The sequence below is a fragment of the Bidens hawaiensis genome, unplaced genomic scaffold, assembly GCF_021521415.1.
Source record: "Bidens hawaiensis isolate Kalapana, Puna unplaced genomic scaffold, B.hawaiensis_p1.1 tig00004868_1, whole genome shotgun sequence".
NCBI lineage: Eukaryota > Viridiplantae > Streptophyta > Magnoliopsida > Asterales > Asteraceae > Bidens > Bidens hawaiensis.
The window spans coordinates 1,738,499-1,805,733 of record NW_027491307.1 but is presented as its reverse complement, the minus strand read 5'-3'; the positions used below and the strand labels follow the sequence as shown (position 1 = coordinate 1,805,733).

The 67,235-nt window shown below is 35.9% G+C and overlaps 1 protein-coding gene across 1 annotated transcript; it reads right to left on the bottom strand.

The window, feature by feature from the left end:
• Nucleotides 1-30,296: 30,296 nt before the first annotated feature.
• LOC143628329 (uncharacterized) lies at nt 30,297-31,226 on the bottom strand. The gene is made up of 2 exons (XM_077097951.1): nt 30,876-31,226; nt 30,297-30,692 (listed from the first exon to the last, which is right to left on the bottom strand). The coding sequence occupies exons 1-2, from the start codon at nt 31,176-31,178 to the stop codon at nt 30,444-30,446; spliced, it is 552 nt and encodes a 183-aa protein (XP_076954066.1). The 5' UTR covers nt 31,179-31,226; the 3' UTR covers nt 30,297-30,443.
• Nucleotides 31,227-67,235: the final 36,009 nt, after the last annotated feature.

The following is a 67,235-nucleotide window of genomic DNA, read 5'->3' as shown; positions in this document are numbered from 1 at the left end:
CTAGAATCCAAAATCAACGAACAAATTTTCAGGCGTTTAGGATGTCGTGAGAACTATTTTTACTATTGTTTATTTTTACAGAGTATTGTTAATCTGGGTTGCAAACTTTTGAGTATTTTCAACAATATAAAGACTGTAGATTTTGAAAAGGGTTTTTCGCAACTTCAAAGTGCAATCAACAATTCACAGGCTGGCATTTGAGGTTGTTGCCGACACTTACGATATGAGATACTACGGCGCCTACGATGAGGTAGTAGTTATGTCTTAAAGAACGTCACGTGACACTTCACAATACTTTTGTGACGGTATTATTTATTTATACGGGAATAATATTTGCATAGACCAACCATTCGAGACATGAGTTACTTTTATACGATGCTCATGAAAGAATCCATATCTTTCCACGGATGATCGGGAAGCATCCATTGTACACGCTAGCCACGACGAAATTATCCAACTTAGTGGCGAGTCCAAGTCTGCATGGAGATCACAAGTATGCAGCGATAGCTCTCGAAGTGATTTCCTATCAAGATACAAATGGGTTCCGTTGGGTTGAATAACGATCTAAACGTCCAATACCGGTTGCCATTATTCAGCGAGTAAATGCATGGAACGACGCCAGGTGTTTTATTTGATGTGATTAACGACTTTAAATTAGTTATCTAGCATATTTTATATACCACGCGTTGGGCGGTGTTCGTAAAAAACTGCGTTTTCCGATAAAAAAAACCCATAAGTTTGCAAAGGCACGAGAAGCAACAAGAAAGGTCGTTGAAAGGGGTTTTGGTGTTTTGAGAAAAAGAATGAGGAATAATTTGATTATCTGCACGCTTGATTGTCAAAATCTCTACTAGGCGCCACTTAGTCGCTAATCCCAACCCCACCAACTAGTACGTGGCCGATTTAAACTCTTTTTGTTCAAATTCGGTCAAAATTGAGAAATTACTATATTGATTTTGGTGTGTGTATATATATATATATATATATATATATATTCCTTATATAAACATTTTAAGTGGACATGATAGTAATTTTGCCATTTTGGGATGCCGGTTAAAATTAATTGGGAGATGCCGCTATATTTATTACTATTCACGGCCGGAGACGTTACATTCAATCCTCCGGTGACATTCAATTCTCCTGCAGCGACGATACAATTATCGTTCCCTCTCCTTCTCTCCTTTAATTGGTGTTTATTATACTTCAAATTAGCTATAAATCTGCATCCACATCCACGAAAATCGAAGGTATTTCACTTCTATACACCAATTATCATGCGGGTTGTAATATCATATGCTAGAAATTGAATGCGACATCAAGCCCCAACATTTGACCATGAATTGCAGGTGATTGATTTGAATAATCTTAACTTTTTCTGGGTAACTTAGGGTTTCGTACAACAAATCTGAACTGTGAGGAATAGTTTGATTTTCTTTGCTTATGGCTGCTGATCAATTTTGCTTCTGATTATTCAATGAAATAAATGTTGGATTTAGGGTATACCAGTGCGTGGAAAATATAGTTTTTTGAGGATTGGAATTGAAATCCTTGAAATTAAATTTGTAATTTTGTTTATTTTTTGTTAGTATTAATAATATAGTTTCTCTGGGGCATGGATATAACTAAATATGCTTCTGAAGAAGGGCTATGGTGGCTGCCATGATGTTGGTGGTTTAACAGAAATCCGTAACTCCATCAAAGAGGTATAGTTAAACGAACAAACGTGAACACATGTCTCGTTAGTTCATCGATTGGTGTATGCTCAATTGTGTCCCTTTTATTTTTGTTCATCTATGTTCAGTTAACTTCGTTCGTATATACTATTAACAAACGAACATGAACGCATCCATTTCCTTATGAACACGAAACACCAAACCATATTCGTCTAAATGTTTGTGTTCGATCAATTGTTCTGTTAAAGTTAAATGAATGAACACGAACATCTCCTGTTCGTGTTTCTTTGGTACTTTTTCAAGTCAACAATTTCAGTTAAACAAACTGTCATCGAACTGTTTGTTTTAAACGGTTTGGTTTTTCAAAAGTGAGTAGTTTATAGCTTCTGTCTTCTTTATGCACTAATATCCTATTTCATGTTTTACAATTTTTAGATGATTGATTGAATTACCTTCCAAGTTTTCTAAGATTTTTTTCACAAGCTCCTTTAAGGATGAGATCTAATGTTCTAATTATATGGTCCTCCCTGGTTTGTGGTAAAACGCATATTGTTGGTGCTGCTGCTGCGGCGTGTTCATATCTGTTAAAAGGGCCCAAGCTGCTGAACAAATACATTGGTGCTTCTTAGAAAGCAGTAAGTAATGATAATATTACTTATTTAACCTCTTTGTTACCCTTATTTACATTGTTAAAAACCTCGGTTCGGTAAATACCCAGCTCTTTTAAAAACCCAAAAATAAACCAATTTGGGTTTTAGATATAAATTACTCACCTATAGAGATGAAGATAACAAATATATGAAAAAAACTTCAAGCTTCTTGCAATAAACTTCGAATCAATTAAGTAGAATTATTTGTTAGCTGGGTTTTATAATTAAAGTTTAGATCGAAGAGTGGTGAAGAATGATGAAAGAACTCATCAGCTTTTATTGTAGGAAAGTGTAGATTGATTTGAGGGAGGTTGTATTTGATAAAACGTGACCGTTGCTACACCTTCACCTTCGCCTTCGCCTAAAGAACAACCTGTCGTCACACATCAGTAATCAGCATCATCTCCTCACCACCACCCCTATTTCAATTTTGCCTTTAATCCTCGGTTTTGGGTCTGCTCGCCATGTGTTTGATAAAATGTCTCAATGAGTTAATCGGTTTTTTTTGGGTTTACGGGGGGAGAGCAACTGGTGGTTGCTCTCCTTTCTCCTCTTAGTTCGGGTTTTTACTCCCAAAACTCAGCTCGAGTTTGTTTGTTGGCCTTTTTGTCGTGAGGGGTTTATGACAAGGTCTCGGATTGTCAAAGGAGCCCCATCAGGGGAGGTGGGCACGGGAGGTGGACATGGTTGTCGGTTCGACATCATTTCTCGTGGTGGATTAATTGATGAGGGGTGCTATGTCTAAGACCCTAGAAAATAGTGTGGGTTCGGTGGATGTTTGGCCATATCCTTTTAGGGGGGTCCCATTGTTGCCCCGGATGGACGGGAGGGGTCAAGGGGGATCTCTCGGTTAATGGCGCATATCAAACGACTTCATTTGTAGTCGGATGAGCGGAAAGGGACCCTACGGGACGCCATTTCCACGGATTGTGATTTATTTATTTCGGTTGGGGAGGCTTTTAAGGCCTCGGACCAGTGGCTATGTGGGGTGTATATGCGTCCAAATGCTCTTAAACGGACGTGTCATCATGCTGATGGAGTCACCAAGTACAACGAGGGTGTGGGAGCTGTGGAGGAGTTTATTGTGGGATTGATAAACCACATGTTATGAAGGATGTTGCTCCCTTGGGAGGGAGAGTGGTGGATGAGGTTCTCCTTGACCGCGTCTTCTCTCTTCCTATCACAACTGTTAAGAGCATCCCTCATAGTTGTCGTATGGCATTTGCTCAAGCGTTAACTACGGCTCTGGGTAAGGTGGTTGCTATGCCAGACTCTGTTGAGGCATGGGTGAAACTTTTCTTGTTACCGTGGTGCACGCTGCGTGTTTTCAGACCTTCTAAACGTCAGGAGCGCAGGTCCGGTAATAGAAAGTCTTTGCAATTTCAGAGTATTCAAAAAGCACTAGCAAGTTGGGGTGCTAAGGATGGTTTTGATGCGCTTATTTTATCCCTTTTTGCCACACCTATAGGGGTGAACTCGAGTAATGGGGAGCCTCTCTCTAAGCACGATGATGTTGCGGTATGCGCCAATGTGAAACAATGTTTACGAAAAGTGGCGGACAGGCATTTTACTGCCGCCATTAAAGTATTATGCTCTTCAGGGGTTGCACCTTTCGGCAATGACACTTTGAAAGCGGTTAGTGGCTAAGCATCCCAATTTTCCCCCGCGGTTATGCCTGCTTCATTGCTTTCTGAGCCTCCTCTTGTTGTTGATGAGGATTGTGTGCTTGGATGCATTAAATCCTTCCCTAAAGGGACGTCATACGGATGAGATGGATTGAGGGCACAACATATTTTGTATGCATTTTGTGGAGAGGGGTCGCCAATCGCTGTTGGGTTACTAAAGGCTACTACTGCGCTGGTTAATTTATGTTTGGGGGAGATGCCCAAGGGTTTTGGCAGAGTTCATTGCGTCGGCTCCTCTCACACCGTTGTTCAAACCGGGACAATGGGATTAGACCTATTGTCGTAGGTGCCATTTGGAGAAGATTGATCTCTAAGGTGGCTATAAGGGGTGTTGGGAAAGACATTACTAAATACCTGTGCGACTTTCAGTTTGGGGTGGGAGTCCCTAGTGGTGCAGAGGCCGTTCTTCATAGCGCGAACAGGTTTTTAAGTAAGTTCCATTCTGATGGGTCATTGGCTATGCTTACTATTGATTTTTGTAATGCCTTCAACTTCGTAGATAGGACTGCCCTTCTGAATGAGGTTCGGGCCCGATGTCCATCTATTTCCTTATGGGTAAACTTTTTATACGGGCAACCGGCCAGGCTATATGTGAGGGATGACCACATTTGGTCCACCCCTAGGGTTCAGCAGGGGGACCTTTGGGACCTCATCTTTTCGCCTTAGTTCTACACCCACTTATTCATCTAGTCCAGAGTTCCTGTAAGCTTCTCTTTCATGCTTGGTACCTAGATGTTGGTATAATTATTGGGAACTCTAAAGAGGTTGCCAAAGCTTTAGATATTATCAGGTCAGAGGGTCCCCGCCTGGGCCTTGAACTTAATATTAAGAAAACCGAAGTATTTTGGCCGTCGTGCAATGGAGTTAAGGTGCAGGAGGGGGTGTTTCTCTGTGAGATTGGAAGACCGGTGCTAGGTGTGAAACTCTTCGGGGGGAGCCGTTAGCCGGGATGCCAGGTTCATCAGTGAACTTGCTATGAAAAGGGCTTCCCGAGCTGTGGAGTTGATGAGCTATCTCCCGCATTTGCAGGACCCTCAATGCGAGCTCCTTTTGCTCCGCTCATATATGGGAGTTGGAAAGTTGTTGTTTGGTCTCTGAACATGCCAACCTGTGTATGTAGGGGAAGCAATTTCTGTGTTTGACAATGGCCTTCGGGGGGCGATTGAGGACATCGTGGTTGTGGTGGGTCCCTTCTTTGGAGATTTTCAATGGAGGTTGGCATCACTTCGACTCGTTTGGAGGTTTGGGTTTATGTTCAGCTTCAGACGTTTCTACTTATGCGTTTGTGGCCTCGAGGGCGCAATCTTGGAAATTACAAGACCACATTCTTCGAGGTTTGTGTATTGATGGGTTTGACTCCGATTATGGGAGTGCGATAGATCGGTTGCACATTTCACTTCCCGATTTTGACATTAGCGGTTTCTCTAATAAAGACACCGCCCCCCTAAAGCCCAACATGCTTTGGCGAGTGCCCTTTATAGTGAAATCATCAAGAGTTTGGAAATGAAGTTTTGATTTATCCCCTCGTCAGAAAGCGGTGTTTGAGTGTCTTCGGGCTCCTCGGGCTCAAGATTTCTTAAGTGCTCTCACTATTGAAGGATTGGGCCAACATATATCGGCTTTGGAGTACCGGGCCATCCTGAAGAATCGGTTAATGATCCCCTTTGTTTCCGGTAGATGAGTCGTGCCCGATTTGCCGTAAGGTTTGTTTGGATTCTTTTGGCGAGCATGCGGTTCACTGCAAAGAGTTGCCTGGGTTTAAGTACTGGCATGATTTGGGTGAGGGATGTTCTATGCGATGTTCTTAAAACGAGCCGGAATTTCGGCTAAAAAGGAAGCCCCCGTAAACTTTCTTACGGATCCTCAAGAAGGAATATCTACATTACGACCGGCCGATATACTTGTTTTTGGGTGGGGTAGGGGGAGAAAACACACTTGTGTCGACCTCACAGGAGTGTCCCCTCTTGTTGGGATTAGGGACACTGGATTTGTAGCAGGCCAGGGCAACATTGAAGGCGGCATCGGGCAAGGTTGCTTAACACGAGAGAGTTTGTTTGGAGAATCAACACGTGTTTATCCCCTTCGCCTTTGACACTTTAGGTTTCTTAGCTCCGGATGCCGTGGACCTTTTAAATAGGGTTCAGAAAGTTGTGTATAGTAACGTATCAGCCCATAAAAATCAAAACTTTGTTTTTAGTCGGATTGGGTTTGCTATCCAAAATGGGTTGCGGAAGCAGCTTGTTGCCCGCTTACCTGCCACGTCATTGTAAATCGTTTGGATGTTTCTATGAAATATAAAAGGAGCCAATAAGAAAATTGGATTATAATTAAAAAAAAATTCAGATTGAGTTGTTAATCAAGTTAGTGTATTATTTTTGACAACTCAATTTGTGGTCTTCATGCTGCTTTTTGACCATTATATTATACTAAATGATGTTTGTATCAAATGTCTCTAGACGGTGCCGAGGTTTTAGGATTTAACTGGAGTATTTGTTTTTACTGCCACAAGGTTAGTAATATTCTTTGATTCTCTCTTTTTCTTATATCTGGGATCAACTTTTACTTTCAAACATTAAAAGGCTGACTTTTTAAACATCAAATTCAATAAGAACTGTTTTTGTTCACAAAAAATCAATTCTATTAGCAAAATACAAAACTATTACCCAAATATAGTAATCTTGATTTTCAAAATAAAAAAAAAGGGCTTGATTTTAATATTTTAATTTCATTCTCTGATTCGTAACATGTGAAACTTTTTTTGGATTTACAGTAGACCGAACTAATAAATGCTGCACTGTTGTGACCTGGTAGATTAGATCGCCTACTTTTCTTGCGATTTTCTGCCAGTTGCCCGGACACGATCTGTTTTGGTAAACGGGCTTTCAGGCTGACTCAAACCCGTTTATACCAAATCCAAATCCATGAATTTTGTGTTAGGTTCGTGTCGTGTTAGAAATTCACGCCTGCATTAAAGATGCATGATCTCATTTTCAACCTTTTGAATATCAGTTACCGTTGGCTAAAGATGTGAATTTAGAAGCAATAGCTCAAAAGACGGAAGGATTTAGTGGAGCGAATCTTCAAGCTCTGTTATCGGATGCACAGCTGGCGACGTTCACGATCTTTTAAACAGCAAAGAAGCTCACAAGCCTGGAAATATGCCACTCATTACCGATACACTCTTGCGGTCCAATTGTGACAATGTACGACCTACGGTTTCAGAAGCTGAAAAAACAGATATTATACGGCATTTATGGCCACTTTTTGGATGCTAAAAGATCTGCTACTGCACAGGTCTTTCTCATACACCCTTTTGAATTCTTTTGGTCAAAAGTGTATTTTTTTGTAATTATGATATGATCAAGATAATTAGCATCAACACCCAATTATACGCAGTATATCTACCCATGGTGAATCTATTTGTAAGGCGTGAGGTGGGATGTAGGCAAGTGTTTACCCCTATTCCCTAGGGATAGGGATGTTGTTTCCGGAGAGACTCTCGGCTCCACACAACATCAATATGCATTATATTAGGCCTGCTAAACCCGTCGTGTTAGCAGGGCCACTCACGAACCGGAAAACCATGTCAGACGTATGAAAACACAACACAAATATTCGAGGGTTGGAACAAACACGACTTATTTAATCCAATTTGTTTTAATATCTTTGTTTTTTATGTGTTAATACTAAATTATTACAAGTTTACTACAAAATTGGAAGTTTATGTAATATATATATTATTATAGTTTGAAGTATTATGTCAGATTCTGTTAACTTTAAACTTTAAGACAAAATACTAATCAGTTTAACTTTTGAGGAAAAAAAACATTTTTTTAAGAAAAGAACTAAAAAGGAGGAGTTGTATTGGCCAACTTAGCACGACATGTTTAGATGAATGTTTTCGCGAGTTTGACTTGAAATTTACCACAACTTGCAAATTTCTTATGGGGTTCATGTCATGGCAAAATGGGTGGGTTGGGGTCAGCTCACGGCAGCCGGTGAAGTGCCACAATGTCCAGGTGCAGTATTCGCAATGCAGGGTGGCTCACGCCACTAGCTCGCGGCAGCCGGTAAAGTGCCACAACATACGGTCAATTATTCACCATCTATGACAAATTCTTTACATTTGAATAACTAATGAAGAAATGGTTTGTTTATTTAGGATAGAAGCAAACTACTTATGAATAAATGCCTGTCTTATCAAACTATTGCGGCTAAAACTACCAAATTGAAGTTGTTCTTTCTTTCACTTGTCAAAAATATATATATACTTCAGTAGTTTGCCTGCAATGTTTACTTCTTATTTGTTATTGACTATTTAGTAGTTCACTTAAACAAAAATTTGTAATTAACTTATTAACATATGTGAAATTGGCCTTAATTAAAATTCAAATAATTTGACTCAAATTAAGTGGCCTTTTACTTGAAAAATACCAATCTTTCTATGTTGTTTGTTTCACTTATCAATAATTTCCAAAATACGTTGGGATATCCGCCGCTAAGCGCGGGGCTCTTTTACTAGTGTGTGTATATATATATATATATATGAAAAGTTTCATACAAATTTCCGATTAATATATCCCGTATTAAATATCGCTTATCGTATCATTTTACAAAATATAGTCAAAGGATCCTCCAAACAACAATGTGGTCGATCAACATTTCATTAAGGCATTATATAACATAGAAACACATTTGCCTTTGTGATTTAATCTTACCAGGTATATCTGGAATACTGACTTGCTACAAAGAGAGTTTAATAATTTTTATTTTTAATGTTACTTTAATTCTTATTTTTAAAATTTTAATATTTACTTTGTGTTTTTTTATTATAATTTTTATTTTTTGCAATTGAAATTAGTAGGATGTTATTTAATTTTATAATATGTTAAATGAATTTAGTTAATTTATTTTTAAAAAATGGTTTAAAGATGGATTGTTGTAAATGATACGCATATTCAAGGTTGAAAGATAGTTTAAGTGTAAAATAATGTTACAAGGATATAAAAGAGAGAAAAGGAGAAAGATGATTAGGTAATGGATGGATACTCCCCCACGCTAATATGTTTTTGGTATCTAGCTGATAGTGATGTATCTTTATCAGATAATGCGACAATTTAGCTTCTTTACATAAAAGTAAAAACATCAGTGACCCTTTCGATGAGATACTAGCTATGTATGAAAGAAAGTGTGCTTTACAATACTCTTTTTTGATGGTATTATTCATTATACGGATAAGAATATCTGCTTAGACCAACCATTCCACGACTTAGAACCTTTATATGATGCTCATGAAGAATCCATGTAGCTCCAGCGATGATAGGAAGCGTTCATTGTACACGCCGGAGATGGCAGCATTGTTCAATGGAGTGGCGAGTCCAGGTCATGTGAGGAGATCACAAGTACGCAATGATAGCTCTCGAAGAGATTGCGAAGCAAGATATTAATTGTTTTGAAATGCATTTGTTTTTTTCCGTCGGATCGAATAACGATCTAAACGCCCTATACCACTCGCCATTATTCCACGAGCAAATGCATGGAATGAGACCATGTGTCCATTTGATGTGAATGAGAACCATTTTAAATTAGGTTACTATCTAGCAGGTGGTATATACCCTGCTTGGGTGGTGTTCCTAAAAAAATACATTTAATAGATCGAAAAACAACCCTTAAGGTTTGCAAAGGCATAAAAAGTGGCAAGAAAAGACGTTTAGTTGGCTTTTGGTTTTTGAAAGCAAAATGGCGAATTATTTTATTATATTCACACATGGTTGTCAAAATTCCCATTAGACGTTGATTGATCGCTAGTCCATACTACATCGACTTGTACGTGGCCGATTAATCGCTTTTTTTCAAATTTTGTCAAAATTGAGAAATTTACATTTAAATTTGTGTGTGTGTGTGTATGTGTGTGTGTTGGGTTTTATATTTTAGACAACGCATCGATTCATTACTCGTAGATAATAAATATTAATAATAATTTCAAGTCGACAAGGAAAAATAACGAGTAGTTGATGACGGTTTTGGGTGAACTAAAGGAGTTTTATATTATTTTATTGGTCTTATCCAAGAAGGGGATGGAGTGAATATTAAGGAACAAGACCACTAAAAATAGATGATTAGGTCATGTGTTTCATTTTATGTGTTTTAATAAGACAGTTTGGCCAGGGGAAGAGCTCTCCGCGGGTGGCTGCGCGTTTCTGATTATGTATGTATGTATGTATGTATGTATGTATGTATGTATGTATGAGTGTTTTTCATGTGAATCATTCAGCTAATGGAATCACACTACTAAATCTATCTGTAGTGTTTCGATTGCATTTGTTCATCCTATTATGGATTGTTAATTGAATGGAACTCTCCAGATCCGTCCATAGATCTTTCAAGAGTGAATACATGTTGTAGATCGATCCAAGATCCGAGCACGTTTATCACCGTTCGACACGCTTCCGCACCGGGACTCAATTTTCACAATTGGTATCAGAGCGGGTTACCGAATCGTTCATACTTGAAAAGTTACATACAAATTTTAATCCAATTTGTCTCGGTTAATTTCTAGTCGTATCATTTTACAAAATATAATCATAAAGGATGAGGGAATGGCAATATCTCTGTGATCCTCCAACGACAATGTGGCCAATAACATTTCATTAGTGTTGTTAGGCCTCGCTTTGTTTATTCATTGTAATAGGCTTATGAATTAGATAGAATTTTCATGTATTTGTTTACTTGCTTTCGTTTAACTTGTTGTAACGGGCATAAGGCCATTAGTCTATGTAATTGCAGGCCATTTGGGCAGACCCATGGGGTCCAAGTAAATAACTTAGGTGCATGTGGGTATAAATAGCACATTATACACCTATGCACCATAACCTTTGCTCGTTCATTCTCTCTCTTTAGTTCTACTACTTTCTTCTCTACGATTTCTTTACCATTCTTGATCTGATATCCGAGTAGCATTGGTGATTTTCGCTCACCGGTGTTACGAATTGATCCAAACTTTGTTGTTGGATCTATTCACGAGACCTATAATTGGTATTTGCATACAACTAGTATTCACGAGACCTGCAATTGGTATCAGTAGCTCACGTATATGCATAACTCTTAGAATCAGGAGCTCAAAAAAAGTGTAAATATTTAAATTTTAAATACTGTCAAAAAGGTTAAAAAAAATGACCAAAAGATTTTTATGTTTATTTCTATTTTTTTTATTTTTACTATATTTCAATATTCAATATTGTTTAATCTTTTTTATTTTCTTTCAAAATTGGTTTTCTATTTGAAAAGATCAGTCGTGCAATGTTCGTTAAGTGTTTGGAACCGAGTTTGAAATTATATAGAGTGTGTGAATTTGGATTGTTTTTTAACCTGTCTGGACTTGTTTGCATGTATATGTGAATTTAGGAGCCTCGTCGAAATGGAAATTAGATATTTGTTGTGAGATGACATATAGAGATTGATCAAAAAATTACCTTTGGTTCAACTTGCATTCATTGTCTAACTAACAAAAAATTTCCTTCACGCAAACTGTTTTTGTTGTTCTGATCCAACTTGAAAATTGGATATTCTCCAATTCGCAATATAGATCATGCAATTAAAATCAGTCTCGCATCCATGTACCTTCTCGCAATGAAATTTTATCTCGCAACTGATCAACTTGCAATTCACGTATCTCGCAATCACAATTAATCTCAGAACACTATTTATCTTCCAAAACATATATTTCTTCAATTATATATATCTCGCAATCATGATGTAACTTGCAACAATGGGCAAATTCGCAACATGATTGTATTCTATTTCGCAATGGGAGTTTTTGTCGCAAAATTATTTTCTTGCAAATGGGTTTATCTTGCAACCGTCAATTCGCAAATTTAACTTTGCGAAGTCTATGATCTTAAAGAACAGTTATTTGCGATTTAACCACTATTGTAAATTTAGATATATATGCGTGCATTTTGCGAGATAAAGGTTTTCAAATTGCGAGTTTGGTCTCATTTGAAAATTATGTGTTTGGGAGTTTTCAACTTGGGTGCTGACTCGCAACATGTCAGCACCACTAGACTTGCCCACTAAGCCCCGTCACAAGCTGTTTATTTCTATGGTTACGGGCTACGAGATTGTGTAGGTTCTCTAAATGGATCTTACAACTTTACTCGAATCAATCCATGTTATTAGTTAGCGGAACTCATTAACAACACTTGGATCTCGTAACTTAGTTTCAAATAAAAGAATGAAAGATGGAGTGTTTGGTGAGACAAAATTTATTTTATTTCCTTGAGGTGTTATGGAGAAATGGGTAAAGTGACCCTTTACTATATTTCGTTCGTACAAAATAAATGTACTGGGTACGTAATACACCGAATATAAAAAAATAGAAATACATACACAATCTAATAATAATATATAATATTAGCCCTACAATCTTCGTGGAGGATTGAGTATCTCGAGGACCTTCGTCAAGTTCTTTCCTTCGTCTTTATTTCTTGAAATATAGTACTTGTCTTGATCCTAGGGCTTGGACGAGATTGAATATTTGACAATTCTTTATTTTCCATTCTTGTAAACTTGAATTTCAATCTTATTTTCTAGGATGGATCGGCAACAAAAATTTTTTGAAACATCATATGCGGGAGGCTCGACATCTAATTTTCTTTGGTTGACTTTCTTGAGACGACTACTTTCTTCTACTAATGATCAGATTATTTTTAGGTTCAACCACTAACTTTCACTTTCTCGTTATCTTTTAAGCGCTTCAGCATCTACAACTCAAGTCTTTTAGCCCAGCAGACTTCATCTTGATCTACGTTTCCATGTATAACTACACAAAGCTTATAACGAATAAAATTCTTTCACAAACCCTATCGAGGGTGAAAGAAGACTTGCCTTTTTCAAAACATGTCCCGTCAACTTGTAAAGGATTTGTTTAAGTCCCAGGTTTCCAACGAGCTTTGCATAAACGACCTTGACAACAAAAGACATGATTTTAAATAAAACAAAGATTTAACAAAATAGGTACAGACATAATAAAATCTTAAAATTTTTTTGGCATTTACATATATTATAATATTACGAATATATATACACAAAATTTTGAAGTTGAAACATAAAATAAAACAAAAAATTTGAAAAAGATAGGAGTAAAGATGAAATTAATATTATATATATAACAATAATATTTATAAAATTTTGTAATGACATTAATATTTTTGCGAGAAATATCACAACATGGAATCATAATGATCGTTAATTTCCTAGATCACACTTCAATTTGGATGTTACTATGCCTAGAATCCAAAGTCGATTGTAGATATTTTTGGTCTACATTAAACGTAACAAGTATTTGGATGTCAGTGTGATATGTTAAGGTATGTATTAAGCACAAAACTTATGTTGTCCCTATTTAATCTGAAAAGTTACTGACTTCATCATACCTCGGGCATTGTTTGTGTTTACCTGTTCACCCCTAATTGACACAGACCCCTAATGATTGATCAAAAAATTTTAAACTTAGTTAAAATTTTTCAAACTTTTTCAAACAATAAAAGTTGAACCATAGACTTGCTTTCCATGTTCGGACTTACATGTCTTTATATAAAGTGTTTAGGACTTACTTGTTAGCCCCAATATACGTGTTTATAATATACCCCTTTTTGTTTGTTAATTATCAACATTTTGTGTTGAGAATTTTCAACATTTTTTGTGTTGAATTTTGATTTTTTTAAGCACTTTGCAGTTTCCTGTTTTATCATTTTGATTTTCAATATTTGTATTTAAAGCAAAAATAATTTTCTGGTGATCAATCACTAACGGGCTCATGCATGACTAACTAATAATTTTTTTCTTTTATCGATATGACTTAACGTGGAGTCACGTAACTGCTTCTTATATGTAAACCCACTAGCATAGGCGTATAACTTATATTATATCACTATGACACTTACTCATTTGTCAAGCCTATCCAGACATCAAAAAATGATCTTGCTAGCTTTTGATCTAAAATATTCATGTGTTAGGATCATTAAAGATAATTTCATATCATTTTTCATAGGTCCGATCAATTTAAAGTTTTTATAAACTTTAAAATATTCGACTTCCTCTAAGTAGGAGCTCCCTCTAAACGAGAGAATATCTTTATGAAACTTCTTCTGATTTTCTTAAAGGGAGTATAAAATCCTTTTGGCAAGTCAAGTGACTCTTTTTGTTTTTCTTAAGACAAACTAAAAGTATTTTTGGCGAGTTAAACTTAACTCATTTCCTCCCTCTAAAAATGTGACATATTTGAAAAATATTAATTAATTTACATACAAAAATATATATTCAGTTGTTTTATTTAAAATTGATCATGCGAGCGATTCGACATGAAATTCGAATCGGGCAAGATCGATGGCTTTAGTGAAGAGATCAACAAAACTATTCTCAGATGGACTATCTTAAGCATGCGTTATAACATTGTATAACAAAGTTTAAAAGATTCAAACCGACACTTAGTAGCTGATGTTGAATCTATCACTTGAGAGAAGTAGTTAGGCGAGTTGAGTTTAAGAAACGCTTGACAAGTTGTGGTTGAGCCATTTGAACATGGTTGACGTTGCTGAAGCACAAAGTACCATATGAAATATTTCCTATTCCTTGAAGTTTTCCCATGTCGTTTTTGAAATACTCGAATCCGCTATCGAAAGGTTTAGCATAAAATATACAGCAAGGGTTCGTCTCCCATTATATGCCGGGTGCAACCACTATCTATGTACCTAATACTATTGATAGTCCTCCGTGATTGACCTTACATGCACTAATCGTTTAAATGGACATTGGTTCCCGAGACATTTTTGTCTCAGGTCAACCATAAACAGATTAAACTTGATTTTATTTCCATAAAACAATTTATTTATTGTTGAAGCCTCACTTGATGAAGAATAGTCATTAGTAATCCAAGCAAAAACTTGTTCCTTGGTTTTGCCAATTTTGGACTTTTCTTTTCTTGATGTTAAAACTCGTTTTTATGAATTTTCAAACTTTGTAGTCTTGGGATCCTTTTTTATTTTATCCTTTTTAGTTTTCCAAAAATTTTTGTTTTTGCGTTATATTAACTTTGTATCTCACATCCACTTCACTGGGTTCACTATCAGCTTGATCAGTCCTTGAATCTAGGCTACTAAAAGCTCTATTTGGTGACTAACTAAGCCGTCTTTAAATATCAGTTTGTTGCTTGAACTGGTGATTGCAATGTCTTGCAAGGTGAAACAAATGACTACAAACAAAACAACACTTTCTCCTAGGAGCATCATAGAAATTATCAGTACTATAATTGTTGATGTGGTAGGAAAGGTGATCCATGGAAAGAAACATGATTATAAAAATTTTTAGATCCATAACCACAAAGTCATTTATATAGTAAGAATCAACATAATTTTGTTGATAATGACCATAGTAGTTGTGCGAATGAGGATTCTTTAATTGATTTGTTGTTGGAGAAAATGATCGTTTACTTGGTGGAACATATTTACATGAATTATTAGCTTTCTCAATTTCAAAAATTATGCTTTTACTTGAATTATCCTCAGGCTTACAACTTGATGATGAACAACTTGATATGTTCACCTCAACAGGCCTTTTGTCATTGACACAATTTACAACACAAGTTTCATCATAAACAGTTTCACAATCATAACTCAAGTCCGTTTCCACCACCCGCTCTCTTCTACACAACCTGCTGAACAAGATACACCACTACTAGAACTAGCAGGCATCGGGATTGGATGAACAGTCTTCGAAAGCAGAGGAACAAATATATTTGGTTTTGGGACATGATCAACTCTATAGACCATTTCGTCCTTGGTGGGGTATTGAAACTAAAATGGGGTAGGCTAGTGTAGTTGTTATTGAACAGTTTAGGGACTATAGTATTTATCAGTGTCCCAATGACCCCATTCTGTTTATCAGGCGCCATTTCAAACCATTTTCAGCATTTTTGTATTCATCGTTCTAACTTTATACATGCTTGAGAGAATAAATGTGTGTGTACCTCGGGAAGGATAAGACTATCTTGATTGCTTCCACATGCAGCACACTCAAGAATGATAAGACTTGCTTGACTACTACCTGCAGAACTTGCCCCAACTTTGTCTTCTTTGGAATAAATGTATATTCGGAGCTTGTCATCCATTTATAAAGACTTGATGATAGAAGTCAACTCTGAGAGTATTATGGTATTTAGGTTTGTGGTTCTCTTGATGGTAGCCTCACTGATGTACCATGTGTAAGGCAATGAATCCAACAACTTCATGTTGATCTTAGACAAATCATTGATGATAACGACACTTCTCATTTTTGTGATGAGTTACTCAAATCTGTCGATAAGCGAGGAAATTGATTCTACTTTAATATGATTAAACATGTTGAATTCTACTTTTAACATTTCCGTTCGATTTTTCCTCATATTCAGATATCCTTCAAGCTCAGGATAGTAAGACATTTTTTTAAATTCGAGTCAAAATAGAATAAAAAATATTTGGACTCAAATAGATTATTTATTTGACTAAAAAACGACTATATTTTTTGTTCAATTAGATTTTTATTTGCGATGATCGACTTTTTTCACGCCAAAATATTCTAATCGATTTTTTTTGCCAAAAGAATTCTGATCGGCTTTTTTTCCTGCCAAAAAAATCTAATCGAATTATTTACTTTTTTTTCGATTCGAACTTTTTTCCCACCAAAAAAATTCTAATCGACTTTTTTTAAGATAACTCCTAAACTAGCAATAAAGTCAAAAAGACCTTAGTCTAAAAGCCAATAAATCAGCCTAGATATGAGTTTTTCAACCGAATATGAACCGGATACAACACTGCAAAAACACATATATGATGATTTTCGTGAAGATACTCCAAAAGAAGTTAATAAACCAAAAACAACCTCAAATCCAACAAAAACTAAGATAAAAACCCAAAAGTATGATCTGAAAACCACAAAAAGTTGTGTCGAAAGCTCTTAGACCAATTGTAGGTCCTCTAGATGGATCTCACAACTTGACTTGGATCAATCCGTGTTGTTAGTTAGCGGAATCAATAGCAACACTCGGATCTCAGATCTTAGTTTCAAACAAAAGAGAGAAAGATCAAACACGTGAGAGAAAGTTTATTTTATTTCCTTGAGATGTTATGGAGAAATGGGTAAAGTGACCCTTTTATAAGTCCCCATTTCTCCAACTTTTATATTTCTCATACAAAATAAACGTACTAAGTTCGTAATACACTAACTATAAGCAAATAAAAAGGCGTACACAATTTTAATAATAGTATAGAATATTAGCCCTACAGATTGTCACTTGTCTTATGCTATCACGGCCAATCTAGAGATTCACTTTTGCTAGGCAGAAGAGTTTTGGGCTAACACTAAGCAATCAAAATATATATATGGAAATCTTGTGATCAGGACAAAGGTTGCAGATAAACATAGTGTAATTGCCGAGGAGGATGTTAGAAGTGTGCAGTAGATCAAGGACTCTCCAACCACAATAGTAAATAAGTTAAAGAAGGAGGATGTTGTAGATCAAGGATTCCCTAACAACAATAGTAACCATGGGGAATATATGATACAGATTAGGGGATGTTTGAAGAAGTACCTGCCTCTTTATTGGAAGTACCTTGCCCTCATCATCATCCGGCGTTTGACTGATTTAAGGGGGGAGGGGGGGATTAAATAGCATGTGTCTCGTCTGGTTTGATTTTCGGATATGCTTGATTAAAAACGTTGATATGAAATTCTCTCAATTCATATTAAACATTATACATACATATTCTGGTCAGACTAACAAGTGGACTCTCCATGATTCTTTGAGTTAATCTTGGATGAGGATGTTCCTGAAGTTACTCGACTAGTTGATGAGGTCGAAGTGGATGAAGATGGTGAAGAGATTGTTCCTAGCGAGCCCTATCATGCTAGGAACATTTAAAATGGTTTGTTTGACTCGTTCTTGAAGCCAAAACACAAGAAAGCATACAAGTACTCGAGTAAGAATCCATAGCAAAATTTCTGGAGATTTGTGAAGACTGAGCCTCTGATTTAGGAATATGAACATGGTGATGATGATGATGAGTTAGAAGCTACTGAGTTGGAAGGAAATGAGGCATGACTAGAACAACCCTGGCTACGAAGACCACCGATGCCCCTAAACGAAAGAGGAAAACCATGACGCTATGTTAGTGTTGTTCCTCAAGGTTGAGCGCTTCACCCGAGCAACCCTAAAGAAAACAAAGAAGGTTGGTGAACCCTCCAAGAAATTGAGAATAAAGCTCAAGACAACAGTTGCTGAAAGTCAGCCGCCATTGACAACTACAACATCATCCCATCCTTAATCCACCCTTCCTTTCATCACCACCACCACCCAGCCGTATCCACACGTTTCTTTTCCCAAGACAATGAAGCGAACTAAAGCCTAGTTGAAAAATAAGTAAATTAAACCAGCCAAAGAAACCAAGCCAGCAAAAAAGAACCAAGACCAAATCCATAACTCCTCCACACTCACCTTCACCTAGCTCTCCCCCCTCCTTTCTCCTTATTCCACATACATCTCCACCACCTCAAACTTCTGAACCTTCCTAAACCACGACCTTACCTCCTCCTACCTCAATCTAGATGCCCAACCAACCTTTTAGAACACCTCCTTCCTCAGATAAAGGACCCACAGCTACCTCTACCACCATATGACCCATCCAATATACCACTTTACCTTTCCCCTCCATCACTATTCCTATTCCCACCTTTACACTTATCCGAACCATTCCAGCGATTACAACTACCACCCAGCCAACTCAATCAAGACTTACCAATCCTAACCTACACATCACTCGTAGTTTCTCCCACTTGACTAACCTTGACCAATACTCAATATGAAACCCCTCCAACCACATCTACTCTAGCGGTCCTTTCCAAAAATCTAGTGTCTAGTGCCACGTGTGAAATCTCTGAATATTATAAGTCCCAGTGTTGAGGAGGTTGACTTCTCTTGAAGAATCCACCGAAAGAGGTTGGAGCATAATTTAAAGATGATCAAGAACATAAAATATTGAAAGTCTTGAAGCTAAAAGATGAGTCGACAAAGGCACGATCAAACAACTCAAAACCAAAATTGAAGTGCTTCAAAAAAAAGATGGTTGATCGAAAGAAAATCATTGATGATCTATAGGCAGAGATTGTACAATTAAAGCAGCCAAATTCCAAGCAGCGAATAATCAACAAGCAGAATGAAGGCAAATACAATGGTGCTTGTGATTTGATTGATCTTGGGAGTGAAGATGTGGAAGGGTTGAAGAAGATGCTGTCTAGGTTCTTTAACCATTGGGATAGTCGAGAGGAGGTTTTAAATGATAATGCTCTTAAAATTGTTGAAGGTGGTGTTCCAGGTGCTAGCACGTATGGTATTGCAACACAGAATACTGGGGTGGTAGAAAAAGAGGAGTTAGATAGTGATGAGTCTCATAGTGATGTTGATGAACATGATGATAATGGCGATGATGATGTGCACGATTCTTATGATGAATATGATGGCGATAATGATGGTGGTTGTGATGATGCTACCGGTGTTAGGAACCAAGGGGTGAAACTGCCACTAATAATGTTGAGGTGCAGGTTGCTGATCCTGAACGTCTCAAGGAAAGCCAAGACATGGAGAAAATGGTTGAAGAGCAGTTCAAGGGTATTGAACACAACCTGTTTTCGGGACCTCTATATCCTATTGAGGGAAGTGTTGATCTGTTGTATAAGGTCGATTGTTCAGATTAGCCCATTGCTGTCACGGTCGGTCCTTCTCAGGCACCTTCCAAGCCTGATGTCTCAAGAGTTACATCCACTATTAATAGACATCCTGTCAGGAAGACGAAGTTCATTGGCGTTAATGATTGGTGTAGAAACTGAGACTGAAATGATCCCTACCATGATTTCAGCTTTATTCAAAGGGAACATGTCAATGAACGGTGGGTGATTTGAAGAGAAAACGGCGATATCACTTATCTTCTCCACCATGAGATGCATATGTTGTTAGAATTGGATCTGAACTACTTTACCCGACAAAAGAACAAAGCCTTGCGGTTTGCATGTTGGAAAATAGAAAAATCAAAATGCAAGCCAAGAAGGGGTTTGAGGATTATAAAGTCAATGAAGGAAAGAGCTTGGCTCACCCCATAGAGATAAACAAGCTCACCGGACAGCTGATTGAAATGACATCTGGAAATACAAGATGCCAATTGATGGTAATATCATTGTTCATAGAGATGTTTTTTATGATGAGATGCTGAACGGTGACGTTGTTGTGTACCACAACGTTCGAGCCGAGCTACGGTTCTTTGATAAGCACGGACTTCTTCGGCTGGGTGAGCATGACACCTATCCATACCTCGATTTTCGTTACACCGGCATCAACAACAAATTCAACTGGTTTGATGATCGCATCATTTAGAATTAACTAAATGATATGTATTCGAGGAGTGCAAAAAGTGTGCCACGCCAAGTGCTTTGGGAATTCCTGGAGAGTAGAGGGTTCCCGAGGAAATATATAGAGATAATTATGAATAAGTATATCAGGAGTGCAACAAGTGTTAGTGCGCCCATGGGGATACTGATTTCTTCCCCGTAGAGGTAGGCCTTCACCAGGGCTCAGCTTTGAGTCCGTTTATTTTTTTCAGTATTCTTAGATGAGTTGTCAAAGTTAATTCAGGAGACACTCCCGTGGTGCATGATGTTCGCAGTCGTTATTGTGTTACTTGCCAAGAGAAAACCAGATCTAAACATGAGGCTAGAGGAGTGGATTAGTTGCTCCAAGACGGAGTACCTCCACTGTGATTTTGGTGGGGTAATTGATAATGAGGATGTCCGGATCACCAATGAAGGGCAAGTGGTCCCACAGGTAACGAAGTTCAAGTATCTAGGATCATTTGTTCAGAGCAATAGGGAATTAGACACTGTTGTGGCCCACAGAGTCCATGTAGGATGGTGTAGATGGAGAGCAGCTACAGGTATATTGTGCGACAAGAGATTCCCAACTAAACTAAAGTGAAAAGTTTATAGGGTCGCAGTTAGACATGCAATGTTATATGGAACAAATTGTTTGGCCATTAAGAAGGAACATGTGTGGAAGATGGAGGTAGCAGTGATGAGAATGCTACTCTGGATTTGTGAACACACAATGTTAGACCGAATAATAGCACATATCCGACAAGATAAGAGAGTGGAGATTGAGATGGTTTGGACATGTGAAGAGAAGACAAACGACGAATCATATTAGGTCTGTAGAAAACATTAATATAGAGGGGATGAGGGGTAGAGGCCGACCTAAATTGACTTGGGATGAGAGGATTAGACATGATTTGCTAGATCTAAACCTCTCTGAGAAAGAGATGGTTGAGGATAGGAATTCTTGAAGACAAATAATTAAATGGCTTCTCTTTACCTTATTTTGATCACACATAATTATGTTATTTTCTTTTCATATATTATATATTTTTATGTAGTAGTATTAGTATTTTTACTACGTGCTATTATTATTTATATTACTGTCGAACTTTGATTTCCTCTTATATTCCCTCATACATATGTTTATTAGAGCTTAGGGTCTCTCTAGAAGCCACCTCTCTATCTCATTAAATAGAGGTACGGTGTGCCTGCATCCCCCAAGGACATTGAAAATTCGTCCGAGAGTCACTCCACCGACCGGAACACTTAGCGGAGCTCCCGTATCCAGTACGACCCTCCCCAAACCCTACTTATAGCCTTTCTATTGGTGGGATTCCACTGTGTATGATTGATTTATTGATCATTTAGAATCAACTGTTTGATGGAAGCATCTCATACGATTATGAGACGGACTGAAGCATGAAACTATAGACTGAAGCAACCATCTATACAAAAGCCTATAGGAAGACTGTTATGCCTCGTTTTCTTTATACACGGTAATAAGCTAATGTATTAGATGGATTTATCAAGTATTTGTTGATTTGCTTTCGTTTAGCTTGTTGTACTAGGCCTAAAGCCATAAACTACCATGAGGCCCAAGTAAATAACCTAGGTGCACAGGGTATAAATATCCCATTATACACCCATACCTTTTCTTTTTCATTCTCTCTCTACCTATACTACCTTTTCTCTCAACGGTTTCTTTACCATCGTGTAGCATTTGTGATTTTCGCTCACCAATGTTACATATTGATTTTCGCTCTCCGATGTTACATATTGATTTTTAAATTCTACTAACTTTGTTGTTAGATCCATTCACGAGACCTACAAGTGCACTATATAACATAGAAACACATTTACCGATCATATTTGGAATACCGACTTACGTACACAACTTGAGAGTTAAATTATTTTTAATCTTTAATGTTACTTCTTATTTATTTTTTTTTAAATTAATCTTTACTTTGTGTTTTTAATATTTATTTTTTTTCATTGAAATTAATAGAATGTTATTTTAAAATTATATTATGTTAGTAGAATTTAATTTATTTAGTTTTTAATAAATGGTTGAAAGATGGATTGTGGTAAATGATACACATTTTCAAGGTTGAAAGATGGTTACGAGTAAACTAACGTTACACTAATGTGAAGGGCAAGTGGTCCCACAGGTAACGAAGTTCAAGTATCTAGGATCATTTATTCAGAGCAATAGGGAATTAGACACTGTTGTGGCCCACAGAGTCCATGTAGGATGGTGTAGATGGAGAGCAGCTACAAGTATATTGTGCGACAAGAGATTCCCAACTAAACTAAAGTGAAAAGTTTATAGGGTCGCAGTTAGACCAGCAATGTTATTATGTAAACCGGCGTGTTTTGTAAACCGAAACCCTCGATATATTCTAAATGGTGGATTTTATGTTTCATATTTGTTTTACACTTGTTGGGTCTCAAAAACATCTTTTTCGGTCCTCAAAACGCTTTAAAAAACGCTTAAAACGAACTTCAGGACCATTTTTGCCAAGTTTCAAAGTTGGAAATCACCTGCCGACCACCCCATCGCGCCACGCGATGGGGGACACCCTCCTTGGTCGCGTATCGCGAAGGCTAGCAGACCAGAAGCTGCAGAATGTGTTTTCTGTTGGTTCCTTTATCCAAAACCCGGTTTATATGCACAAAACCTCTTGTTTAACCCTCCAAACCTTGTCTTATAAATACAAGACCCTCTCCTATATCCATCCCTGCTCATATTTTATTTTCTCACTCAAATTGAAGATTTGACTTTCAAAAGTCAAACTGCTCAAGTTTTGCATTTTAATTAGTCTTAATTAATACTTGTAACTTATGGCACAACATATATATAATATACACCCCTTGTTACCTTTGGTGGTCATTTCTCCGGTCTCGGCCGGTGAAGTGTCGGGCCTCGTAAGGCAAGGCTTCATGGAGGACTTTCATGGTCCTTGATTTATATTTAACTATCTAACCATCTAACTTTATTATTGCTTACTAACTATGCTTAACTTCTGCTCATTTTAGTTTTTATATTGTATTCATAAGTTCTATGGTTATGGGTTTAGAGACTAGTCTCGGTTTAACCGTAAATAGCTCCAAACCGTAAACCGTACTTGTTTACTAGTTTTGTTAAATAATTGTTTAAATATGCTTATTGTTAGGCTTAAGTTTCTAAAATCATTTTTATAAGTTCTATGGTTTTGAGTTTGTAGAATCTTACCTCGGTCTTAACCCGAAATAAGATCCGAACCGAAAACGAACTTTCGTTTAAAGACTTCATTGTTAACTTTTAGGTTGTAAAACTTAAGTATCATCATTTATAAATTATTATACAAGTTCTTTGATATTTGGGCATGTGGCAATCATCCATGAACTTATTGTGAGATGGAAACCGAACCAAACCGAACTAAACCGATTTTCACTCGCATAAGACACACAAGTGTGTTTTTAGCTATCAAGACTTGTATAAATCTTTAAAAATACTTTATAAACTGATTTTAATTATTTTCTTGATCTTTTGGAAATGTTGGATCCAACTTGATCTCATAACAAAGTTTGGAGCGACAAAACCGAACACTCACTTAACGGACGTTGTTAGTTCTAAAACAATAGAACTACATACTTGGTTAAGTCTTATTAAATTTTATTGAGTTACCTCATAACATTCATTATTTTGGAAAGTTGACTTTGGGTTTGACCAATTATCAAGACTCAAACCAACAACCCGAAACACTCGTTAAAACCCGTTTTGGTATCTATATTATAAAGGGGCTTGCATTCTTGCATTTTTACCCACCTTATTACTTAACATAGGTTGAGTAAATATTAAGGGCTAGATACTTTAACCCGGTTTCGAGCAAACTTATATTTTAAAAGACTATTATTATGTTTTTCTTATATATTTACATTTTAAACCTTAAACTTTAAATTGTTTACATTTCATAGAATTTATTTTATTTAAAGACTTCCTAAACAATCTTTCTAATGCCAAACTTCCTTTAATCTAGACTTTTCTCGTAAAACCTCATCCTTCCGGTTACTCGTCATTTTACCAAATCAAGTTTGTTACTTGAACGTGAGTACTTTTCATACCCCGTTTTCCATCTTTCGTTATTGGGGTAATATTGCATACTTATTCAAATTAAACAATTTATACTTGAGTCTTAAACCACAAACTTTATTGTATACTTTACTTAAATAAATGCTCGATTTGGTGTTACATGCTTACATGCTTAATTGCTAATGTGTTTACCGCTTTTGGTTGGTTGATTCATGAAATCCGAATCTATTTGGTATTCTCTTATAGACGGTGTCGTTAATGTATTCTTATTTACGATCCCATATAAAAATCCGAATCAATTTGGTATTCTCTTATAGACGGTGTCATTAATGTATGCTTATTAACGAACTCATATGAAATCCGAATCTATTTGGTATTTTCTTATAGACGGTGTCGTTAATGTATTCTTATTAACGATCTCATATAAAAATCTGAATCTATTTGGTATTCTCTTATAGAAGATGTCATTAATGTATGCTTATTAACGATCTCATACGAAATCCGAATCTATTTGGTATTCTCTTATAGACGGTGTCGCTAATGTCACTACAAGAAAATTGAGCTATTGCAACCCCGATGAAAAGTTGCATTAGGCCTTAAAAAAGTTGCATTAGGCCTACTGCAACATTTTATCAATGGCTGCATTAGGTGAAGTTGCATTAGACCTAATGAAACCTTTATGGTAGATAATGCAGGGTTGCATGAAGTATTTAAATGCAACCTTTTATGATGCAACTCTTTTTATATGCTAATGCAACATTTTTAATACGTAAATGCAACCTTTGTACCTCAAATGCAACCTTTATTACATGTAAATGCAACCTTTTTTTACATCAAATGCAACATATATTAATTTTCAAGTTACAACAAATTCAACCTTTTTTATAGCCAATCGCAACTTTATCGTATAATGACCATAGTAGTTGTGCGAATGAGGATTCTTTAATTGATTTGTTGTTGGAGAAAATGATCGTTTACTTGGTGGAACATATTTACATGAATTATTAGCTTTCTCAATTTCAAAAACTATGCTTTTACTTGAATTAACCTCAGGCTTACAACTTGATGATGAACAACTTGATATGTTCACCTCAACAGGCCTTTTGTCATTGACACAATTTACAACACAAGTTTCATCATAAACAGTTTCACAATCATAACTCATGTCCGTTTCCACCACCCGCTCTCTTCTACACAACCTGCTAAACAAGATACATCACTACTAGAACTAACATGCTTCGGGATTGGATGAACAGTCTTCGGAAGCAGAGGAACAAATATATTTGGTTTTGGGACATGATCAACTCCATAGACCATTTCGTCCTTGGTGTTGAAACTAAAATGGGGTAGGCTAGTGTAGTTGTTATTGAACGGTTTAGGGACTATAGTATTTATCAGTGTCCCAATGATCCCATTCTGTTTATCAGGCGCCATTTCAAACCATTTTCAGCATTTTTGTATTCATCGTTCTAACTTTATACATGCTTGAGAGCATAAATGTGTGTGTACCTCGGGAAGGATAAGACTTTCTTAATTGCTTCCACATGCAGCACACTCAAGAATGATAAGACTTGCTTGACTACTTTTACCTGCAGAACTTGCCCCAACTTTATCTTCTTTGGAATAAATGTTTATTCGGAGCTTGTCATCCATTTCAAATAACTTGATGATAGAAGTCAACTCTGAGAGTATTATGGTATTTAGGTTTGTTGTTCTCTTGATGGTAGCCTCACTGATGTACCATGTGTAAGGCAATGAATCCAACAACTTCATGTTGATCTTAGACAAATCATTGATGATACCGACACTTCTCATTTTTGTGATGAGTTACTCCAATCTGTCGATGAGCGAGGCAATTGATTCTACTTTAATATGATTAAACATGTTGAATTCTACTTTTAACATTTCTGTTCGATTTTTCCTCATATTCAGATATCCTTCAAGCTCAGGATAGTAAGACATTTTTTTAAATTCGAGTCAAAATAGAATAAAAAGTATTTGGACTCAAATAGATTATTTATTTGACTAAAAAACGACTATATTTTTTATTCAATTCGATTTTTATTTGCGATGATCGACTTTTTTCACGCCAAAATATTCTAATCGATTTTTTTTGCCAAAAGAATTCTGATCGGCTTTTTTTCCTGCCAAAAAATCTAATCGAATTATTTACTTTTTTTTCGATTCGAACTTTTTTCCCACCAAAAAAATTCTAATCGACTTTTTTTAAGATAACTCCTAAACTAACAATGAGGTCAAAAAGACCTTAGTCTAAAAGCCAATAAATCAGCCTAGATATGAGTTTTTCAACTGAATATGAACCGGATACAACACTGCAAAAACACATATATGATGATTTTCGTGAAGATACTCCAAAAGAAGTTAATAAACCAAAAACAACCTCAAATCCAACAAAAACTAAGATAAAAACCCAAAAAGTATGATCTGAAAACCACAAAAAGTTGTGTCGAAAGCTCTTAGACCAATTGTAGGTCTTCTAGATGGATCTCACAACTTGACTTGGATCAATCCGTGTTGTTAGTTAGCGGAATCACAAGCAACACTCGGATCTCAGATCTTAGTTTCAAACAAAAGAGAGAAAGATCAAACACGTGAGAGAAAGTTTATTTTATTTCCTTGAGGTGTTATGGAGAAATGGGTAAAGTGACCCTTTATAGGTCCTCATTTCTTCAACTTTTACATTTCTTCTGAACAAAATAATCATACAAATATGTAATACACTAACTATAAGCAAATAGAAAGGCATACACAATCCTAAAAATAATATAGAATATTAGCCCTACAGATTTTCACTTGTCTTATGCTATCACGGCCAATCTAGAGATTCACTTTTGCTAGGCAGAAGAGTTTTGGGCTAACACTAAGCAATCAAAATATATATATGGAAATCTTGTGATCAGGACAAAGGTTGTAGATAAACATAGTGTGATTGCGAGGAGGATGTTAGAAGAGTGCCGTAGATCAAGGACTCTCCAACCACAATAGTAAAGAAGTTCAAGAAGGAGGATGTTGTAGATCAAAGATTCTCCAACAACAATTGTAACCATGGAGGATATATGATACGGATTAGGGGATGTTTGAAGAAGTACCTGCCTCCTTATTGGAAGTACCTTGCCCTCATCATCATCATCCGTTTAGTTTATTCAAAGCATTACTACAATTTACCTCACATTAAAGCTGCCATCACTCATCAATTGTTAGACCATTGTCAAATGAATTAATGAAAATTTGACATTGGTTTAGTTTATTCAATTTTATTTTGTATTAGTAATATCTGTGTCGGTATAAAAAATTTGGTTTTGTCACTAATCGTGTCTAAACATGTTTCAAAAAAAAGTGTAAATAAAAAAGTAATAATAAGAGATAAGAGATGACACATTTCTTTCCTTATTCGCACATAAGTATCTCATCTCGAATTCTCATAACATCAACCACATACCTTCTTACACTAAGAAGTGAGTACTAATTATCTGAATTACTAAAATATAATTCGACCCCCCCCCCCCCACTTTAAGGCTCAAGTTCCGCCTCTAATAGTGATGTATCTTTATCACAATATGTTAAATCTATCTTGAATTGCGATTATACTACATCATGAATCACCTTAAGGAAGTTTTAGGCAACACTCTTAACTTAGAAACCAACTTTAAGAAGCATGCTACAAAAACAATTGAGCAGCACCGGTGACATTTTTCGCCGCTAAAGGGTACAAAAATCGCTGCTTTTGAGTCGCTGCTAGTGGATCGTCGCTAAAGGCTAAAGAGTCGCAGCTGATGTGTGAACGTTATCGTTAAAGGATGTCGTCTACTTTGCCGGTGATGGATTCCACATTGTTAACGCATCAAAACTCGATTAACTTGCACGAGAGTTTGTTGTTAGTTAAATTGAACTCGAAAACGCAACAACACAATTAATTTGTCATTAAAATCAATTTTTCATTACATGATTATTACACACACGAGTGGCCGTGCTATAAATTAACACTACATAACATGATTTACAGATTATTGCAAACATGAGTGGCCAGCTGGAGCTTAAAAGCCCAGTGGCCGGAATCTTTGGAGGAGCTTGAGAGCACGGTGGACGGAATCTATGGTGGAGCTTGAAAGCACAGTGGACGGAATCTATGGTGAAGCTTGAACACATAGGTCTTGATAATGAAAAACAGGTACTCTTAATGGCGGCAGTCCGATGGTCTTGTGGATGGAAGTTCGATGGTCTTGACAGTGGAAGTCCTATGGTTTGACAGATGAAGAACATGGTGGTTGAAAATATGGAAAAACAAATTAGGATGATGCTTGAGGAAGATGAAGTTAAAATAGTGTGTGTTTGTTTGAGATGAAGAATAAGAGCAGGGAGAGATATGAGTTCTTGTACCAACCTTTATCAATGCTCAAACTAAGCCGGTAAGAGGAGCACAAGGATCGTGATAATTAGTGGCAACACAATTAGCGGCGACAACGAGTATTAGCGGCGGTAGTATCAATGTCGTCGCTAATACTCTTTGTTGCTGCTAATATCGTCGCCTCTAATGGTGAAACTTCTTGTAGTGACTAGAATTTGTAAATGGTTTTATGAACCCAAGACCGAATATGCTTTTATAATTTTAACGCAGCATTCACGTAGCTTTCACAAATGTTATCCAATGATGATTTGAACTTACTTTAAAACTATTATGAAGAAAAGTCATTTAATGTTTATACTATTCTATAGAGTAAACAGTTATTTAAGTTACATTTCTAGGTTCATCCGTTTCTCATAAGGCTAAAACTGCAAAACCAAACCAAAATGTTCATCTTTTTTGGTAACAGTGAGTTTGACTGCCCATGGACTAAGTTTATGCACCACATATATATACGTTCCAAAGGTACAATTCTTTTCCTCTAAGTACAACAAAAGATGATAGCATTATCACATGAGATGTCTCCCACTTTCACGTTCACCACTTGACCGGCCCTTGGGGGTTGAATGTTCATTTCTTTCTATATATAAGAATTTCCAATTTGAGTGTTTATATTATATATTTGACCTAAGGTTTAGTGACAGATCTTTAATATCTGGTATGGATGACCCGAAAGTCACGAGACCCAAATTTCTTTTTAATGCTTTAAAGTTTCGGGTCGTCAATTCGGTTTAGGTCGGGTCAAACAATAGAAGCTCTCTATTTAATATTCTACTAAAACACAATTTTATTTCTTCATCCTTTCTTATGAAAAAAGAAGTTGGTTTTCAACTTTCCCATGATAATTAACCTAACACACGTATGTTTTAATCCAAAATCAAAACACAAAAAAGTGTCACTTAAATGCTGAACTCACATGATCAAATCTTACAATAGTTCCAAACCATAACCTGGTCTATGCTTTCCTCCATTGTTTGTTTCGATTAATCGATTTCACACCCACACGAGTCGGTTCTAACCTCAGGCCTCAACGGACAATTAAACTAGCGAGCGAAAAACGTGATGGGGCCAGGTCCCTGTTCGGCCCACTGAAAGATCCGCCCTTGCTAAGGTTTATAGGCTTTGAATTTTCCATAATGCATGCATCACGAAGAAAACACTTAGAAACAAATGCAGCATAGTGTTTATTTCGGATAATCATAGGACCAGAAACAATTCAACAATACAGTGACCATCGTTGCTGGTTGGATTTCTCATAATTATGCATGGAAAAAAGTTGGTGCCATGAAATTAAACAGATCCAGCAATAAAGTAATATCATATATTAAGTAAGTATAAAATACTTAAGCAAATCATGATACAACAAAACAAAGGAACACACAAATAATCAATCAGTCCTCACTGAACACTCTGAAATGTGGAAGATCTTGGTTGCAATATACTAGTAGAAGTAACTGAACATATATCACACTATATTATGAAAGCTGATTTCTAAGGATGAGGTAGAGTAGGGATAGGAAAGTCCTTGGGCAATTCAGGAATTGTTGGCAACACGGGCTTAGGGGGGTCATGGAATTCTGGCACCTTTGGTACTTCTAGTTTTGGCAGTGTTGGTAGCTCTGGCTTTGGAATTTCAGGAATGGTGGGCTTCGGAAGCTTGGGAATTTCAGGTTTTGGAAACACAGGGACCTCAGGTTTTGGAGCCTCGGGAAGAGTGGGCTTCGGAAGCTCAGGAATTTCAGGCTTTGGAAGCACCGGGACTTCAGGTTTTGGAACCTCATGAAGAGTGGGATTCAGAAGCTCGGGAATTTCAGGCTTTGGAAGCTCAGGAAGAGTGGGCTTAGGAACCTCGGGAATTTCAGACTTTGGAAGCGCGGGAAATGTAGGCTTGGGAAGCTCTGGTACTTCGGGTTTTGGAATTTCTGGAATGGTGGGCTTTGGAATCTCAGGAAATGTCGGTTTGGGAAGCTCAGGGATTTCAGGCTTCGGAATGTCAGGAAGTGCTGGTTTGGGAATCTCTGGAACATCTGGCTTTGGAACCTCGGGAATTTCAGGTTTCGGAATGTCTGGAAGTGTTGGTTTGGGAATCTCAGGAACTTCTGGCTTTGGAAACTCGGGTACCTCCAAAAGATTACGTGCCTCACCAACCATTTTTCCACCGTTGATTGATGCTAGGGTGACTGAAACAAGAATTATTAGGAAGGAATTGAGGTGGGAATGCGCCATTGTTGTTCTTAAGGGTTGAAACTTTAACAATAATAAGATACCAGGAAAGTGATTTGTTGTTCGTTTGAGGATGTATAGGTCTGTGTTGATCTGGATATATATAGAAGAAGTGGAAATTAATGTGGAATCTGGACAAACTAATAAAGTAGATAAGTTTGGTTGGAATTATTGGTAAACTCAGCATGTTAGCTCAACTTCTCATCTCCAAAAGTACGTGTCCGAATTGTGGTATAAGTCTGAGCAGGGAGTTGGTGAGTTGACTTAGAGGTTTGAAATACGAGCCTACTTGTTTATTTATTTGATCATCTTCAGGACCGTACATATTCACCTCATTTGTTATCCTTATAGGCAAAATTCATACTTAAATTATAGCAACACATTTTTATCGTTACTAAAACTGATAAAAAAATGCCTGGCAGCTTATATTAGTCGTTTTTTAATGCTGCAATTGTTAGTGGATTTAAAATATATTTAACTTGTATAGGAATGTTTTAAGCTATAGCGTACACTTAAAACATATGTTTCCCTGTAAAAGGAGACAAAGTCGGGATGGTATTGATGCCACTCGGTCCTGTGGGAACCCCACCCTCCTGCCCGGTGTGGCTTGGATCCGCAAAAACCCCACACAGGATTGTGACACCCATTATCCCAATCCTCTAATGGCTATTTCCAACAGAAAATATTATTGTTTTAATAATAAAAAGTTCATTTAAACCTATAAATAAATCAAGCAGTTTACCCTTATTTCATACCAAAAAAATCTTTAACCATCTTCTCAAAACTTACAAAAGTTTTAATAGATCTTTTTAAAATATCGTTGTCTAGCTAGCTCGTCATTCGGTAGTGATGGTGGTTTGAAAGTCACAAGTTCCTTGGTTTAGTCGCACAAGCGATAAGTTGTCATCCTAAAGAACCAAGAGTTATGGTAAAGAAAGTTTGTGAAGCAACACACGAGCGACTAATGAGAGATTTTTTTTGGCTAGAATCCAAAATCAACGAACAAATTTTCAGGCGTTTAGGATGTCGTGAGAACTATTTTTACTATTGTTTATTTTTACAGAGTGTTGTTAATCTGGTTGCAAACTTTTGAGTATTTTCAACAATATAAAGACTGTAGATTTTGAAAAGGGTTTTCGCAACTTCAAAGTGCAATCAACAATTCACAGGCTGGCATTTGGGGTTGTTGCCGACACTTACGATATGAGATACTACGGCGCCTACGATGAGGTAGTAGTTATGTCTTAAAGAACGTCACGTGACACTTCACAATACTTTTGTGACGGTATTATTTATTTATACGGAGAATAATATTTGCATAGACCAACCATTCGAGACATATTACTTTTATTTGATGCTCATGAAAGAATCCATATCTTTCCACGGATGATCGGAAGCATCCATTGTACACGCTAGCCACGACGAAATTATCCAACTTAGTGGTGAGTCCAAGTCTGCGTGGAGATCACGAGTACGCAGCGATAGCTCTTGAAGTGATTTCCTATCAAGATACAAAGGGGTTCTGTTGGGTTGAATAACGATCTAAACGTCCTATATCGGTTGCCATTATTCAACGAGTAAATGCATGGAACGACGCCAGGTGTCTGTTTAATGTGATTAACAACTTTAAATTAGGTTATTATCTAGCATATTATATTTACCACGCTTGGGCGGTGTTCGTAAAAAACTGCAACTGCGTTTTCCAATGAAAAAAAACCCATAAGTTTGCAAAGGCACGAGAAGCAGCAAGAAAGGTCGTTGAAAGGGGTTTTGGTGTTTTGAAAAAAAAATGAGGAATAATTTGATTATCTGCATGCTTGGTTGTCAAAATCTCTACTAGGTGCCACTTAGTCGCTTGTCCCAACCCCACCAACTAGTACGTGGCCGATTAAACTCTTTTTGTTCAAATTCGGTAAAAATTGAGAAATTTACATATTGATTTTGGTGTGTGTGTATATGAAAAGTTTCATACAAATTTCCGATTAATCGCTTATCGTATCATTTTACAAAATATAGTCAAAGGATTTTCCAAACAACAATGTGGTCGATCAACATTTCATTAGTGCATTATATAACATAGAAACACATTTGCCTTTGTGATTTAATCTTACCAGGTATATGGAATAGTGACTTGCTACAAGGAGAGTTTAATAATTTTTTGTTTTTAATGTTACTTTAATTCTTATTTTTAAAATTGTAATACTTACTTTGTGTTTTTTTTAGGACTATTGGTTTTTATTGGTCCCAAGTATTTCATTTTTGCTGGCGCTGGTCCCAACTATCACTTTAACTGCCAACGGTCCCAACTTTCACACATGTGTCTGCCACCAGTCCACGACTAACCGAGTACTAACTCCGTTATGTTTTAGCTGACGTGTCCATCCTACGTGTTATAAAACGTTGACGTGGCTGCCTGCGTGTATATTAATAACAAAAATACATAAACAAATAATAATATCATTAATTTCTAACTAAAAACCCCCAAATAAATAAAATTACATACATACATACCTTGCACTGGGAACACGAGACGGGATTTCAACCTGGAACTCAACCGGAAGTCCTAGGAACCCATGAAACCGGTCGAATGTAACGTGAGTCAAATGTTGGACGTCTGTCGGCCAACCAATTTCCATTTGACGGAACTTAGGTTTCGATTCGTCCATCCAATCATCAACCCGACACGCCGCCATTGATTTCCGGAAAGCTGCGATTATTAACTCCAATATGGAGAGTTGACTTTCGTCTGACCTTCTGTTTCCTCCGCCGCAACCTGTGACGGCAACCATTTGGGTCATTGGGTGAGTGAAATTGAAGTGATTTCGTCTCCTCCTGTATGTAATTTTATGCCCACAACAGATTTTGTAACATGTTCGATCGATTCAATGATTGAATTAGGGTTTTAATCTGGGGTTGTTCTTGATCGTCGATCGATTGGAGATATCGATTTGGGTTTAGGGTTTTTGTTATTAATATACAGGAGGAGACGGGTTTTTGTTATTAATATACACGCAGACAGCCACGTCAACGTTTTTTAACACGTAGGATGGACACGTCAGCTAAAACATAACGGAGTTAGTACTCGGTTAGTCGTGGACTGGTGGCAGACACATGTGTGAAAGTTGAGACCGTTGGCAGTTAAAGTGATAGTTGGGACCAGCGCCGGTAAAAATGAAATACTTGGGACCAATAAAAACCAATAGTCCTTTTTTTTATTATAGTTTTCATTTTTTTGCGATTGAAATTAATAGGATGTTATTTAATTTTATAATTTGTTGAAAGAATTTAGTTAATTTATTTTTAAAAAATGGTTGAAAGATGGATTATTGTAAATGATACGCATATTCAAGGTTGAAAGATAGTTTAAGTGTAAAATAACGTTACACGGATACGAAAGAGAGAAAAGGAGAAAGATGATTAGGCAATGGATGGATACTCCCCCACGCTAATATGTTTTGGTATCTAGCTGATAGTGATGTATCTTTATCAGATAATGCGACAATTTAGCTTCTTTACATAAAAGTAAAAATATCAGCATAATAGGGGTGTTGCTTAACCTTTCGATGAGATACTAGCTATGTTTGAAAGAAAGTGTGCTTTACAATACTTTTTTTGATGGTATTATTCATTTATACGGATAAGAATATCTGCATAGACCAACCATTCACGACTTAGAACCTTTATATGATGCTCATGAAGAATCCATGTAGCTCCAGGGATGATAGGAAGCGTTCATTGTACACACCGGCCATGGCGGCATTGTTCAATGGAGTGGCGAGTCCAGTTCATGTGAGGAGATCACAAGTACGCAACGATAGCTCTCGAAGAGATTGCGAAGCAAGATATAAATTGTTTTGAAATGCATTTGTTTTTTTCCGCCGGATCGAATAACGGGGTTGTTGCCGACACTTACGATATGAGATACTACGGCGCCAACGATGAGGTAGTAGTTATGTCTTAAAGAACGTCACGTGACACTTCACAATACTTTTTCGACTGTATTATTTATTTATACGGAGAATAGTATTTGCATAGACCAACCATTCGAGACATAGTACTTTTATATGATGCTCATGAAAGAATCCATATCTTTCCACGGATGATCGGAAGCATCCATTGTACACGCTAGCCACGACGAAATTATCCAACTTAGTGGCGAGTCCAAGTCTGCATGGAGATCACAAGTATGCAGCGATAGCTCTCGAAGTGATTTCCTATCAAGATACAAATGGGTTCCGTTGGGTTGAATAACGATCTAAACGTCCAATACCGGTTGCCATTATTCAGCGAGTAAATGCATGGAACGACGCCAGGTGTTTATTTGATGTGATTAACGACTTTAAATTAGTTATCTAGCATATTGTATATACCACGCTTGGGCGGTGTTCGTAAAAAACTGCGTTTTCCGATAAAAAAAACCCATAAGTTTGCAAAGGCACGAGAAGCAACAAGAAAGGTCGTTGAAAGGGGTTTTGGTGTTTTGAAAAAGAATGAGGAATAATTTGATTATCTGCACGCTTGATTGTCAAAATCTCTACTAGGCGCCACTTAGTCGCTAATCCCAACCCCACCTACTAGTACGTGGCCGATTAAACTCTTTTTGTTCAAATTCGGTCAAAATTGAGAAATTACATATTAATTTTGGTGTGTGTATATATATATATATATTCCTTATAAAACATTTTAAGTGGAAATGATAGTAATTTTGCCATTTTGAGATGCCGTTAAAATTAAATTGGGAGACGCCGCTATATTTATTACTATTCACGGCCGGAGACGTTACATTCAATCCTCCGGTGACATTCAATTCTCCTGCAGCGACGATACAATTATCGTTCCCTCTCCTTCTCTCCTTTAATTGGTGTTTATTATACTTCAAATTAGCTATAAATCCTGCATCCACATCCACAAAGATCGAAGGTATTTCACTTCTATACACCAATTATCATGCGGTTGTAATATCATATGCTAGAAATTGAATGCGACATCAAGCCCCAACATTTGCCCATGAATTGCAGGTGATTGATTTGAATAATCTTAACTTTTCTGGGTAACTTAGGGTTTCGTACAACAAATCTGAACTGTGAGAATAGTTGATTTTCTTTGCTTATGGCTGCTGATCAATTTTGCTTCTGATTATTCAATGAAATAAATGTTGGATTTAGGGTATACCAGTGCGTGGAAAATATAGTTTTTTGAGGATTGAATTGAAATCCTTGAAATTAAATTTGTAATTTTGTTTATTTTTTGTTAGTATTAATAATATAGTTTCTCTGGGGCTTGGATATAACTAAATATGCTTCTGAAGAAGGGCATGGTGGCTGCCATGATGTTGGTGGTTTAACAGAAATCCGTAACTCCATCAAAGAGGTATAGTTAAACGAACAAACGTTAACACATGTCTCGTTAGTTCATCGATTGGTGTATGCTCAATTGTGTCCCTTTTATTTTTGTTCATCTATGTTCAGTTAACTTCGTTCGTATATACTATTAACAAACGAACATGAACGCATCCATTTCCTTAATGAACACGAAACACCAAACCATATTCGTCCAAATGTTTGTGTTCGATCAATTGTTCTGTTAAAGTTAAACGAATGAACACGAACATCTCCTGTTCGTGTTTCTTTGGTACTTTTTCAAGTCAACAATTTCAGTTAAACAAACTGTCATCGAACTGTTTGTTTTAACGGTTTGGTTTTTCAAAAGTGAGTAGTTTATAGCTTCTGTCTTCTTTATGCACTAATATCCTATTTCATGTTTTACAATTTTAGATGATTTGATTGAATTACCTTCCAAGCTTCCTTTAAGATTTTTTCGCCAGCTCTGTTATCGGACGCACAGCTGGCGACGTTCACGATCTTTTAAACAGCAAAGAAGCTCACAAGCCCGGAAATATGCCACTCATTACCGATACACTCTTGCGGTCCATTTGTGACAATGCACGACCTACGGTTTCAGAAGCTGAAAAACAGAGATTATACGGCATTTATGGCCACTTTTTGGATGCTAAAAGATCTGCTACTGCACAGGTCTTTCTCATGCACCCTTTTGAATTCTTTTGGTCAAAAGTGTATTTTTTTGTAATTATGATATGATCAAGATAATTAGCATCAACACCCAATTATACGCAGTATATCTAACCCATGGTGAATCTATTTGTAAGGCGGTGAGGGTGGGATGTAGGCAAGCGTTACCCCTATCCCTAGGGATAGGGATGTTGTTTCCGGAGAGACCCTCGGCTCCACACAGCATCAATATGCATTATATTAGGCCTGCTAAACCCGTCGTGTTAGCAGGGCCACTCACGAACCCGGAAACCATGTCAGACGTATGAAAACACAACACAAATATTCGAGGGTTGGTACAAACACGACTCATTTAATCCAATTTGTTTTAATATCTTTGTTTTTTATGTGTTAATACTAAATAACTACAAGTTTACTACAAAATTGGAAGTTTATGTAATATATATATTATTTTAGTTTGAGGTATTATGTCAGATTCTGTTAACTTTTAAACTTTAAGACAAAATACTAATCAGTTTAACTTTTGAGGAAAAAAACACTTTTTTAAGAAAAGAACTAAAAAGGAGGAGTTGTATTGGCCAACTTAGCACGACATGTTTAGATGAATGTTTTCGCGAGTTTGACTTGAAATTTACCACAACTTGCAAATTTCTTATTGGGTTCATGTCATGGCAAAATGGGTGGGTTGGGGTCAGCTCGCGGCAGCCGGTGAAGTGCCACAATGTCCAGTTGCAGTATTCGCAATGCAGGTGGCTCGCGCCACTAGCTCGCGGCAGCCGGTAAAGTGCCACAACATACGGTCAATTATTCACCATCCATGACAAATTCTTTACATTTGAATAACTAATGAAGAAATGGTTTGTTTATTTAGGATAGAAGCAAACTACCTATGAATAAATGCCTGTCTATCAAACTATTGCGGCTAAAATTACCAAATTGAAGTTGTTCTTTCTTTCACTTGTGAAAAATATATATATACTTCAGTAGTTTGCCTGCATGTTTACTTCTTATTTGTTGTTGACTATTTAGTAGTTCACTTAAACAAAAATTTGTAATTAACTTATTAACATATGTGAAATTGGCCTTAACTAAAATTCAAATAATTTGACTCAAATTAAGTGGCCTTTACTTGAAAATACCATTCTTTCTATGTTGTTTGTTTCACTTATCAATAATTCCCAAAATACGTTGGGATACCCGCCGCAAAACGCGGGCTCTTTTACTAGTGTCTATATATATATATATATATATATATATATGAAAAGTTTCATACAAATTTCCAATTAATATATCCCGATTAATATCGCTTATCGTATCATTTTACAAAATATAGTCAAAGGATCCTCCAAACAACAATGTGGTCGATCAACATTTCATTAGGGCATTATATAACATAGAAACACATTTGCCTTTGTGATTTAATCTTACCAGGTATATCTGGAATACTGACTTGTTACAAAGAGAGTTTAATAATTTTTTTATTTTTAATGTTACTTTAATTCTTATTTTTAAAATTTTAATATTTACTTTGTGTTTTTTTATTATAATTTTTATTTTTTGCGATTGAAATTAATAGGATGTTATTTAATTTTATAATATGTTAAAAGAATTTATTTAATTTATTTTTAAAAAATGGTTTAAAGATGGATTGTTTTAAATGATACGCATATTCAAGGTTGAAAGATGGTTTAAGTGTAAAATAACGTTACACGGATATGAAAGAGAGAAAAGGTGAAAGATGACTAGGGAATGAACGATACTCCCCACGCTAATATGTTTTGGTATCTAGCTGGTAGTGATGTATCTTTATCAGATAATGCAACAATTTAGCTTCTTTACATAAAAGTTAAAATATCAGCACAATAGGTTAAATCTATCTTAAATTGCGGTTAGACTACATCTTGAATCACTTAGGGGATGCTTGAGAAATACTCTTAATTTGGTAACCCATTTTTTGAATTTACTTGAGAAATGGCAAGTTTAAATTGTAATTATAAAAAAAACTAGTTTAGCATCCTAGAAAAGACAATTAAAATAAAAAACTAGTTTAGCATCCTAGAAATGGCAACTAAACACTTGCTTTTTTTGGTTTTCATTTATTTATTTAGTTTTATGTTTTTTAGAATCTAACCACATAAATCCCCCGTAAATGCTTTCATTATAATTCTTATTAAAAAATTGGCGAGATGATTTTTATCCGCTTTAAGTTTGCTCGATAAGAGTTTGACTTTTAGCCGCTTCATTTTTTCAAAATATCCACTTTATGCCCTACATAAAAGAGTAAATGAATTATCTAATAGAATAGTAACTAAATTTAAAAAGCAATAAGTTGATAATGGTTTTATGAACCCAAAATCAAATATGATTTTATAATCTAACTATCAATATAAATGCCTATCATAAAATTCTACGTGTCGCTCTCAGGTTGTCCTCCCATTCACTAGATCCATCAGATTGCTTGATTCCTAAATGAAGGTTTCTCATTCATTTGACCCGGAATCACGGGTATGGGTCTTACCAAACCCATATAGTCTTTAAATGGGTTATAACATCTCATTTATTTGTGAAACTCTTTCAAAATCAAACAATAATTTTCGCGGGTCATGGGTCTCACCAAACCCGGATAACCCTTAAACGGGTTATAACATCTCATTACACTAATGTGATACGCATTTTCAAGGTTGAAAGATGGTTACGAGTAAACTAACGTTACACTAATGTGAAGGGCAAGTGGTCCCACAGGTAACGAAGTTCAAGTATCTAGGATCATTTGTTCAGAGCAATAGGGAATTAGACACTGTTGTGGCCCACAGAGTCCATGTAGGATGGTGTAGATGGATAGCAGCTACAAGTATATTGTGCGACAAGAGATTCCCAACTAAACTAAAGTGAAAAGTTTATAGGGTCGCAGTTAGACCTACAATGTTATTATGTAAACCGACGTGTTTTGTAAACCGAAACCCTCGATATATTCTAAATGGTGGATTTTATGTTTCATATTTGTTTTACACTTGTTGGGTCTCAAAAACATCTTTTTCGGTCCTCAAAACGCTTTAAAAAACGCTTAAAACGAACTTCAGGACCATTTTTGCCAAGTTTCAAAGTTGGAAATCACCTACCGACCACCCCATCGCGCCACGCGATGGGGGACACCCTCCTTGGTCGCGTATCGCGAAGGCTAGCAGACCAGAAGCTGCAGAATGTGTTTTCTGTTGGTTCCTTTATCCAAAACCCGGTTTATATGCACTAACCCTCTTGTTTAACCCTCCAAACCTTGTCTTATAAATACAAGACCCTCTCCTATATCCATCCCTGCTCATATTTTATTTTCTCACTCAAATTGAAGATTTGACTTTCAAAAGTCAAACTGCTCAAGTTTTGCATTTTAATTAGTTTAATTAGTCTTAATTAATACTTGTAACTTATGGCACAACATATATATAATATACACCCCTTGTTACCTTTGGTGGTCATTCCTCCGGTCTCGGCCGGTGAAGTGTCGGGCCTCGTAGGCAAGGCTTCATGGAGGACTTTCATGGTCCTTGATATATATTTAACTATGTAACCATCTAACTTTATTATTGCTTACTAACTATGCTTAACTTCTGCTTATTTTAGTTTTTATATTGTATTCATAAGTTCTATGGTTATGGGTTTAGAGACTAGTCTCGGTTTAACCGTAAATAGCTCCAAACCGTAAACCGTACTTGTTTACTAGTTTTGTTAAATAATTGTTTAAATATGCTTATTGTTAGGCTTAAGTTTCTAAAATCATTTTTATAAGTTCTATGGTTTTGAGTTTGTAGAATCTTACCTCGGTCTTAACCCGAAATAAGATCCGAACCGAAAACGAACTTTCGTTTAAAGACTTCATTGTTAACTTTTTGGTTGTAAAACTTAAGTATCATCATTTATAAATTATTATACAAGTTCTTTGATATTTGGGCATGTGGCAATCATCCATGAACTTATTGTGAGATGGAAACCGAACCAAACCGAACTAAACCGATTTTCACTCGCATAAGACACACAAGTGTGTTTTTAGCTATCAAGACTTGTATAAATCTTTAAAAATACTTTATAAACTGATTTTAATTATTTTCTTGATCTTTTGGAAATGTTGGATCCAACTTGATCTCATAACAAAATTTGGAGCGACAAAACCGAACACTCACTTAACGGACGTTGTTAGTTCTAAAACAATAGAACTACATACTTGGTTAAGTCTTATTAAATTTTATTGAGTTACCTCATAACATTCATTATTTTGGAAAGTTGACTTTGGGTTTGACCAATTATCAAGACTCAAACCAACAACCCGAAACACTCGTTAAAACCCGTTTTGGTATCTATATTATAAAGGGGCTTGCATTCTTGCATTTTTACCCACCTTATTACTTAACATAGGTTGAGTAAATATTAAGGGCTAGATACTTTAACCCGGTTTCGAGCAAACTTATATTTTAAAAGACTATTATTATGTTTTTCTTATATATTTACATTTTAAACCTTAAACTTTAAATTGTTTACATTTCATAGAATTTATTTTATTTAAAGACTTCCTAAACAATCTTTCTAATGCCAAACTTCCTTTCATCTAGACTTTTCTCGTTAAACCTCATCCTTCCGGTTACTCGTCATTTTACCAAATCAAGTTTCTTACTTGAACGTGAGTACTTTTCATACCCCGTTTTCCATCTTTCGTTTTTGGGGTGATATTGCATACTTATTCAAATTAAACGATTTATACTTGAGTCTTAAACCACAAACTTTATTGTATACTTTACTTAAATAAATGCTCGATTTGGTGTTACATGCTTACATGCTTAATTGCTAATGTGTTTACCGCTTTTGGTTGGTTGATTCATGAAATCCGAATCTATTTGGTATTCTCTTATAGACGGTGTCGTTAATGTATTCTTATTAACGATCCCATATAAAAATCCGAATCAATTTGGTATTCTCTTATAGACGGTGTCATTAATGTATGCTTATTAACGATCTCATATGAAATTCGAATCTATTTGGTATTCTCTTATAGACGGTGTCGTTAATGTATTCTTATTAACGATCTCATATAAAAATCTGAATCTCTTTGGTATTCTCTTATAGACGATGTCATTAATGTATGCTTATTAACGATCTCATACGAAATCCGAATCTATTTGGTATTCTCTTATAGACGGTGTCACTAATGTCACTACAAGAAAATGGAGCTATTGCAACCCCGATGAAAAGTTGCATTAGGCCTTAAAAAAGTTGCATTAAGCCTACTGCAACCTTTTATCAATTGTTGCATTAGGTGAAGTTGCATTAGACCTAATGCAACCTTTATGGTAGATAATGCAACTTGTTTTGAAAGGGTTGCATGAAGTATTTAAATGCAACCTTTTATGATGCAACTCTTTTTATATGCTAATGCAACTTTTTTAATACGCAAATGCAACCTTTGTACCTCAAATGCAACCTTTATTACATGTAAATGCAACCTTTTTTTTACATCAAATGCAACATATTTAATTTTCTAGTTACAACAAATGCAACCATTTTTTATAGCCAATCGCAACTTTATCGTATAATTGTTTCAAGTACCAAAATTTCTATTGATAGACAGTACTATCTCAATTATACCAAAACAATAAGAACATTAATATATTAGATATATCGCAATTCAACATAGATCAAAACTCAAAATAACAATATAATAAGTAATTTGTCAATTACAGTGATAAAAGGTATCGAAAACCCCCTATTTATCTCTAAGATAAGCATGTAGCTTTGCCATTTTACTCTACATCACAGCTTCAAAGTTTGTTCTTTCGTTGTCCAAATACTTTTGCATAACCTTTAGCTCAGTCTTTTCCCTTTATTGGTCCTCATCAATTTATTTTCGCATTTCAAGCAATCGTGTTTTCTCAACTTTAAGGCTTGCTTTAAATGATTCCATAAGCCCATCCGGAATCATTTATGGTTCCTCACCACCATTCACTTTTTCATCAGTTTTTCAGCAACATCTCAACCATAAAATAAAGGTAGCTAGCCATAATGATCTTTGTTAGTTCGTCATTTGTTCCTTCAAAAAAGAATGAAACAAATATTAAAAACTAGCCAATAAACCAGCAAATACAAGTTGCTTGCTGAAAACAACCAATAAACCAGCAAACATATAACATCAAACTGCGTTCAACATTCGGGATTGATCCAACCTATATAATCCACACGCGTAGAAGGAACTCAAATGTTTTACCCTTCATTTTAACTAAGACTTGACAAAAACAAACGATTATAACTTACCTAGCTGAAAAGCATATGCATAAGCTAAGGAATTATGAGAAATAAAGGCAATTATGATTTCAACAAATAGCCAACTACAAATAAATAAAAGCAACCTAAATGTAAAAGTGCGTACAATAAAAATTTGGTATTACTTCATATGGCTTTTGTAAAAGTTTTGATACCTGTAGAAATGGGAGACAAAGCGCCTACTTATGTAAACTATGTGTACCACTTAGATGTGAAGCCTCTCCATGTTTATTTCGAACCAATAATTGAATAATTTGACTAAACATCTTTGGTCAATTTTAAAAAGTCAGTCAACTATTCATATGGGCTAGAGGGGAAGTTGAATATTTCTTAATGAAAAGTAAAGTCAAAGTTATATAATGGTTGATACAAACATACATAAAATTTAAGTTAATTCCATGTTAAAGTTGCTCACAATCAAAGTGACTGTATCTAAATTCAAACTAACACCAAACTTACATATACGTGTTGGCTTAAATTCGACAATGTTACTTCCTAGGAATCAACTATTCACTCTTTTGCAGATGCAACATTAAAATTTCCAATACTAGCCTAGCATATGGATCGATATGACTACATAGTCAAACTCATGACTCCAGGGTACTTTCAATATTCATAAATTAAACGGTATAATCAGGTTTAATGAGCAATCAAATACTTACAGTAAAATTTTTAAATAAGTCTAAATTGCCCATCCTAAATGATGATCATAAATCACAACAAAGTTAGGTCACAAGTAAAGTAAAGTAATTCTAAAAAAATATTAAAATACTTATCGTTCAAAACTATAAAATTGTTCACCAAACTTTGCGTTGACAAATTTCTATTATGCAATGTTACAGGTTTGGCTTTGGTTGACTCGAGAACTTGACGAAAAACGTTACCAAGAATATTAGGATATTAGCAAAACGAACAATATATATTTGTTTACTTGTATTCAATTTGTTTTGTTTGAACAATTTATGTGATTATTTATCGATTTATGAAATAAATGAGTTGATTAAATATTGTCACTTTAATAGTGTCTTGTGTTCTTGAGCAATCCGATGCACCCGGGCATGTTCCGCCGCCTTTGATCGGGGTGTGACAGACTCTCTCTCTATATATATATACACATACATACTATCTTATAATACATATAGGAAGGGTAAAACAGTCATTTAACAAAACTCTATTATTAAGAGTTGTTTACTTTTTGAAGCCTAGAGTACCATACTCAAAGCACCAAAAGGGACTGAAAGCGGGGATCTAGATTTCAAGAGTGGGATTCAAAATTCAAATATGGTGTATACAAATCTAAAATCAACTCAAAAAGAAAACCCTAGCACTAACCTCGACCTTCTCCATCTTCTTCCATGTATTAGACAACCGCACACCGCGTTCCTTTGATCCACTTCTTCCTTCGATGCATATTCTGGTTGTTATATCTATCCACGATGTTTGTTTTCAATTGGTTATGTAAATACGATTTGTGATCTTTCGATTCAGGGACGATTGTGGACTTCGTGTGAGTGATGCTTCAACGAGCTGGTTGAAGGGTCTCCAAAGTTATCAATGTTGGATGACGGTGTAATCTGGTGGCTCAACAATGGCGCAGTGGTGGTGAGCAATCGTTTGCTTTAGGTATGTTTATATATTTCTTTGAATTTAGTGTTTTGTTTGGTTTGGTTTGATTTGAATTTGAAATCTACATTGATTTTATGACGGTTCTTGAAAACCCTATACTTCCGATTGAGTTATTTTCCGATCCTTCTAGCTGTATTGTGGTTTTGTAAGCTAAAATGAAAATCAATTAATGGATTTGATGATACTGATGTTATGTAAATTCTAGTTTATTGCCCAATTAAGGCAAGCATTTTACAGCTTACCTTTGAGAAACCAAAGGTATAGAATGTGGTTCTGCTGAGTGTTAACAAGAGTGTAGGCACATGATGCATTATTTAACTAGATTATGGTGGTACAAACTCTACGCATTTAGGAATACAAGTAGGGCTTTTTTTATTAAGTATCTTCAACCACCAATTGTATTCAATGCCAAGGCCCAAGTGTGTATCTTTATTATATTATATTATGGTACAAATTGGAATGTCGATGTTAAGTGTGTTTCAACTCCTCGGTAATTAGACATTTATAAAGATGTAAATACACATGTTCTTTCTTTGCTTTTTTTGCCCTGGTAAGACCTTCACCCTTTGTTTTTGCACTTATGAATGATAACTGGAGATGCATACAATGTTTGCATTTTTGTTGAGTGGAGGTAATCGGAGATTGAATAGCCTTGATGCGTGAGTGAACTTCGCCTATTACGACTACATCTGCTCATAGCCATGTAAGATAGGTATGCTGTAACTAATCTTTTCTTTTGGAGTTGATAAAATTAAGATGTTGTGATGTTGATAAAATATTAGTGGTGCAGATTACTGAAAGTTTTGACAAGTCTTGGGAGTTGGACTGCAATGCCTTTAGATGACTCAGCAGATCTAACACCAACATTCAGTGAGCGTTTTCGTGGTTATACTTATACTTAGATCAGGTTTTAATGTTTAAGGTATTTGAATACTTTTTTTATTCAGATATATGCATCTTATTGTGATTAATGATTATTGATTTTAATGTAACATCGTGTTACTTAGATGTCTATGTGGCGTTGTAGTGATGTTCAACCCCAGGCTGTTAGGCCATTTATCTAACTTGTCAGGTTCATTTTTCTACCTCTAATATGCACCTACATATACTGGCTTTTCTCTAATGTCAATTCATTTATGATGCAAATAATTATTTTGATGTATATAATTATTTTTAAAATATTATATTGTTCCTCGAACCATTAGAGCTATGCTACAGATAACTAGATGCATGCGGTGACTGTGTGTAAAACCGAAATTCTCTAATTAACCAATGAGACCATAGGGCGTGCATGGGTCGTTGGTTTTAAAGAAAACCAAAAAAATCAAATTTGGGTATTTAAGTTTTTGAAAAGTTTTGTATTTTTTTATTTATTTATTATTATTTTTTGTTGGCTCAGCTTCGGTTTTACAAATTTCGCTTGAAATTTGTCTGCAGAAAAATTAACTATTAAAAATTGGCCTAAAATATGTAGGTACTATTTATTTAATTACTAACCATTAAAATGAAAAACTATGCATTCGGTTGGATTCTATTTATAATAAATATTACCCTAAAAGGCAACGGGCCGTTTGCTGTCAACTGGTCATTAAAAATAAAGACACACAATTCAATGTGGTTTTGGTTGCATTGACTCGTTTAAAAACTGAGCTGAGCCGAGATGAATGATCTCATTACTGAATAGCTGAGGGCTAAAAGGGTAATTTGTTGAATAATTGTTCTTGAGCTTTAATATATGGTTATGTAAATGAACCGAATGAACATGAACGGGCTTGTTCGAATTGTTCGGTTAATGTTAACTGAATAAACGAATGGATGTGGACACTTATTCTAACATATTTTTTTATTAGTATTCACTCGTGAAGAAGATGTACTTTTCGAAACGTGCCCCTCTTTTCTAATTACAACATTTAGTTATCATTACACAATCTTGAGGGTGATGGGGAAACTTGTTGATTTCATTCCCCTAACTAATTGCAAATATACTAATTATGCAATTGAAATATTTGATAATTTGGTACATATTATGTCCGTGAAATTGCAGGTTGGGTGGATAAGATCCATGGGCTAATGGTTTCTGCAAACGGGCCTAACCATGCGCAAACTTTGCACACATACAAGCAAAGCAAAGGAAACAAAAGAAGCAAACTGTGGCAAAGAACCTACATGCAAAGTAAATAAAGTAAGAAAATTGTGGCCAAAAGCTACAAGAAAAGAAAAGAAGTCCATGAGATTTATGGGATCGAGAATTCGGATAATGGTGGAGGCGATTTTGACAGGAATGATTCGAGTAAAGAATGTCTTATTTATTTATCAGAGCCCGGGCTGGTTTTAAACACTTTAAGGATATGTATAATGGACAAGTCCTCTCACCGGAGTGGCGAGACTTCGATATCCAGATTGCTATTTTATAGTTTTTATATAGCTTATCGTACTTGACATGTACTATGTCCCCGGAAAATCTTACAAAAGGGGCTTCGACTTCTATCATCTTTTCTTATTCAATGGGTTTAGTTGATTGAAACATTGTAAGTACATGATGTCAGAGGAGATTTCTTGTCTCCCATTCGGTGGTGCTCTTCCGAAGGTAAGTGGTTGGCTCATCCAGTTTTGTACATGACTATCGCTTCGACCCTCGATGCTCTTGCCTTCGTATCATCCCTTCTTCCCTTCCTTTCACTCGGTTCTCAAACGTCTTGTTTTGTATTCCCTTTAGCATGTGTGCTAACTTTCCTGACTTCACCGCCTTTTCTCTCTTTGTGGAGCACCCATCTATAGTCTGTCTGATGCCCCTTGTCCTTGTGGTATTCACATAAACGAGTGGAGCTTTACGTTTTTTTATAGGACTAGAAATTATACATCCTAGGTGGCTAGGAATTTTGAAGGTGTTTTTGTCAGGTCAGCCAGTACATCTTGTTTCGCCGTGATTGCTGATGCGGAAAACCTCATATAGGTGTTGAAGTAATTCTGTCCTGGATTCTCGGATAGGGTTTTCAATCTTGACTAACTCCAACTTAGGCTTCTTTCTGGTTGGTGTTGCAGTGGTCTTTTCAATTAGTTTTGGGTCGCATGCTTTTGTAATTGTTCTCGACTTGGCATGCACCCTTTCCTCTAATGAATGCTTTCGTTTTGTCCATAGAACCTTCCAACGTAACAGACAGGTCTTTGTGGGGCTTCTCCACCAATTGGTTATTTCTAACCCCATGACAAAAGGCATAAATGTTTACCTGATCCTCCACATCGGCCACCTCCATGCTTTCTTTCTTGAAGATCTCCATAAATTCCTCTACATTCTCCCCATCACGCCTCTTAAGACTGTGCTACGAGGTATGCGCCTTCGCGTTTTTCCTTCGTTAGCTAGAAATTTTCAAGAACACCTTGGGCATATAATCGAAACCATCTAGACTGCCCACTGGTAACTTGTCGAACCATTTTTAGGCTACTCCTGTTATGTTAACGTCTAGGTGAACATATAAAACTACCCCGACATCGACCACCCTTCTACCGTAGTTTCCCCAAAAAATGAGAACACATCTAGGTCACCCTTGCCATCATATTTTTGATGGTCGATGGCATTTTCTTTTTGGTTGGTAACTTACCCTCTATCATCCTTTTGGTGAACTTGGATTGGGTGTAGGCTAATGATGGTTTATAAGGTGCGGTCAAGTCCGGCGATTGTATGATTTTTTCTAAATCGTTCAGTGGTGCTCCTGTATATGGGGTTCTTTGGATGGTTGTCGAAGGTGGAGTAAAGGATCCAAACTGGTTTTATGCTTGGGTTTATAATGGTATGGTTTCTCCTGGTTATACCGGTGTATTGTATGGTCCCAATGGCCATTGTCCACCGGAATGTATAGGGAAAAGTTCTTGAATGAAAGTTGCGGTGTAGGTCGGGGAGTGTACATGATTGGGTGTGTAAAGGTCATGTTTGGTGTTGATATTTCTATTAAACATCATGTTGGTTGTAATGTTTGTTATACTTCCGGCAGCTGTACTTCTGTCACCAGAGTTTCAGACAAATTTGTTTGCACGATTACATTGTTGTTTCCTTTTTCTATTGGTTTTTGAAATTTGCCAGGAAAACCTGATTTCTTCGCAAGGAACCCAGCTTCAACTCCTCCATTATCTCACTTTCCTACTCGATTTCTTCTTCCACCTCCACCAGAATTTCATTGTTCTTTTCCGTAATGACGTCACTACTCGTATTCCTTCAAAAACTCACAAATCGTTACCGTAAAAACTATAATTCGACTCCGATGGCGCCAATGTTAAAGCAAATCTTAGGCCCTTAAGGATTATTGGTCAAGACCAGCTCGATTAACAGATAATGTGATTGATACTTGAGAGATATGAGAGATTATATAAAACACATAGTTAAAGGTGAAATTATATTCTTTTTATTCATATATCATAGGCATTGTTACAGAAATTCGAGGTGTATATATAGGACAATATGGCATCTACATTTGTAATATTGTCTCTCATAGCTGAGCACGATAGAATTGTCCTTTTCTAGTTGCTCTATGTTGTACGACCATCATTGTCTTTAGTGAGCCCTTATGATCTCTTAATCTCTTATTGTAAAAATGCTTAGAGCATAGCTCTTTTGGTCTCATTTTTACCAATGCTCCTTTCTAGGTGTCACATTTAAAGTGCATATCGTTCTTTGTAATCCTTCAAAGTTATGCTTATGTAATATATCGGCTTTCGTACGATCTAACTTTCTAATACAAGTACTGCACTGATGGCAATGGTCGATGCGGCTAGGTACACCTATTGATCAATTCCTAATGGCGATAATTGTAACATCCTAAAATTTTCATAGTTAATAAAGAAAGTTACGTTTAGTGTTTTCACGTTAATAATTACTAGAGAAAAGATATGGTCTTAGATTAATCAAGATGGGATTATGGATAAGATGGGATTAGGGTCCATGGGCCCTAGGAGAGAATAAATACTCCCTTAAACCACCCTTAAACCCTAAACCCTCATTTCTTTCCATCCTATTCTCTACATACTCAAAAAAACATACATACTTCCTACCCCATATACGGCCACGAGCTAAGGAGCAATCCGAGACCAAACCAAGCCTATAACTTAATAGATCTTGAGCGTGCAAGCAAGATACAAGATTGTAGTTCATCACCAAGCTAACCGTAACCTTAAAAACACGAAAAGGTATGTTTTGATCTTAAAGTTTACGTTTTTATTAACGTTTAGTCTTGAAACGTAGAACGAGATTAGATCGGGTGTAAATGAAACGTAAAGTTGCAAACTTGACATTAAAACGAACTTAACAAACCCATGGCCAGGCACGGCTCGTTTAAGATAAACCATAGTTATGTTATTGAACGTTTTAAGCTTAAAGGTCCAAACTTTATGCTTTTCCGGGCATAGTTCTACCCAAGAAAGACCATGGGAACGATCACGGGTTCGGTTAACATCATATTCAGGAATTTCTTGATGAAACGAAGATGATTTTGGTGATTAAAGACGAATAGCGGCGGCTGCTGAACAACTTCGCCTGCAAGCCAACTTCGCCTGCACGCAAGTTCGCTTGCAAGCAAGTTCGCCAGCCAAGTTCGCCCACTGACAAGTTCTCTTAATGTATAAGGTCACTTTTATAAGTTCGTTTATAAGTTCGCTGATGATTAAGTTCGCTGCAGCAAGTTCGCCTGTGGTTAACTTCGCTATATACAAGTTCGCTACTGATAAGTTCGCCAGAATCCAAGTTTGCTGAATGTTAAGTTCGCTGAATGTTAAGTTCGCTTAACTTAGGTTCGCTTAAGTTAAGTTCGCCTAACATGTACGTTTGCTTACATTTAAGGTAACGAATCGGATAGAGAATCAGACTTAATTCGTTATGAAGAATGGGTTAGAAAATTAGAAAATAAATTAAAATCCTAATAGAAAATGTGTTAAGACAGTTAATGAAAATAAAATTAACCCCAGCCAGGGGCTCTGCCCTTTGGACCCCGCTAGGGGCTGCCGCCCCTAGAACCCCACTGTCAGGGGCGCTGCCCCCGGACCCCGTTCGTTGTGGGTAATAATTGAACTAGAAAGACGATATGGGTAGTGATAGTTAATTTATACGTGTAATTGTTATACAGTTAGCCGTGCACAGCCAAAGAAAGAAGTAACCATTAACGAAAGAAGTAACCGAGTTCAGGTGAGTTTCTAGCCCCTTTTCCTTGTTATGTTTTCGGGGCTGTGTGCATACTCGATGTGAAGTGTGAATACACTTACCCTAAGTGGTAAGTGTATGCTATAGATGTTATACAAGTAGCTAATAAATAATGCTTGTCGGGGCGTGAACGATATTCGGATATTGCACGTGTCGGCAAGGGAAATGATCTCTAAGTGGTTATAAGTGTGTAAATGTTATGGTGTGACTTGCTTATTATGTAAATGGTGTAATGATATGAAGTGTGTTGTAAATAAGTAGAGGTAGAGTGTGTTAAAAGTGGCAAGGGTCTAGTAAGAGTGTTAGTGGCATGACGATAGTACGTGGTAGGGTAAGCCTATACGTGACTGCGTTATTAAAGTGGCTAAGTGGTAGGGGTGAATAAGAGGTTAAGTGGTAAGGTGAGCAGGTCTGATAGTGGGCTACGTGTCTTCGAATACGTATATGATGCATGTAGTGGTTGTATGATAAGTTGCTTGATTAACTAGAACTCACTCAGCGTAGTTGACTTTTAGTATGCACGCAGGTGAGCTGATATTAGAGTTAGCATGAGGATGGCACATGGCATGGATTGAACGGTTGACATCTGAAGATAGAAGAAAAGATGTTTTAAATATAATGTTTTGTTTTATGGTTTTGAAAGAAAAGATTTAATGTTTGGTATCAAAGGATTAAAGTTAACGTTTCCGCGAAAGTTTTTATAAACTCTGATTTGTAGAACTGTGTTTATGAGTAAATCCGACGCTAAAGTAGGGCTACCGGGAACGGGGCCTTACAATAATGGAAAACATGATAATATGATAAACCACCCATTAATCATATGTGTACATGTTATAGCATGGAGAGTATTAACCACATCAGAGAAGGATGTAGACGACATAGTTTTCAGCTTGACGGAGTTCCCCTTTCGGATGTAGGGTTAAGGATGGTGTTAGGGTTATTGAGAGTAACCTGATTTAGGAGAGAGGAGACACACAAAATTTTTATGTGTGTGTGATTTGCTTATGATGTTAATATTGATCTCTCGTTATATACACTCAAGGGGAAATCCTTTATTAGTTAATTAATGGTAATATCTCCCATCAACAATTACCAAACTAATATATAATAAGGTATAACTAATATTTTGATCTAATATTATATAAATGATAATGATAACCATATAAATATGTATATATATTCTTACATTCTCCCACTAGGCCGATTAATCATTTATTATGAGTATTAGATAAGCTTGATGAGGATTTAACATTCATTTTTGCTTTAAACTCAAACAGGAGCAGAGAAATACAGTTATTGAATTGACCATCAGCTCAAGACCCCCATTAATTTAATGATACTACAGTCCTTATTTAAAACCCAAGTAGTTACGATCAAAATTTTCAAGTAAGCCTTTCTGAACATTTGATTTGTATAATAATTTGTCTATATGTCATTATGCATGCAGAACATATTATAAGACATACAAAATCAATACTAGCGAGGAAAAGTTAATAGTTAATCATTCATAGTACGATATGCAGTTGTACATGGTCATCAATAAACCACTAATGATTATAAGAGCTTTCATAACACTTACACGTAATAGACCTTTAGTTATAGGATCCTTAAGCATATCATGAATGTATTCGATACAAAAAATCAAGTTTCTTCAATTCGTTAATAAACTAATAATAATTTCATATCTGTTACTGTTTGAGAAAACATGGTAGCTGATTTTATCACAATAAGTCTTCAATATACAATTTATATGGAGTTAATAAACTAATAAGTTCACTAGTAAATTTTCAACATCATTTACTGCTAATTATGTTGTGATTAATCAACATATTATGTCATTATAACTTAGGTTGTTGTTATCAGTTCATTATGACTCCTTCATGAGATATATTTATCTATGACATAAGCATATATCCAAAAATTACATTTTCTTATATCTGAATATAAGAAAGTTTAGAGTAATCAACCGGTTTGAGTTCTTACTTTTCTTTTAAATTATCTCAAATTCTTATGATATCTATCATGTAAGGGATATCTTTGAGATCCATCATATCAAAGTATAAAGTATGTATGAGCAATGCTTTGACTTATGTAACATGTGCTTGTCAAAATAATGTCATCTATATAAGGACACGTTTGATTTAACTGCTCCTACTCATTTTAAGGAAGGTACATTAATCCACTTGGTTCTTTATGAAAATAAATGTATTAAGATTTCAACACATTATGATGTTTGCATTAACCATACATGGATTTTAGTGACTTGCATACTAACTGTTCTTTGACCTTCAGTTTAAAACTTTCAGGTTGTTTTATGAATATATAATATGTAAATCACTTGTAAGGGAAAGTTGTTTAATGTTCATTTAATGTAGCTCTAAACTATTTTAAGCTACTTTAACAATGACAATCCACAAAGAATCTTTTGTAATATAGGTAAGAAGATTCTTTGATGATTTATTCCCTCTTGAATATAACCTTTAACAATCAATCATGCTTCTTAGTGTCTTAACGTTTGTGTTATGATTTAGTTTAGTTATGAACACCTTTAGATGTTTCAACAAAATCTGAAATGTTATTCTGATTTATGGATTTCAGTTTAATTAGATAATAATAGCATTATTCCATTCAGAAGATAGATTGATATTAATGAATTAATTAGAAAAGGTAGGATTAGTAAACTTTACAACACCATTTCAACTTCAGTTAAGGAGTTTACATAATCATCAAAGTTAGTAGGGTTTTATGGATTATCTTTTGCTTAGGTTGCTATCATTTTTAGGATTCTAAGTGTGTAAAAGTTGGTGCAGTATGGTGTACAAGAGGTGTAATTGAAGTAAAATTAATGACTCTCTTTCTCCCGCCTCTTTTACGTTTGTCAAGTCATTATAAGGACTTTTACTACTCCCACTGACCTTATAAACCTTTAGGAAATTAGCATGCGTAGGGTCAATATTTTAACACCAAGATATTCTAATATAGAAACAAGTTATAATGTAAGTCGTCGTAGTTTCTCTTATGAGGATTGTTTAAGTAAGAAATCAGAGTATGCCCACATTTAAGAAACAATGAAACTTTTGTAAGAGTAGTAGTAGCTTCTAAAGAGATAAGTTTTAATGGAATTGTGTTGTGATGAAGAAATGTCTTGTACAAGAGGTGTAACTGAGATAATATCATGTTTTCACTCCCCCATCTCTTGCAAATCTTGTAAGTTATGATTGTGACACTTAAGGCTCCCATTGATTTTTAATATCTCTAGGAAAAATACAAGAGAAGTTTTAATGATGTACATGACGTGGGAATCAGTCATATATATGTTAGACTTGATTTGATTTTTTGAACGTCCAGGTGTCATAATAAACTTAGGGACATGTTTAGAAGAAATCGTATTAAGTATGTGTGAATGGATCATAGTAGACAAATTAGATACAAGTAAATAGCCTTTTAAATGATAAAGAATTATGCCTGAATATTTCATTTGAATAAGTTCCACGAATGTAAGTGAAACATAACTTCTGGTAGACTCATACTTATTTCTTAAGCCATGAAATGTTTAGGGCATCTAACACATGATTTATAATCAATAAGAATGAGATTATATGAAAAATCACCCTAATTAAACCATGTCATGATTTCTCATAAAATTTGGTTTTAATGGATGAATTTTATAGGTATCATTTGTCTTTTGTTAAATTTTTATTTGCATGATTGAAGTTGTGAAAGTATATAGTATCATCTAGTTATATTTCATAATGTTTCAATCCAGATATTGATATTGATAACAAATATTATGAGAGTTTAATGTAAGACTGACTTTATGTTGGTTATACAAACCTCATAATTGTCATATTATAGCTTAAGTATTGATACTAGAATTCTGATTAATCTCCAGAATATTTAAGGTATCATAAAGCGTAATTTAGAAGACATTTTTCATGGTTTCTAATAACATTAACATATAAATTCGTGACTAACACTCATGATAGTTATTTGTTGATTTTGGGTAAACATATAGAAGTAGACTCAACCAATCATGTTTTAATGGGAATATTATAATTAACATACTTAAATATCATTAATATTATACAACTATCAATTTTAGCCAGTTGCTCATTTTAATTATGGATAGTCTTGTTGTTTATGTCTAATTAATGGCATATGTTTGCAATGAGACTTCTCCTTAGAGAACTTCAAGATGGAAGTAATACTTGTATTTTGTCAATGAACCTTAGACTTATCCTCTTTTAGGTTTCAGTGTTAATGAGTTGAATAACATCTTATTTTCCAGTGCTAGACATTTCTTTTCTTGTACATATGTTGACGATAAACACACTCATTTTCTTTTGGTTCTTCCGAGTGTTATAATTTATTCTTAAGACACCAAATTGTACTATTGAATATTTTAGTATGTAATGTACTAGAAAATTGTACTTATTTTCATGTGTGAGCCCTTAGTTTTATGTTTCATGATATTGTACATTATGATGTATACAATAATGTTATTTAACCTCATAGTTAGAATTTTCAAGGAACGCATGGATCTTAGGAGTTACTTTAATAATTTTATAGGTATTAGATTATATTAGTTTTAGGAAAAACTAAATCCAGAATAACTCTATTTGATAGCATGAGTTTATTGATTATCATCGCAGACAATATGTTTGACTCATCCAATTTTTCATGCTCTAGCTTTCTTCATTATTATTATTAATAATAGAAGGAGCAACGAAATGGTCATGTGTTAAGGATAATAAAAAACGAGAAGAGCTAAAAGTTAATGAAACTCTTTATGAAGTATATTTGGGTTTGAGATTAGAATGGATGATTTGAATGTGATAGTTATTTGTAGAATAAAATTATAGTGAGTAATGTTATGAGATATTATAATAATACATATTAAAATTTAGGATCATTAGATAATTAATGAAGGATCATTAATGTGAGGATCATTTTGAAGATGTGATATGTCAATTATTAACATCAAACTAATAGACTATAACTAAAAGTTCTACTTAAACAAAAAATAAATCATATTTGGGCAGAATTAAAAATTATTTAAGTATGCGTGAAAAACAATTGTAACACATCACCTTAGGGATGAAGTGGTGCAATTATTTTAATTACGCACATGTTAGTTTTGTTAGATATAAACGTAACACATCACCTTTGAGCAGAAGTGAGACATATGCAAAAGCTTTTAGTTAGACTTGAATGATAGGGCAGATGTAACACATCACCTTTGGGCAGAAGTGATACATCAAAATTCATTGAAGTAAAGTTTTTATGTTTTGTAAAAGGTTTTTAAGTCTTAATGTAAGGCCCGGTTTTGTTTAATTAAGTCTTTCGTATTTGTATCATTTTTAGTTTTCGTTTATGTTCGTTTACGTTTATATGTAATGGGCCCGAGGCCTCTTGTACTTGTTGCCTATTGGGCTTGTTATTAATGGAATGGTGTATAACATACCCACACTATATAATGTGTGTGTATGGAATACACCACACAATTCTCGCATCTTTTATTTTATCCAAGTAAACAAAACTCTCTCAACTCCCTCATCCATCTTCCAAACTTTCGGCTCTCTCTAACACACACACAAGATCCGAGATCTCGGTCCGACTAGTTGTTTCTGCCAACTAGTTGTGAGGTTGATCCAAGAACGACTAGTATCTTAGTTTGTTTTGTTGCTTGATCCGGTTTCGGGACCTACAATTGGTATCAGAGCTTTCGGGCTCGACTAGTTGTAGATCTTGGGTCACAACCTTGGATTTTGGTCTTGTGTGCGAAAAGACGTATTTTTGAAGAAAATAATTGGTTTTCGGGTTCTTGTGTTCTTGAAGTTCTTAAGTATTTTTGGGTTCTTGCTCAAGAAGATGGTTTGAAGTTGTTAAAGTTGGTGTTTGTGGCTTGTTAATCTTGAAGATTTGTGTTTGTGTGTTGCATGTGATACTTGCTTCAAAGAATGTGTCTTGCATGCATTTGGATATGCTTGAGAGTAGTGACATGAAAGTGAGTTGGTAGCATTCTTTAATTGGTTCAAAGTAATCAAATTGTTGACCCAAACTCGAATACAATGGTTCACTCATCCTAACTCGCATACATTTCATTCCTTGGTCGCATTCACAACCTCAGTCGGATACAATACTTAACTTATCCACCTACTTTCTTACAATCCTTAGTTTCTTTCACCAGACTCGCATACATTAATTCGCATACAATACTTAGCCAAAATTTCTCTCCATTCCATACTCGCATACAATCTTCCAACTCGCATACAATCCTTAGCCTCATTCCAACTCGCATACAATCTTCCAACTCGCATACAATCCTTAGCCAAATCCAACTCGCATACAATACTTTGCAAATTTTCCTCATTTCAGACTCGCATACAATACTTAGCCTCATTCAACTCGCATACAATACTTAGCCAAATCCAACTTGCATACAATCCTTAGCCATATTTTTCTTTTATTCCATTCAATTACAATCACCTTGTTTCCAAATTTTTCTAAGTAAATTGTAATATAATCAAACATCGCCATGCATAAACTAAACCAACAATTAAGATAAGCACAAAAATTAAAGCTTCTACAAATACAGATACACCTAATACATCGAAACTCATTGCCCATGGATAAAGAAAAACCGTTTCAACATCAAAAACAACAAAAACTAGAGCAAACATATAATAGCGGATCCTAAATTGTAACCAAGCGTCGCCTATTGGTTCTATACCTGATTCATAACTAGAAAGTTTCTCCGGTCCTTTGCTAATCGGAGCTAAAAATCCCAAAATGAAAAATACCAAAATAGGAATAAGACTTGATATTATCAGAAATGCCCAAAAAATATCATATTCGTAAAGCAGAAACATAGATGCACTCCTATAAACGTGGAAAATATACCGGATTAGTCAATTCAACTTGAAATTTTGAAATCGTTCATAACTGTTTAGTTAAAGTAAGAATTGCTTTCCTTTTGGTCCAACCATCTAGTTTCCTTTTGCGGGGCGTGGTTCCTTTCAAGATTCATCGATTAAAATCCTATTTTTAGTACATAACTTTTGCTTTTTTTTAGCTAACTATTGCTCTTATCCAAATTCTCTTGTTTTCATCTCAATCTTACCGAGAATTCTCTCTAAAGAAAAGGGATTCTAAATAGAATTCTCATTTTTTTTTTCGAATTTTGAATTCTATTTATTAGTATAAAATTATTAGTTATTATAAAGTTATTATAAATTGGTCGAAATTGAAATCGATTTTTATTATCCTTTCTATTTGATTATCTTTATAGAATAGATTGAATTTCCCTTTTTTATGAATATGTCCTTTTGTCTCTTTTTTATTAGTGGTTTAGAATAGAACAAGTAGTCACAAGTAGTCAGATGTAAGAGAATGTAGAGGAATTTTAGAATACAATTCTCATTAGAATACATCAGACTTAGTTTTTGAGCAGATTTTAAGAAATGGCAAATCCTAATTCCACTGTGGCAAGTACTGAAGCTGTTCAATGTATGTTGTTTGAAAACATGGCTGGTACGACATCCAAGCCCCCAAAGTTGATGAAATGGGACAACGACTTTGACGAGTTCAAATGGAGATTTAAAAACTATCTCAGAATCATTGATCACAATCTCATTAGACCGTTTGAACAAGGCCCACATCGTCCTGTAACCACTAATATTGATGGTGAAGTTCCTAAGGCTGTGACAGAATATGACGATGATGATCGAAGGATGCTTGCTGAAGATCAAAAGGCCTTTGGTGTACTAACTATCTGTCTCTCACATGAAATAGCCCTAACTTTAAGAGAATATACCACTGCCAAAACCCTTTGGGATGCATTGGCTGCTAAATTTGAAGGAAATTTGGAGATGAAAAAACAGTAGAAAAGGGATGTTGAAAGGTGAGTTCAACATGTTTAACTACATTCAAGGAGAGACCATTGCTACCCTTATCTCAAGATTTGAAAAGTTGTCACTAAAATCAACAGTGCTGGAATTGATTATGATCAAATTAGGATTAATGACAAGTTGCTCAACTCACTTCCCTATTCATGGAGCAGTAGTGTCATCACTATTAACAGAACCACAAACCTTCAAATTACCAGTCTTAGTGACTTGACCTCAATCATCAAGTCATTTGAAATGGATGACAAGCTAAGAATGGGTAATCATGTTAGTTCTCTTTCGAAGGCTGGTATGACAACTGGAACCAGTGTGAGTTCTGCATTCATAAGCCAAACCAACTCCACTGCTCAGAATCCAAGTTCAACCTTCAAGAATGTTGGTTCATCTCATGTTTCATCTAGTTCAAGTTCAAGCTCCATTCAATCAGTTGTTGATCAAGCTGTGGCTCAAGCACTTAAAGCTCATGGAATCAAGTCTACTTCAAGCACTCCAACTTACACTACTTCAAAGCCAATCTCTACTGAGGACTCCACTGTGGCTTTGATTCATGCTTTTCTATCAAGTCATGAGGAGTTGCTACAAGGAAAGCTGCTTCCTCCATCATTTGAACAACGAGATCTTCCCGAGATCAACAAGTATGATCTCAAAAAAATGGATATAAAATACCAGATGGCCATGGCTGTTCATCGGGCAACAAACTTTATGAAGAAGTATAGGAAGAATAGCTTCAGAGACGGGAAGAATTTGGGTTTTGAGAAAGACAAGCTTCGATGCTACAATTGTGGGGAACCAGGTCACTTTGCTCGTGAATGCACTAATCCGCCAATGGCTGTGGGAGACATCAAGATCACTGAGTTGTCTGAAAATGAAAGTGGTAAGAGGCTTGAAAAGAGAGTCATCCCAAAATACTCCTCGAAGTCAAGGTTTCCAAAAATCAATCAAGAAAGCTCATCAAACGGGAACTTCGAATCGAGCTCAAGGGCAATGATTGCTAGGAATGCCGAGTCAACTGTACCTGATTGGGAAGGAGATCAATTTGAAGAATTGAAGAATCCTCTAAACTTTGCTGGGATGGCATTCACCGATCAGGCTGGCACCTCTTCAAGCACCTTCGATGAGATTCCTACACCTGCCTCGCTCATTCCCGAGGTACACAAACTTTGCACTCTAGAATGTATAGATAAAGTTCTTCATTATAGAAATCACAATGCTAAAATTCTTGAACAAATTCATAGTATTAAAGTTCAGAATGATGATCTTAAGAAAGCTGCAAAGATTTATACCACTAGGATTAACACTCATGGTAATGATATGACAAAACTTAGAGAAAAGGTCACTATAGCTACATATTTAGCTCAACATCATGAAAAACATATAGATGAACTTAATGCTAAAATCTCTAAGTTAGAAATTGAATTATCTCAAAAGAAAATTGCCATAGAAAACTTTGAGTTAGCCTCAGAAAAGCTGAACAAACTAATTGGGTCACAAATGGAGTTAAGATTAAAGACTGGTATAGGCTATGATAGTTCTGTTATGCCTCCACCGTTTAACAATAACTATACTAGCCTTCCTCACTTTGATTTTAACTCCCCTCCTGAGGAAGAAATGGTCTATGGTATTGGTCATGTACCCATATCAAAGACATTTGTTCCTGCAGCTCCCAAGATGGTAATTTCAGTTAATCCTAATAGTGACTCATCTTCTGTAGCAGGTTGTGTAGAAGAAAATGGGTGTATGGAAACAAACATGGGTTATGGAGATAAAAATTTGCTTTTTGATTCATCAATTGTCAAACCTGTCTGTAATAATTTTGTTTCCAAAAACATTTTGAACAATGATGTATGTGACGAGGATGTTTATGTTGGCACCTCTATTGAAAATGAAAATGATGTTTCTATTTCCGATAATGATTGTGAAACTATTTTTAATGAAACTATTGCTGATAGAAATGTGCGTGAAACAGTTTATGTGAATACTGACCTACCAAGTTGCTCGTCAATAGATTGTAAAGTTGAGGAAACCAAAGTTAATGAATATTATTTTGAAAAGGAAAAGGCAAGTACATTTGGTAAATATGTCCCACCTCATAGAAACAATTTTTATCAATCTACTAATCAATATTATCAACCTCAACTGTACAATCAATTTGATAATAGCTACTATGGTTATTACCCACAAGATTTTGTTAACTCTTTTTATACAAATGTTTTTGAAGATTGGGGTCATAGATCTGACAGCTTGTTTGTTCCTGTACAACCATCTCCTTATTCGCCACAATCCATGTATTGTTATTCTGATGGTTTCTATAAGGAAGATAGAAGAAAATTGTGTTTTGTGTGTGGTAACCCTTCTCACCTTGCAAGACATTGCAAGAACTGGCATGATATGAAAAGGAAAATGAACAGTCCATTTAATCAATTCAGATCCAGAGCTAAACCAAGCTCAAGGAATAGAAATGATCAATCTGACAGTTCTGCCAGTGAAATGGATGTGAGATCCAAAAATAAAAGAAATGACAAACCTTCTTTTTGGATAACCAAGAAGGAGAGAGCAAAAAGGAATTCAAAGACTGAAAAGGCTTAGAATTCATCAAAAAGAAAGCAGACTAGACATCCAAAGATTGAAAGATCTGAAGATGTTGTTTTAAAACCAAGAAGGAGACAGTCTCGAAAATCATTTAAAAACAGGAAACCTGCTCGTGCATGGAATCCTAAAGACTGTTCTTCTGATTCTGACACGCCCCACAACTTCATAAACAACAATGAGAAAAGGACATTTGACCCTCCCGAGACAACTAAGTCTCGGGAACCTGTATCTAATTAAATTGCTAATGTGTAGGGTTAGCCAAGAAAGTCTATAAATAGTATATGGTATTTGGATAGCGGCTGTACCCGACACATGACAGGAGACGAATCCTTGTTGTTTGACATTAAACCATTCGATGGCGGATACGTTTCTTTCGCTGGAGATATGGGCGGGAATATTTCAAAACAAGGAAAAGTGTCAAATGGAGTCCTGACATTTGAAGATGTCAACTTGGTGGGACAATTAAACCACAATTTTCTCAGCATTTCTCAGATCTGCGACAAACAGTACTCCACACTGTTCACCGAAAATGAATGCTTGATTCTAAAACCAGGTTTTAAGGTCCCAGAAGAATGGATTATGATGCATACTCCGAGGCACAATGACTCTTATGTAATAGACATGAATAGTTCTTACTCACGTAAAGCTGCCTCTTGTTTGTTATCTAAGGCCTCGGAGAACGACTCATCTCTATGGCATCGTCGTCTAGGTCATGTTAATTTTAAGAATCTAAACAAATTGGTTAAAGGGAAACATGTGAGGGGATTTCCTGTTAAATATTTCTCTTGCATTGAAAAATGTCTTTCATGCGCTAAATGCAAGCAACACAAGCTCCCTCACAAACCTAAGACGATAAATTCCATAGATTCCATTCTTCAGCTGTTACACATGGATTTGTTTGGTCCTATTAACCCTATGGCAATCGGCCGAAAAGCCCATTGCCTTGTGATTACTGATGACTTTTCCCGTTTCAGCTGGACTTTTCTTTTAGGGCATAAGGATGAAACCGCATAGTTCAAGAGGGTGAAGTGTATACGAAGCGACAACGGAACTGAATTCTGCAACCGATCTGTAGATGACTTCTGCAGTTCCAATGGAATAGAACGCCAATTCAGTGCACCTTACACTCCTCAACAAAATGGAGTTGCTGAAAGACGAAACCGAACACTGATTGAAGCTGCACAAACAATGCTGTATGATTCCAAATTACCTCTCTTCTTTTGGGGTGAGGCCATCAACACGGCCTGCTTCATCCAAAACCGTGTGATTATCAACAAGCGTCAGAAGAAGACTCCGTATGAAGTTTACTACAAATCTAATCCGCTGGTCAACTATTTCAAAACCTTTGGATGTCCTTGCACCTTACTTCATACTGGTGCTCAGCATGATCCTAAGTTTGCTGAAAATGCTGATGAGTGTTATTTTGTTGGGTATGCCTCCAACAAAACTGCTTATCGAGTCTACAACAAGAAAATAAAGTTGATCCTGGAATCCTACAATGTTGACTGGCAAGAGCAAAATCCTATTGACGCTCACACGGGACCAGATTGGTTATTTGACTATGACAGTCTGTTTAATCAGTTTCGAGGCATGTCTATTCCACATCCTGCTAGTACTCAAGTTCCATCTTCATCACAAGACCCTTTTTTGATGCAAACACTGGTCAATAGTTTGTCAAAAGTGAATCTGTCTGTAATGCCCCCATTGCCTGCACCACCTGTTTTTCAACCTCCTCCTCAAGTCAATAATCAAGCCGTTAATCAAGCTGCTCCTCTAGCCGCACCTCAACATGCTCCTCAAGCTGCATCACAAGCCGCTGTTTCGACTGAGATGGTGGTAGTTGAAGATGTATCTGATTCTAACTCAGATGATTCCTTCCAGTCTGCTGACAATGTTGACCAACATCAGACTGAACCAGTTGCCGATCCTCAAGTAGCTCCAAGTGTAGTGGAATCTGTTGCCACAACTTCCTCTGCAAATGAAACTGTTGAAATAGCTACTCATGCTGAACTTGCTACTGTTGATTCTGATAACACTGCTTCGACTTCAATCAACACAATTGTTGTTCCTTATGGTGAGGAACTTTGGGAAGAACCAATAAATCAAGAAAATAGAGTTGATCAAACCGACTCTGTTCAATCAACTGCTAATGTTCTGGAAGGTGCACCTCGTATCTTCCATCGCATTAACAGTCTCACCGTAAACCTTCAAGCCGAACCAGTGACCATTGTTGAAGACATCCCTCAGACACTCATTCACAGACGTCATCCATCTGAGAACATCATCGGTTCTCCATCTGCCGGCATCCAAACAAGAAGCAAATCCGGTACTATTAACATATGTTTGTTTTCTTGTTTTATTTCACAGGTTGAACCAAAGGACTACAGGATGGCCCTAAAGGAAAACTCATGGGTTGAAGAAATGCAGGAAGAATTGTTACAATTTAAGAAGCTTCAAGTTTAGAGATTGGTCAAGATGCCTGCGAACAAGAAACCGATTGGTACCAAGTGGGTGTTTAGAAATAAGAAGGATGATAAAGGGGTTATTACAAGAAATAAGGCAAGATTGGTAGTTCAAGGTTTCTCTCAGCGTGAAGGCCTTGATTATGATGAAACTTATGCACCGGTGGCTAGGTTGGAAGCAATTTATCTGTTTCTAGCCTATGCCTCGTACATGAACTTCAAGGTATATCAGATGGATCTAAATACTGCATTCTTGTATGGAAAGGTCAAAGAGGAGATATATGTGAAGCAACCACCAGGTTTTGAGGATCCTGATCATCCTGATCATGTTTACCGTCTTGACAAAGCTCTGTATGGCTGCACCAAGCACCTCGTGCATGGTACGCAACATTAGCAAGCCACCTGCTTAAGAATGGCTACAAAAGGGGTGTAATCGATCAAACACTCTTCATCAAGAAGGTAAAGGACGATCAGATCCTCGTCCAAGTCTATGTTGATGATATTATCGTTGGATCTACTTCTGATAAACTGTGTAGAGAGTTCGCCGAGGTCATGCAGAATCAATTTGAGATGAGTTCGTTGGGAGAAATGAGTTTCTTCTTGGGTCTTCTGGTTGAACAAAAGGATGATGGTATATTGATTCATCAAGAGAAATATGTTTGGGACATCGTTCAGAAATTTGGGTTCAAAGACTCATCTCCCTTTCTCACTCCGATCGCTACCCGACCTGTGCTTGCTCCAGATCCATCAGGAACTCCTGTTGATCAACATCTTTATAGATCCATGATCGGCTTCCTGATGTATCTCACTGCCAGCAGACCGGACATCATGTTCCCTGTCTGTCAGTATGCCAGATATCAGAGTAATCCAAAAGAGTCCCATTTAATTGTTGTTAAGCGTATCTTCCGGTACCTCAAAGGAAAGCCTTGCTTAGGTCTTTGGTATCCCAAAGACTCCCCTTTGGTACTTCACGCTTACACCAATAGCGATTATACGGGATGCAGTTTGGATCGAAAGTCAACATCGGGCGGATGTCAGTTCCTGGGTGACAGATTGATCTCCTGGCAATGTAAGAAACAAGTCACCGTGTCCACCTCCACTACTGAAGCGGAATACATTGCTGCCTCAGTTTGCTATTCTCAAGTCATTGGGATCCAACATCAGCTGTTGGATTACGGTTTGAATTCCTTTAACACCCCGATTAAGTGTGACAATGATGCAGCTGTATGTATTGTGAAAAACTCGGTCCAGCACTCTAAGACAAAGCACATTGACATCCGAATTCACTTTATTCGTGATTGTTATGACCGAAAGCTTGTCACAGTAGAACATGTCAAAACTGATTACAACTTTGCGGACCTATTTACCAAAGCTTTTGATCTTGCCCGATTTTTGTTTCTCGTCGAGTCACTTGGCATGATCTCTTTTGAACAAACTTAAGTTTTTAAAATTAGTTTATTTTCAGTTTACTTTGTTCTAGTTAACTTCATTTTTACTTTCATCTAATTTTTAATTAATTTTAATCTCAAAATTATTTTAATTGTATTCTGTTTATTTTCTTTTATTTATTTGCACTTAAAAAAAATTTATTTTAATTTTTCTAGCTTAACTTTTCTTTTGTTCTAAGTTTTAAAACTTTTTCATTTTAAACTTTGTTTTATTTTGTTTTATTTGTAAATCTTCTTTTTGAATTTCATTTGAATTTTTTTTCTTCTTCTTATTTTATCCTTTTGTATATAAAATTGTTAATAATTTTTAATATGTCACAATTTTAGAGGGAGAAAATGAGTCTTAACTCACCAAAACGATTTTACTTTTGTTAAGAAAATCACGAATGTATTTTATATATTCGTTATTTCATTTAAAAAAACCTCAAAAAGCCTTAAAAGTGTAATCTCTCGTTTAGAGGGAGCTCCTGTTTAAAGGGAGTCGGATAATATTAAAATATCAGAAAATTTTGAGAAATCGATTCGACCTTTGGAAAATGATAGGAAATTGTTTTAGGCGATCCTAGCACATGAAAAGAGTAGATCAAAAGCCAATTAGATCATTGTTTGATGTGTAGATAGACTTAAAAAATGAGTAAGTATCATAGTGATATAAACTTAAATATCTGCCTTTGCTAGTGGTTACACTCTTATGAAGCGGTTTCCGAATCCAAATAAGTCATATTTATGACGGCAAAAATCCTAATTGTCAGTCATACACGAGCCCGTTAGTGATCGGTCACAATGGAAAATCATTTCTTGCTTTAGCGTCAAATTTTGAAAAATATCAAAAATTATTGAAAAAGCAGAAAAACTGCAAAATACTCAAAAAGTATTCAAAAATCAACAACAAAAATGTTGATAATTTTATCAAACAAAAAAAGGTATATTAGAACCACGTAACGTGAGGCAAACAAGTAAGTCCTAAACACTTTATATGAAGGCATAAGTCAACAAGGCCAGTAAGTCCATGGTTCAACCTTTACATATTGTTTGAAAGAAAAGTTTGCAAAAAATCTATGAAGCTCAAAATGTTTTGATCAATCACTAGGGGGTCGGAGTCAATTCGGGGTGATACTGATGAACACAAACTATGTCCGATGTATGATGGAGTATGTAACATGTTGGATTAACAGGGGACCACACATGCATTTTGCCTAACTATACCTTAATGTATCACGGAGAAATCAAAATACTTGTTAAGTTTAAAGTGGACAAATATATCTACAATCGACTTTGGGTTCTTGGCATAATAATATCTAAATAGAAATGTGATCTAGGACGCCATAGACAATATGATTCCATGCCGTGATCCTTCTCACCAAAAACAAGTATCATAAATTTTTTGTAAATTAATTAATATGATTAATATAATGTTAAATTTCTCCTTATTCTAATTTTAACTTTTTAGTTTTTGTTTTCTTTTCATTTTACATGTTAAAATTAATTTAACTTGTATTACTTTTAATTTTA

What these genes read in the sequence shown, in the direction of transcription:
- LOC143628329 (XM_077097951.1), bottom strand. Translation starts at nt 31,178, where the DNA reads ATGGCGCATTCCCACCTCAATTCCTTCCTAATAATTCTTGTTTCAGTC. An exon ending in TTCCAAAGCCCACCATTCCA is followed by an intron (nt 30,693 to 30,875) that starts GAAATTCCAAAA and finishes CTTCCAAAGCCT; the next exon opens with GAAATTCCTGAGCTTCCGAA.